A 70,934-nucleotide genomic window follows, 5' to 3' on the forward strand; every position below is an offset into this window, starting at 1 on the left:
AATTGTGTGTAAAACCACACTGTAAAAAGATTCCGTAGAAATTACAGTATTACTGGCCGCTGGATGCCAGTTACTGTAAATTTTAATTTATGTTATTTACTGACAACTGTTTGTTCAAAGTTAAATGAACCTTAAACATTAACAAGTCTTTGTCTTACAGAATAAAAATATAAAATAACAGCCTCATGCAAAGCATTCTGGGAACCAAAAATCCTCAATAACCTTTTTCTGGGTTTATCCTACATATTTTGTTTCCCAGAATGCTTTGCTTGAGGCTGTTATTTTAGTTTTATTCTGTAAAGATACAGACTTGCTAATGTTTAAATTTCATTTAACTTTGAACAAACTGTTGCAGGTAATTAAGATAAATTTAAATCTACAGTAAGTTACTGGCATCCAGCTGCCAGTAATACTGTAATTTCTACGGAATCTTTTTACTGTGCAACAGTACCAACGTAATTCTAAGGAAATTGCAAATAAAATGTTTACTCTGTCCCTTGGGGATCCAGACTACAGACTGAAAAGGAGGGAGGGGGGGGGGGCTGTGAGTGTGTAATGGGAGGGGAGGACAACAAAGCTATAACACACACAAACTCAAAACATACTACTCAAAGTAAAGCAATATCATATACACGACAGTTTTGATAAGTGGTTGTTGTGTTGGAATAAATCTTGTGTCTGGGTCTAGTTCTATGAACATAATAAATGAGATAAACTTCACTTTCATTAAAGCATAGCAGCTCTTTTAATATATTCTGGTTGTACATAAGCATGATATTTTATCGCCCATTAGCTTAATTGTATTTGGGCAATAGAGAGTTATGTGTGAATTCCTAAAGTGAAATGCGGTTGAATGACTCACTCTCATCTGTGATAAATTCTCATTATGCAGCACTTAAAATGAATTCCAGTCCATTAATACAGTTTGTTTTAAAGTGTCAACATCAATGTCCATATTTAATCAGAGACATTAAAATGCTTAATTTATTTTCCACAAATACACCCATGGTGTTCAGAAACGGACATATGTTCACATGAAATATTCATTGGAAATCTAAAAAGGGAATTTGCTGAGAGTTTTGCAAAGTGTAATGTATGTTTGCAAAAATCTTTTTTGATCAATGTAAAATTGTTCTTAAAACAATCTTATTATTATTTATTACACGGCTCTCTGGAATGCTTGATTCTGATTGGTCAGTTGAGACATTTGCAGGTTCGTTCTTTTCGAATAATAACCGCTCCAAAATAATAACGCATAGCCGGACTACTTTTACGAGTAAGATCGCTCCGCGCCAATAAAGATTACTGTTTGTTTGGCGCCATCTTGTGACAAACACTGGACAACCACGACAAGACACAGAGAGCTACTGAGACTGAACTTGACAAAATAGAGCATGACAGCTACGAAGCCAACACACAAAAAAATACAGAATGGGCATTAAAACTTCTCAAAGACTGGCTAAAAGAGAAAAAAATGGAGACAGACAAGTATGAAGCAGAGGATCTTAATAAGGTATTACGATCATTTTATGCATCTGTGCAAAGTTTCGCGGAAGGATAAAAATGTTAATTTAAAACAAATATGCCAATAAAATGTTTCAAATTCATATTCATGTCCAGTTTTTTTCTTATGTGACAAGTAGCCGTGTAATAAGCGGGATAATGTAGAGTCAGCCGGTAGTTATCGGGAAATAAGCCCCTTCAGTGTGATACAAGACCCTCCGCTTCGCGTCGGGTCCTGATCACACTGTCGGGGCTTATTTCCCGATAACTACCGGCTGCCTCTACATTATCCCTTACATATTTTCTTATTATAAACACTGTAAAAAAAATCCGTAGAAATTACAATGTTATTGCAGCTGGGTTGCCGGTAATTTACCGTAGATTTACATTTATGTTATTTACTGGCAAGAGTTTTTTCAAAGTTAAATCAATTTTAAATATTAACAAGTCTTTATCTTTACAGAATAAAACTATACAATAACAGCCTCATGCAAAGCATTCTGGGAACCAGAAATCATCATCAACCTTTTTCTGTTTTTTTGCTTCAGATTTTGTTTCCCAGAATGTTTTGCTTGATGCTGTTTTTTTTTAGTTTTACTCTGTAAAGACAAAGACTTGTAAATGTTTAATGTTCATTTAACTTTGAACAAAATATTGCCAGTAAAAAACATAAATTTAAATCTACGGTAAATTACCGGCAACCCAGCTGCAATTTCTACGGAATTTTTTTTACAGTGAATGCTTGATATTTCACCATTGGAGGTAATAACTACTACATGATCTTTCCTCTTTAAATGTTAAAAATCTTCAATAAAGTAATGTATACAGTTTGTACAAGTATTTTTTTTAAATACTTAACCTTTCTGTCATGACAGGAGCTATTTAACCATTTCCAAGGAAATACAGCTAAATCATGGCTGTTCCTGTAAATCTGAGGTCCAACCCACGTAATTGTGGTTTTCAGTTAAAAGTTTCGCCCTGAGTGTAAATGCTGCATGGTTTATTTGCATGAATCATAGTTAAAACTAAAAGTCATTTCGGGGATGGAAAAATGCACAGTGAAATGATGATCATCGAAGTTTTCCGATAAGTGCAGCATGCTAATACCAAACAGACCATCTTATATAAAGGCACAGGAAGCAAGAGAAGATCCAGTCAATGACCTGACGCCGGAGACCCCTGAAGCAAGGCCTGCACAGATTATCCAAGAGATTTCAAGGTAATACTCCACACAAAACCGACTAATAGATAACAGTAAAGAAAACAAGAGGAAGATAGAATGGGTAAGGTGGATACAGTAAAATAGAAAAGGAAATAAACATTCCACAGAAAAGGAAATCTGATACGATCTAATGGAAATTTCTTGATTTGAACAGTGGGGGGTCCTTACCGGCCCAAACTCTTATATGCTCCCCTTGGACGGTCAGATAACAGATCGCATAAGAGTTTTCTTTATCATTCGTAAAAAGACATTGCATCACAGCAGTAATTTAGATTTCAAAAATTCTCTGGGGGTCACAACACATCCAAATGTGCGTCATTGTGTTAAGTGTGCTGGGCCCTCAGTGACAGGAAAAAGTGTTCCTGACTAAAACCCTGTGATTACTCAATATCACAATGAGAACACTGCAGAGGGCCATGGACCAGTTAAAGTTCCCTTTGTTTACATGAAAAATTGCACATTTGATTTTAGTTTTGTTTGATACCAGTGGTTCACAGTGAAGGATAAAAACACACAGAACACAAAGGACCTGGAACAAAATTTCAATTAGGCTACTTTTAATGTCCTCTGAATTTTTAGCCCGAACCCAGAGTACTCCACCCTCTTTAACTGGGATAGATGTACTAAATGTGGGGTTAGGAGGGATTCTGCAAAAACTGTCACGGGACAGATGTGAGGGCGCCTTTAGAGGCACCTCTTCGCGCTAATTGGTTGGATCAGATGACCATGCTCCTCCCGAATTTAGTAAAATAAACTTCATTTCAAGAAATGTATAGAGCACTTTGTTGTAACAAATCATACATTCATTTATATTGCAGAAGGCCACAACACACTAACTGCATGTTAAATGTTAAATTGTATGCTAACAACTTGTTTATTGGGACAGACTGTTGGCTGCTGAGTGAGTGGTGATGTCATACTGCCCTATACAGTTTATTACTGTGTTAAATGTGGCAGCTTGCTGACCTCACAGGCTTCTGTGAAATTGCAAAAGGGAAAGCAATGCCTTTACAACTTTAAAAAAAGAAATAATTCATTTAATTTACTTTTTAAAAAGTCATATTAGTAATAATATTAGTAATAGCTGATTTAAATTTTACACACTGATGTAATTAACACATCATAAAACTTTTTTTTAATGTTAAATGAACAAATTATGGACAAGTTAGATATATGTAGCCTTTAATATGTATATAATACTTTGTAGATATAGGACTTTTGGGTATACAGCATGAGATACCTGAAAGTCAATGTTATTAATATTTGTTCGAAGAAGTTGTTTAAATTACAAATAACATCATGTGAATCTTTATGCGTGGACGTTATACACAACATCTGAAGGTTATAAAACTGTATTATATAAAAATACTAGCAAAAACAGCCAAATTCAGAAGTTTTGGGGACTATAGAGTTGTGCACTAAAACGGGTTGAAGGTGTTTAACAGTTGCGCGCTGATCCTAAAGTGGTTGGAGAGCGGCGCACGGTGCGCGCTGGCACCGCTTGCCATCTCAGTCACTCTTAACACCGCCTTTCGTGGGAGGCAACATTAGACACCGGCTCAACTTACGCACTCCGCTGTTACACACCGTACATTTCGCTGAATTCATGCTAAGGGTTTCTCCAGGTGTTTTCCTGATGCGCACAAAAAATAACTGTAATAAGGACATCCATCCGGCGCGCCAATAACAGGTAGCCAAGGAAACTGATATAACTGATTGATTTGTTATCGATATCCTAGGAAAACCAGAATATTCTAATCGATCATCAGCTGGACTGACAGGCTCTCTGAAAGGAGGGTATCTTTCTCACGGATTTGATGGGTGTTTGATCGGTTGGTGATGCCCATTTATATCATCGACCGCAAATTTGCAGAGACACCTGGTGAGTCTGTTACGCATGCTGCACATGGCATAAAACACGGTGTGCTGACCAAGGTGTTTAATTTAGCCGGTTTGTGAAATGTTTTCTTAAAGTTTTAAAGAAAAATTGCTGTGGAATGATTATAACGAATAGTTACTAGCACAGTAGTGTTATGTTCATATCATAAATTACGCACTATTCTGAAAGTATCACGTCTCAATGTATTTATCTCTGCTGCCTCTAAACATCATTCTAAATTAACGAATATAAGTAAATGAATGAGTAATGCTCATGAGGGCAGACAACGTCCACACCTCCCTTGTCTATTTAACTTCTTTGGTGTCCTGTCACATACAAGTACACTACAATTTTCGGATGTTTTATGTTTATCCAAATTTTAATAGCATGACAGCAATAATGGAATCAGTATAACTGTACATAGTCTAAAGCCCTAGTGATGTACTAGCACACACTGTGTGTGTGTGTCAAGATAATTTAGAGATGCAGAAAAGTAGACAACATAACAGGACCTACAAGTTATACAGCAGTGCTGACACATTGAACACACAATAAACCATGTGCTCTCTGCTGTCATGAGATGATGTTTCTCTTTCCGATCAGCAAAACATTCTCAACCAATCTTTTGCTGTTGATTTGCTTTTATATACAGTTTCCTCCGAAACACTAATGAATGGAAAAATTTTTGGTCTGATCTTTGACCCTGTCAAATTGTTTCCATGATAGATGCATTCAACAAGTGCCCCATACAACCTAGTGCCAAACACACCACTGAGAAGTGTTATCCAGAGTACTCTCTGTACCTCTTTCTCTAATTGTATGTGTGTGCGTGTGTCTCTACTATTGTTTATGTATTTCTTATCTGAATAGAGAAGTGAGATTGAAGATAATTTATTTGAACTTTTTTGTTTTGATTTCATCTTTTGTGAACTTTTCTAGTTGTTTTATCTGTCTTAATACAATATAATCACCATCTTTCTTGCATTTATATAAATGTATTTACATTTATAGTATTTTTTCAAAACTTTTAATAATAAAAGATAGGATGGACATTTAAAGGAGGGACACAGTAAAACTGTTTGTGACACAGTAAAGCCCAATCTTACTTCTTTTAATTATCAGGTTAAATAGGTAAATGGTGGTATCATTACTGCGTTTTATAAATAGAGTTAAACACTATATTGAAATCTTTTAATTTGGTTGTTTGTATATACAAACAGATTAAATAAGTTGGCAAAAAAATGAAACTTCAGGAAAGCTTCAGTTAGTCTTAATGTATACTTTTTATAGTGTTTTGTTTAATGAATAGGTTAAACTGATTTAGAAAAAGAAGCTGAATTGTAGAGTTAAAAGATACTATACTGAGTCATCATCATATTCCTATTACTGTGCTGCATGCAGGTCATGTTTAACATAAAATAAATGCAACATGCAACACCTGTAAATAATCTAGGGCAAACAAATAAGCCTATAGCAGTAATAGCCAATACACTTTTTAAAAGGGGATACAAACAATCATGCAATAGTTCATTTATGAATCAGTTAATGTATTAGTTCAGACACTAGGACATGATCATTTGTGCTCCCTCAATTCTGCTGTCGGGCTATTCAGTAAGGTGTTTGAGAGATGTTGCAGGCTAAAAAGAGCCCTGTCCAAACTCTGTGCATGTTTTATTTCTAACCATGCAGAACACAGAACTAGACATGAAAAAAAAACATTTACTTTTCAATTCAATTAATGAATCAACACATTTCATTAGATATTAAAGTCATTAAAATAAAACAAATCTACACAGAACACAAACATCCCATTATGTATGTTTCAACACTGCAAACTTAACACAGGACAGTCACAATCATTTATGCTCTCAGTCTAGAGTAGTGTCTGCATATCACTTGTCATCACTTTGCAGATATTTGCTCAGTATTACCCTCATTCTGTGCATTCCCAAAGATAACAGATACTCTCTAATTGCCAGATTTTTCATCCTTGTTTTTCTTTCCTCCTCTTTCTGCCTGACATTCTAAGCTTTCCTCAATCAAGGGTTTATGGTTTAGGTTTGGGAGTTTGAGGTTACAAACTATAAATTACAAAATTTGTGATGCTTCATATGACATTAAACATAATGGTCAGAGAAAAATGTCAAAATATGTACCCGACTGTCACTGGGGTGGTACCCTTTCAAAATGTACAACTTTGCACCTAAATAGTTCATAGTAGTTCCTCAGAGGTAGGCTACATACCAAATGTATACCTGTACTATTGGTATTAGGACCTTTTTAAATGATACTGTCCAAGTTACAGCTGGGATACAAGTTTTGATCATTTTTTCTGACAGTATATGATGCTAGGCATGTTCTCTGCTAGTTCTTTCACTTTATAAACTAACAATTTTATAACAATCTGTAAAACATTTGTGCACTCATTCCCTTATAGATAAATTTATAAGCAAGTTTTTTAAGTGCATTGCATCATAGAAGCAAACTTAAAACCAATTTGAGACTGGTAGTGGAGAATGATGCAGAAATACACTAAGAAGTGCAGAATCTTAGAAACAGATGTACAGTAATTGCAGATGTTTTCTCATATATTCACGTCCAAGCTAGTTTTACCACACATTTGGAGATGAATGCTTTTCATTTTCCCCAATAAGCAAAAGATCTGTACATACAGCTACTGCATATTGTATTAACGAGACTGGAACAGAAACGAAAGTTTAGTTTAACCCTTGTGCATTGTTCAAATTCACTACCCTTTCGTGTTGTTAGTGAATGAAAACATCCCCAACAATACGGGTTAAAAACATTTAGGATTAAACGTGCAAGAGTGTGGTTTAGCTACAGATGCAGTCCCCGAAAACCGGACACCAATGAGCCAACACTTTCCTAAGGGTGTTAGTTATGCATTACACTTTGATGAAGAAGTCATCTGGAGGGTATGAGGACGTGTTTGTCTTAACAGACATGCTTAGAGGATTCACCATTACTGTGCCAGCAGGGAAGCAGACGGAAGCTACTATAGCCAAGTCTGTGATTTACCATTGCAGTGCCAACAAGGAATCAGACAGAAGCTCCTACAGTAAATGCTGTACTGAAACAGCCTATGAAATTATTTTGAAGGGCTTGCCCCCATTTTTCAAAATGTATTTTGCCACTTGCTACTGCCGGTCAAAAGTAGAGGTGTGCATCATCAATAATTTTGATTACAGACAGTTTTTTGTCTTTATCACTTTATATTAACACAGTTAACAACCACTGACTGAAAGCTGCAAAACTAGCTTTTGTATTACAGAATGACCTCTCAAGTTCACTCTGACCTACAATCTTTAAGACAAGTGCAATCATGAACAATGAAAGAAAAGCATAGCTAATATATTTTATTACATATATTATTACAGTTTCTTTAATAATAACGATAATAAATTATAATTGTAATTAAAAGAAAGCATTAAGCGTTCCTTTTTTTTAAACATCATTCTTTATATTGGTTTTATGATTTTATTTTATTTAGTTAAACAGTCCTTCTGTCTACAATTGGTCGAAAAACAAATAACACTGGCCTAAATTTTACACCACTGGTTAGGGCAATTGTAAGTATAAGACTTGTTAGGGTGCTAAAACAACAACAACAACAAAAAATATATAGTTTGCTTTGTGAAGACAGCAGCATGGCTGAGCTGGAAAAAGATTAGGTTGAAAGGTCATCCTGTTTTTCACCTCAGGGAGATTGCAGTACCCCCACTAAGTTTGGTTCCCTGCCGTTCCACGTATGTCAGATGATATCCGATCCAGGGGTCCTGGTACTGTCCCTGCTTGTCAGGATTATGTGGCGAGTGACGCATCTGCCACTATCTCTTGCAGTTGAACCCCCTTCCCCATCCCTACCTCCAACTTTCTTTGCGTTTTAATCAAAAACAGCCTCCTGCTTGGATTTGGAAAGTTGGATTTGAAAAGCTGATGAAGACAACCTTGGTTCTTATTTGCCCTAGAGCTGCTGCGGTCACGAGTAGATACACAAGGAACAGTTCTGCTGCAAGCTCTGATCAAGTCCACAGTGGGGGGCAGAGGACATGTATAAGCTGTTACATAGCCACTTAGGTTAACACCAGGGCTGGAAAAGATACCCCACTTGAATTTGGCCATTACTGCAGGTTTGCTACAAAAATTAGTAAAGATATTACCTACCAGACACACTCACAAACGTAATACTCATGTGTACTGGATACTATGTACCCTGGCCCATAAAACCAGGGGCATTTTTATTGAATTGAATAAATAGGGTTTCCATTGATGTATGGTTTGTTACAACAATATTTGGCTGAGATACAACTATTTGAAATCTGAGGGTGCAAACATTTTAAATATTGAAGTCCTTAGCAACACATTTTACTTATGATAAAAGCATTTTTTATAATATATTTATGATAGAAAATATATTAAAATGAACATGAAATGGAACATGATCTGTACTTAAAGTGCACCTATTTCATTGCTAAATAACAATGTTATTTTGTTTATTTGGTATAATACAATGTGTTCGCGAGGTTTATGGTTAAAAAACACATTATTTTCCACATACCGTACATTGGCCAGCTAATCTGTACATTGTGATTGGCCTGTATACCTCTGATGTCAGCCGGAAATGTGACGCTTCTTACCATGTTTAAAAGATTCGATTGCTAACAGGAGTTAATTTACGGGCTGTGAATCTGAAGCGTGAGGAATTATGATAATGTCGGTCTTGTTTACATCACCAATTCCAGGAAGTAAACTGTTGCCTACAATCCGTGTGTTTGTTGTAGTCCAAGAAAAGAGATTTATGTTGGAGACAATAACTTGCGTCATTGTTTACTTTGAGGTTTGTACCTTTTGCATATCTTTAACATGTAATACACACTTAAGCCCGGTATACACTGTGCGATTTTAAAAAGTCCTTTAGGATTGTTGCTTGCCACACTGTGCGATCAAGATCGTAGTTAAGTCCATGTCACACTGTATGATCTCAGTTTCCATCAATGTCAGACTGTACGAGTTTAAAGGACAAGTTCGGTATTTTAGACTTAAAGCCCTGTTTTCAGATTCTTTATGGTGAAATAGAATGGTTTTGACTGAAATTTCGACATTTTCGGCTGCCCTGAGAATTTTCGCGTGTTTGTGTTTCAGCTCAGACCTCTATAATGGGTTTAATGGTGCACTGGAACAATCCTTCCTAAAATGCATTAAACTTTCGTTTACAAAGACGTGAAACTCACCGAGTGGTCAGGGGTGTTCACTGGTATGCTCACACAAAAATCGCTCCAAAAGACGCATTCCAACAGGTTTTATCGTAGTTTTTACCAGCCCCATGGACTTGTATTAGATGTCCTGTGAGGTACGGTATTACTCCGCGCCGGGAACTTTGTTTCTATTCTTGCAATAGGAAAAGGCGGATTAGCGCCACCACCTGGGCTGGAGTGTATATTATTCAAGCTCTAAGCGGAAGAATGTACGGGTGTGAGGCGTTTGGAAAAATAGGTCCACAAGTTAACAACGAATGCTAAAACAGCTGTTGGAAAGCATCTTTTGCAGCGATTTTTGTGTGAGCATATCAGTGAACACCCCTGACCACTCGGTGAGTTTCACATCTTTGTAAACGAAAGTTTAATGCATCTTAGGAAGGATTGTTCCAGTGCACCATTAAACCCATTGCAGAGGTCTGAGCTGAAACACAAACACGCGAAAATTCTCAGGGCACCCGCAAATGTCGAAATTTCAGTCAAAACCATTCTATTTCACCATAAACAATCTGAAAACAGGGCTTTAAGTCTAAAATACCGAACTTGTCCTTTAAAGACTTTTAAAAATCGGACGCACGCAAACAAACGCGTCTGCAGTTTTACGTCATAGATTGACGACGGCTGGAAAAACACACGCTGAAGCGAAGGCTAACAAACCGAAACAACATCTACTGTTCATTTTAATCATGACTTGTCTCAAGCATAAAAGAAGAAAAAACGAAGGAGACGAGTACCTGGCATTTGTATTTCCAGCGCGATTTCTCTCTAGGCTGCTTCATTTTTATCCTATACAGTGGCGATGACACATTGTACAAACACTCTTTATGTTTCCATAACTCCACAAGTTTCTCTTTCTGCAGTATAGTCTATCTGGCTCTTTTTGACATTTGTCTGTGTTGATTTGTTGTTGTCTCCGCACTAATTGCGTCATCGGGTTCTGTGCTTCTATTGGGTCTTGATTTGCCGGTTGTCGTAGGGAGATGTCACATAGCAGGATTGTCTCAAAAAATTTCTGACACTGCCAGAATTTTGTCGGAGGATAATTTTGATCGCAACTGTCATTAATTAGCTGTCTGTGAACATGTCAAACTAGCGATCAAAGACGGCAGATTTTAGCCTGGGATTCCAGAAATCTTTTAGGATTTCAAAATTTGTCCCAGACAGCTAAATCGTGGCTATAATCTCACAGTGTGCACCGGGCTTAACACACCACAGGAATAAAAAAAAACATGAATTGGACAATAGGTGCTCTTTAATGATTTTTGGCATTAAAATAGAAAATAAAAATATTAAATCCAATATTTTATAATACAAATTTTTTTAAAAATGTTTTTTTATTAATTTTATTTTATTAATTTTTTATTTTTAAATTTTTAAGCCATGCTAGGTAGTTTCAACCCAAAATGCTTGGTTGTTTTAGCCCATTGTTGGGTCAAATATAAACATTTTCTGGATTAATTTTAACCCAGCTGCTGGGCTTGTCCCCTTTTGACCCAACGCTCATTTTTTTAGAATGTACAATTGCCTACAATAAACCTGTGCAACTTATGCAGACTGGCTTTGTGGTAGGGTCACACATTTCATGTTACTGGTAATTTAAATGAAAAAGTGAAAGTGACAAGCATGCAACAGATACTCTAAAAGTGACCTCTGCATTAAACCCATCTCAGTGAGTAGTGAACACACGCACTGAAAGTCATAAACACACACACACCTGGAGCAGTGGGCAGCTATCCCAGCACCCGGGGAGCAATTAGAGTAAGGTGCCTTGCTCAAAGGCAACCCATTGGCCGTGAGACTCAAACCAGCAACTCTTGGGTTTCAAGCCCGACTCTCTAACCACTAGGCTACAACAGTACTGCCCTGAATGATAATGTTTATGTATAAGTAATTACAATAAACCTTATTTAATATAATCATCTGCAACTATTCATACAAAATTTGTTTAGTTAAAAAAATATCTGAATTAAACACAATGCAAGGGCCCTGAGATGCATTGTGAATGTAAGTCTAGGTTAGTGTGTATTTGATTCTTAGGCTGTGCTGTGTACTTAAATTTGTGCGTGTGTGTAATCATCATGTTGTGTGGACCGAATGTCCCCAAAAGATAGGAATACCAGTAAATTTTTGATCTTGGTTTGGGTTAGAATAGAATGGGAATATGGAAGGAAATGGAATATACAGAATATACATTTGTTAAGATTTGGACCTTTATTAATCATTCAATGTTTTTAGTAAATTAAATGTTTAATGTGTGTGTGTGTGTGTGTGTTTGTGTGTGTGTGTGTGTGTGTGTGTGTGTGTGTGTGTGTGTGTGTGTGTGTGTGTGTGTGTGTGTGTGTGTGTGTGTGTGTGTGTGTGTGTGTGAGAGAGAGAGAGAGAGAGAGAGAGAGAGAGAGAGAGAGAGAGAGAGAGAGAGAGAGAGAGAGAGAGAGAGAGAGAGAGAGAGAGAAAGAGAGATAGTGTGAGTTTCCTTCAAAAAGACTTTAAGACTTTGTCCCCAGGTCGGGGTCTTGTCATTTCAGAGAACCTAAGAGCTCACAGTGTGTGCATGTCTGAGAGCTGTTAAATCAAGATGCGTGAGGACGTTTCAGATTTCAGTGTAATCACGCTAAAGGTATGACCACTCTCTTTCTGTTTTTCAGGTGAGTTTCTACAGGTCGCCCCAGAGGGAGAGCAGACCATGGCCGACAACAACACTCAGAAAAAAAAGCCCAGCTGGACTTCACTGGAGATTGGGCTCCTGACGATTGTATCTCTGCTCTTTGTCATTATTGTGGCTCTCATCATTCTCTTCATCACACAGAAAGGGAAAGGTAATTTCATATGCTTTCAGAGGTGATGTTATGGTCTGTATACAGTAGAATAACAGTTACATATCGTACAAGATATAGTATGGCTAAAAGCAGAGGGCGACATGTATTTTTTCTTTTATCTACTTGATCACTTCATTTTAGAGCATAGTATTATACTTATTTATTCCACTACATTTTCTTATTTTTCATTTAATATACAATTAAAAGGCAAGTGTTTTTTTTTACTTTTACTAATTTTTACTTAAGTAAGAAAGTACTCAATTTTTGTACTTAGTAGGCTATTAAATATAAAACAGCAGCTTGTATTTATAAAATGAAGAGGAGTAAAAGTTTGTTATTATGCTGTATTAAAGAAATAAAGTATGTTTTCCTGCAATGATACTTGTACTCAAAATGTACTAAAGTAGAAAGTGAAAATACTTCATTACTGTCTATCACTGGCTGAAATATCCAATGTATAAAAGACACTAGATAACTTAGCCATAGTGCATTTAAATATGAAAACCAAGCAAAAGTAATTTTATGTGATTTACTTTATTTTCTAAAATTACCCTATATAATGTAAAAAAAAAAAACATTCTGTGAAAATATAACCTTGATATCTTCAATATTACGTGAGTAAGATCATGTCAAAGATTAAAATCAATGTAAAATTAATGGTTGAAATTAAACTTGCTCCAAACCATCATTAGATTATGAGACTTTAGCCTAGATATCACAGGCATTGTCACAAATGATCATAAATATATATATATATATATATATATATATATATATATATATATATATATATATATATATATATATATATATATATATATATGTGCTTAATGCATCAGATGTTCAGGTGACCGTTTGTGGGTGTGACGTGTGATGCTATCCCAAAAATGGCATGTAAGCCACCCCATTAGAGGCCCAGGAGCAGAAGATTGAGCTTATAGACAGAGAGTTCACTGTAACCTTATGTCATTAATATGCTGAATTAATGTTTAAACAGCAAAGGTAGACAGAATGCAGAATAAGGAGATGATCTCCACATGCTCTTCCTTTTAGCTGCAGGATTCTGGGTGGGAGGGCAGAAAAGTGGGATTTGGCCATGGAGGCTGTGTGTTCACTTTTGCTTTTTGCAGTTGATGTGCATATTTGTAGGGAAAATCTGCAGAATGGATTTAAATATGTTAAGATGTGGTAAAAATTTGGTTGTGAGTAGTACCACATTTTGCAGAACTAAGCAGACCATTGGCATCACATTTTAAAGGGATACTATTTAAAGTGATACTAGTATATTTATTAATGGAAAATATACTTTTAAATAAATAAAAAATGATCTGTGATCTATTGGTACTATGTGTGAGATGAGGCAATGGTCTGAGATAACATCGCTATAGCACCACTTATGGTTCTTCATATGTGCTATATACACATATGCTAGATTCAACAAAGTATTAGAAACATATCTCAGAGATTTGGGTCCATATTGGCATGATAGCATCAAGCAGTCGCTGCAGATTTGTCTGCTGCACATCCACAATGCAAATCACCCACATCCCAAAGGTGCTCTTTTGGATTGAGATCTGGTTACTGTGGAGTCCACTGGAGTACAGTGAACTCATTGTCTTCTTTTTGAATCAGTCTACACCGGATCTGATAGTAACAGCGGATTGTCATCACTTCTGCATCTTTTTTTTTTAAATGAATCGATTGTTTGTATCTATTAGGATTGGAGCTAAACTCTGCAGTGCTCCGGTCCTCCAGGGTAAGATTTGGGGAACCCTGATGTAATGTGTAATAAAATACTATTAATCCTGGCGGTTTAAATTGAAAATCTTATCCCAGTACATGTCATCATGACAAAATTGTACCCCAAAAAATCATTTTATACCCTAATATATGAAGTTTCACCTGCTGCCGGTAGATGTGCTAATTTAGTAAATGCATCTATTGGTCGTATTTCAAGGTATTAACACCAAATTCTGACCCTATCTGAATGTTGCAGCCGAAATCGAGACTCATTAGACCAGTTTTTCCAATCTTCTGTTGTCCAATTTTGGTGAGCCTGTGTGAATTGTAGCCTTAGTTTCCTGTTCTTAACTGACAGGAATGGCACGGTGTCACCCATTGTGGTTTTCCATTGCTGTAGCCCATCTGCTTCAAACTTGGTTGTAACAAATGGCTATTTGAGTTCCTGATGCCTTTCTATCATCTCGAACCAGTCTGCCCATTCTCCACTGACCTTTGACATCAACAAAACATTTTCGTCCACACAACTGCCGCTCACTGGATATTTTCTCTTTTTCTGACCTATAACTGACAGAGGTGTAAAGTACTTGAGTATTTTTACTTGATTACTGTACTTAAGTATTATTTTAGGGTATTTTTACTTTACTTGAGTACAATTTAAAATCAGTACTTTTACTTTTACTTAATTACATTTTTTAAGAAAAAAAGTACTTTTTACTCCTTACAATTTTATTTACAGTCAAAAAGTACTTATTTTTTAGAGATCACTTTATTCTATTTTCCCTTACTCTTACCAAACCAATTGAATTGTGCTGACGGCCAGTTTAATTTAAATGTTATATATTTTCCTTGGACAAGATACAGCGTGCCACCTGTAAGGGTGGATTCACTACAGTGGTTCAGTCTGTAGGAACACCGAAATGACTGAGAAATGTTAACAGCAAGATATTATAAAACTGTGTATTTCTGGTCAATTTTCACCCTTCTGCAACCTATACCAACGACGGAAATAAGTGCAGTTATAATAGCAAAATATGTGGGAGAGCATTGCTAGAATATAAATATATTGAATTGCAATATGTAGCGTTTAAGTATTAACACTAAATCAAAACTAAACAACAGATTTGTTAATTAAAAGGTTTAATAACAGTACTGACTTAGTTACAATTGAAATGGTTACACTATAAATGCATTAAAATGGTACTTAATACAAACAATTAACTGTTTCCAATGTATGTGAGATATTACCTGATAAGATAGAGAACAGAGAAAGAAAGAAAGTTTAGAAGAAAGAGAATCACCATTAAGAACTGGAGTCTTGGCCTAAAGGCCTAAACCCAAGAACTCAGGTAAAGAAGAAAAGCAGAGGGCAGAAAGCAAATGGCAAATGCCAAAAGGCAAAAGCCCAGAGCTCATGAAAACCAAGACCTTTATTCTCTATCCATTGACCATGTGACCAAACCTAACATGATACATTCAAACTGACCAATCAGAAGACCACACCTTTAACCCCCACTGTATTGAACAAACAGCTGTAACAATAGTCTTTGTAAGCACAGGAATGCAGATGGTACAGTATGGAAATGGGGGTTGTGACAAATGGTGACGAAGTAATAAATTCCTATATTTTTAATATTACCAATCCCTATATTTTCAATCCTACAAATCCGCCCTTGGCACCGTGGGCCACACGTAAGAAGACCCATGGTGACATAGTTCATAAGATTATGCTTTCAATTGTGTGCAGTTGTCATCTTCAGACATATTGTCCAAACTTGTTGCTGATGAGTCTTGAAGACGTCCTTCTCCTTTCAGCCCTGCATGAAAGGCTTCATCGAATAGAACTGCACCTTTCATAGTTATGCAGATTTCCATCGATACTTCACACTTTCACAAGAACAGGCCCTGAAGGGGGACTTCACTTTTGTCCTTCTCTTTGAGGCAACACCCAAGATGTAAAACAGCAGGAATCCTGTGATTTAAGCAAATGGCACAACATACAGCAAAGCATATGGCATTTGTTACTCAACTTTTAAATGGTCAGATTGGTCTTCAGCCTTAAATCCCTGTCAAATACATTAAAACATGGTCAAGGTGAGAATAAAAGAAAAACTAATAAAAGCTCTTGCATTGGTTTTAGAAACATGTAAATGAAATGCTTCTTTTTAAACTTAACCAATGTTAGTTTTAACAAACCACTTTGTCATAAGAAGCAATAACAACAATATATTCAGTGTAACCACATGATATTTAAAGATCTTAATTTTCCAGTGTAACCATTATAAATGAAATGAACAAAATAAAAACAAAGAACATGATAGTTTTAAATGTCTTACATAAAAAGCTAATTAAATGTCAAAATAATAGCAAAATTAATGAAATTATTACACATAGAAAATAACTCTTTTTCAAGATTTGATACATAAAACTAATCAAACTTTTTGAAAAGAAACCAAAACAGATGCTTGACATCAGACAGTTTAAAATAATAACTGATGTGAAGCAAATTGTGTTTGCTATGTGATTGTATTTAACTGAGGCTATGTGTGAATACCATGCTGCAACAAAGGTGAGAAAGATAAAATTGTGATGCAAATTTGGTCCTGTTGTTAAAACAGAGAGCCAGTTTGATATTATAAGTATGAGATTGTAATCTGGCTCTGTAAATTTCTCACACCAGTATTTTTAGTTAGGAAGCATGGTAAAAGTGCTACTGGATCCTGTTGTGAGGTAAAACATTTTCATTAATGCAATTATATAACACAATGTAGCCACATGGCATTTTTGTGCTCCTCTTTAGGGTCTTACTGCAGCTATACAAGGAATAGCAGAGTTTACCACTTAGGAGACAAATCTTTTCAATATAGAAACACATACAACTTGAAACTGGTAGACAATTTCAAGAGCAAAAGTTAATCCATTAACACAAGACAACTGGTCTAGAATGTGTAGCTTCAACAACCTCTCACTTAAATGTTTTGTCAAACACTTACAGTGGAAACAGTCAAGTGTTTTAAGAAATTAACTTCATTAGCCTATGTGTACATACAGTACAACAAACAACTAGAATTTGTGTTCTATAGAAACAACAATGCATTACAAGCGATTACAAATCAGAAAAATGTGAACAGGATCATCTATGAGAATGCTAAACACATGCTAACTGGCTGCTAAGCCACTAGCAAGTGAAGTTAACAGCTGGAGTCCTTGCATGAACAATGCAGTCAACTCAGAAAGAGTTTTACCAGCAAAACCAGATTGTTTACATCTGCCCTTAGAAAGTGATTTCCTACATTTCAAATAATAAGGTGGAGGTCTGCCCCTGCCCAGTGACCAGCACTTCTCCTCTGTATGGCCTATTTTATGACAGGAATTACAAAGCCTGTTCATTTTGCCACCGGGTTTGTAGCTTGGTTCTCCTGGAGCTTCAGGAGGTCTGTGACTCTCTAATGCTTCATTTACACCATGCGGTTCAGCATGTTGATGCATCACCCCAATCACTGAAATAGGAACACTTTTCTGGGTTCTGGAACATGCATTCTCTTTAGTACAAGTAGCATCTTTTTTAGTCCCATCGCTGTTAAGCGTTTGGGGAGACTTAGTGTCTCGTACAATTAGTTTAGCCTTTACATCCGCAATGATGTTTTTATACTTCTCACACTGTTTAGCCAGGGCTAACTGCTCAGATGATAGTTGATCTATCTGAGTTTGAAGATTTTGGATCTTTGCCTCTGACTTTTGTAATTCAGCGTTTTTGGTTCTTAATTCATCACCTTTATCATTCAGGATTGACTCAAAAATTCCATTATTTTTACGTAACTGCTTGCACGTCATGAAATTTAAAGCCTCAATGGTGTCAGCATGTTTGGATTTTCTTTGTTCACTACCAACTGTGAGCCACCATGTAAGAATATCATCAGTGGTAGCATTGTAATTCAAACCCTTTTTATATAATTTAGAAAGTGTAGGTTCAACTTTCTCGCTCCATAAAGCAAACAATATATCATTACTTAAATTAATCCCTTCCATCCCTGAGGAGATAATCTGAAATAATCTCTAACTGTACAATGAAAATAGGACTATTTAAGGTCCTTCTAATTTCTGTTTCATACAATTCATGCAAATGGAGATTTCACTAACCATGCCATGAAACAATGAAAACAGACTTACCCACTGTGTGGTCAGAAGGCCTTTAACACATTCACAGGATAAACTGTGATAAAGTCCTTATTCAGTTGATCAAACAAAGTAAAACTTAGAAAACTCACTGCAAGGGATCCCGGGTTTCGGCACCAAAACTGTAAGGGTGGATTCACTACAGTGGTTCAGTCTGTAGGAACACCGAAATGACTGAGAAATGTTAACAGCAAGATATTATAAAACTGTGTATTTCTGGTCAATTTTCACCCTTCTGCAACCTATACCAACGACGGAAATAAGTGCAGTTATAATAGCAAAATATGTGGGAGAGCATTGCTAGAATATAAATATATTGAATTGCAATATGTAGCGTTTAAGTATTAACACTAAATCAAAACTAAACAACAGATTTGTTAATTAAAAGGTTTAATAACAGTACTGACTTAGTTACAATTGAAATGGTTACACTATAAATGCATTAAAATGGTACTTAATACAAACAATTAACTGTTTCCAATGTATGTGAGATATTACCTGATAAGATAGAGAACAGAGAAAGAAAGAAAGTTTAGAAGAAAGAGAATCACCATTAAGAACTGGAGTCTTGGCCTAAAGGCCTAAACCCAAGAACTCAGGTAAAGAAGAAAAGCAGAGGGCAGAAAGCAAATGGCAAATGCCAAAAGGCAAAAGCCCAGAGCTCATGAAAACCAAGACCTTTATTCTCTATCCATTGACCATGTGACCAAACCTAACATGATACATTCAAACTGACCAATCAGAAGACCACACCTTTAACCCCCACTGTATTGAACAAACAGCTGTAACAATAGTCTTTGTAAGCACAGGAATGCAGATGGTACAGTATGGAAATGGGGGTTGTGACAAATGGTGACGAAGTAATAAATTCCTATATTTTTAATATTACCAATCCCTATATTTTCAATCCTACACACTCCCTGAAATTCATACGGCTGTAGCTCAGGCACCTTAAGTCTGGGCGTTCGCCCTTCCGGTCCCTTATCCTACCCGAGAGGGCCTTTCCAACGAGCCAACCCCGACTCTCTAACCCTTTCTGCGGCCGATGGTCTCCTGAATTTCAAACGTCCGTAGCTCGGTCGCCTGAAGTCTGAGGCATTCGCCCTTGACATCCCTTATCCTACATGAGAGGGCCTTTCCAACGAGCCAACCCTGACTCTCTTACCCTTTCTGGCTGAGATACAGCGGTCATTCCAACGGCCGTAGCTTGGATGCCTTTGGGATGCTTATACCCAAGGGGACTTAAGGTAAAATCGAGGAAAGGACCGCCGTCTCTCGGCCGGGGAAACAGCTAGAGACTCGTGGGTTGGCCAGTTGGGAAGGCCCTCTCGGGTAGAGTAAGCGAAGGGCAAATGCCCCGGACTTAAGGCGCCCAAGCTAAGGCCAAGGGAAAATCTGGGATGGGTTGGCCGTATGTTGGCCTGGGAAAGGTTGGATGGATATCTGACCTGAGTTTCAGACACCAGGAAGTCTCTGCTCACGTTCCCTGCTATTTGCAGCCTCTCTATGAAGACCTTGTTCACACTGTCAAGCCAAATCTGATTTTGGTGCATGTCTGATTGGACAGACTTACTGTCCACATTGTGTATCACAACTGTTTAGATCCAATCTGTGCATCCTGTAGTGTTTTGCCATTTTCTGGATTATAGTTTCTATGGCAATGACGTCATACTGGCACAACAATCGTGTTTACATTTTGCGTAATGTGACAACATGACGTAAACTAAAAGCTACAAAAATGCGATCAGAGCAGTCAGACTTAAATGTATTTCTGGAAATGTGATTTGAAAAGTATTTCAAACCACCTCTGGATATAGCCTGAAACGGAAAAGAAAAAAACTGATTTCATGTGGTTTTTGGCCGTTCACACGTTCTAAATGTGATTGGATTCTAATCGAATATGCACCAAAATCAGATTTGGACTGACTGTGTGAACACGATCTAATACAACTCTTTCTGCATCGGCTGCCTGTGAGAGGCTTGATACTCATTTTTGAAAATCAGCTTCTGCTTAAGTTAAATTCGAGGTTTTACAACTTTGAGTAGCATGTTGCATACTGAAATTATGTAGTTTTATAGTTTGATAATTAAATACAATTAAATACAAACAGTTGTAAGGCAGCATAAAACCTTGTATGTGGTTAATTCACTTCATGTTTTAAAAGCTAAAACAAGAATCTATAGTTTTCATTCTTCCTGATACTTTTACTTTTTTAATACTCAAGTAAAATTTTAATGTTGTACTTTTTTACTTTTACTCAAGTATGATTCTTGCCAGATACTTTTACTTTTAATTGAGTAAAAATTACACTAAGTACTTGTACTTTCACTTGAGTAACATTTTTGAGTACTTTTTACACCTCTGATAACTGACCTATCTCTATAAACTCTAGAGATGGTTGGGGTGAAAATCCCAGTGGATCAGCAGTTTAAAAAAATACTCAGACCAGCCTGTCTGTCACAAGACACAGCCTTATAGCACTTTAAGTGGTTCCCATATGATTACAAGCCAGTGAAGTTTACAGCGACAAATGGATGGGGGGGGGGCATTTAACATTTTGCCTTAATACCCTAATTTTCTTTATTTTCGTTTTGTAGACGCTGTTTGCATCACAGCTGACTGCACACAGTCAGGTAAAAATTTATATGACATATATTTCCAAATTGTATGACATGCATACCTATTTGTTAATGTGTTTTTTACAATTATTTGTTATTTTGTGTTGTGAAATTTCTCCAAAGCAATTCTTCTGTGTTATGTATTGGTTTCTCTCTGCAGCATCTCGCCTTATTGAGAACATGGACCCCACTGTGAACCCATGCGAAAACTTCTACCAGTACGCCTGTGGTGGCTGGCTCAAGAAGAACATCATACCTGAGACAAGTTCACGTTACAGCACTTTCGACATCCTCAGAGATGAACTGGAGGTGGTACTCAAAGGTAGAGAAAAACACTATTTTACTAAACTGTACTGTAACTCGACAGAGTTAGTAAAATAAGTGACTGGAGAATATGGCATATGTTGAGTTGTTACAGTATATACTGCAGTTTGCATATACCAACGCAATCTCGTTGCAATTTGTACGTATTTACGAGGTGGCTAAATTATATTCATTTGTATGACCACATTCGTATGTTTTTTCGCGCCTGTGGTGTCTGGGTTAGGGGTGAAATTTCATTACTGCTTTTTTTAAAAACAATAATCATAAATTTTTGTACGCTTGATACAAACTCAAAATAGCAGCTTGTAAAATACGTACAAATTCCTGTGAGATCAAGCTGCATATAGTCTACTGTATAAATATATTTGTTTTTTAAAACCTTTTGGCTGCTAAAGCAGCCAGTGAGAACAAATATAATCCATTCAAGCTTCAGTTAGTTATGGCTGTTGTCAGCCATTTAAAGCTCAGCGGGAGTCTGCCCAAGGCTTGGATAGTTGGACTGACATTTATAGCTTTGCTTTATGTTCCCCTTCACACAATAGTGAAACCTCTCAGACAAAAATATTTTAATCTTTGGTGTGTCTTGAAATATAGAGAGTGCTGATGTTTAGCTACAGGGCACAAGATGTGGATTGATGATGGGGAAAAAGGTTTCTAGAGGAATGAGAGCTCTGCTGACTGATCAGTAATGGGGAGCTTATTGGCCCCAGCATGGACACTGATTTATAGAGACCATTCCTCAGCAGCCTTTTGGGGTCATGGGATGCTTTAGTGGGGGCACATATGAGGATTTGTGGGCTAATGATCAGGCAGTGTAGGTGGAGAAAGCAGCAGTAGTGCTGGAGCTGTGAGCGTTTGTGGATGTGTTGAGGAGTTAAATGTTATCAAATCTGTGGGGAACTCGAGCTCCGGGGGTCAAATGCTACCAGAGCTATCACTTAACCCTGATGGTTGTGCTTGTACACAAGCATTGATAAGAATGTCAAACATTTCTCTCTCTCCATCTCATGTATCATTCCCTCTCTCTGACACTTTCTCTGTGCGCTACCTTTTCGAATTTAATGATGTGTTACAATCAGCCATTTCTTTACAGCCTTTTAATTAAGAGTAGTAATGACTGCTTGATTTATAGCGGCAGCAGACAAAAGCTACTGAGCTGCCATTTATAATTCACGACGAAAATTTCCCAGACTCCTCATAACTTGTTAAATGTTTAATTAATTGACAATTCTTGCTAATCAATGAACAAACACTTAGATTAAAAAATAAGTATTGCTGAGAAAATGTGATGGTGGTTGTGACTTTCCCATGCGAAATCTAAATGCCTTCATTAGCATTTCCAGTGTGCTGAGTGTTTGAGAAATGAACAGGAAAACTGATTGGAAAATAAGAGCCTATTAAGAGACTTGATTAGACTTTTATGCAAATTAAAATTTGATGAAATTAAAGCTCAGAGCTCTGGTTGTGGTTGGCTATCACTGCAGTTTAACTGTTAGTACTTTTAAATTATAAAATTGCTTTAAATATTTGTGCATAATTTTACACATGTATATATTCCCAATATTCAGGCAAGAAAACCACCAATAATGAGTCCAATATTATTATGTACCAGACAATCTTGATTGTTAACTTGTTGCATTAAAAGTGAACGTTATATGATCAAAAGAGTCGAAGAACATGTTATTGTGCAAAACCTGGTTACAAGAGATTTGGACCTGTTTCTACCTTAAAAGTCACGCCTGAAAGGCTTCCATTAATCAGTGCAAAAACCGAAGTTAAAAAGTATGCTCATAGCACTTTTATGGTGCTAACATTGCACCTTTGCCGGTCCAGAGTCTGAGGTCCTAATAACGAAAGCCTTGACCCTTCACAACAGTTCAACCTAATGGAGCCACACTTTCTCTATAATCTGACTTTTATGACCCTCGCTGTTGGCCATTCCATTGCAAGCAAACTAGCTCATAGAGTATAGAACCTGCCAGAATTTAAGTAAATTCGTGAAGTATATTCTACTACATTTTATTCTATGACCTCTAAGAATAAATCTATTTGCATGAGATATTCACATGTGAGGAGCTGAGACATAGTTTCCAACCAGTGGTGTAGTGGTGCATGGAGAAGTGGATATGCTCTTCAATTTACGCCCCCATTTTTTTAAGTGGCTCAATTTAGGTTCAACTCCCTGTGATATAAACAGTGAAATGTAAGACTATAGTCTTGTATAATTTGTATATTCCAAAATATAAAAATATTTAATATTTAGAATTTCGTGGGTAAAAGCAGGGGGTAAACTCTGTATACCCGCATATACCCTGCACAACACCACACTGTAAAAAATACTTTGCTGCCTTAAAATTTTTTGTTGAATCAACTCAGATTTACAAGTCTTGTCAACAAAGATGAGTTGTCACATCTTATAAGATATAGTTGAGAAAAGTCAACTTAATTTTATAAGTTATAACAACTCACCTGTAGTTATAACAACTCATCTCTAGTCAAGATAAATAATAGTAAGTTTAAATGACTTGTAAATCTGAGTTGATTCAACAAAAAATTTGAAGGCAGCAAAGTATTTTTTCCATTCAAAAAAGAAAAACTTTATTTACTTTTTTTGGGTCTTGAAAACGCAAGCTTTTGAAATTGCATTTTAAAGCCACTTGCAGTAATAAACATAAATTATTGTTTGCATAAGAAAAACTGCTAGATGCTTTTGCTGCATTAATTGTTTGTATTTAATGCTCTGTAGAAGAATGCATATATGCGCAGACATGTAGTGTTTCTACAAAGTAACATCGCCAACTACTGGTCTGGCACGGGCCAGCTTTTTGTCAGTTTCTGTGTAAAAGTTAGCTGTTTTGACAGCGTTGTTGGGTGTACATAAAATGTTTAAAAAATACAAGAGATACACTTTTTTATTTTTTACTACATCATTGTAAACGTAGCCTTAGTAGTGAAAGAAGACACCACAGAAGTGACAATAAAAAGAGACAGTAAGGAAATGGGAATAGAACGACTTCTGTTACCAATTAAAAACAGGTTTTATGATGAGCCGGTTGGTTCAAAGCAATGGTTTGCTCAGTTTACTTGGGTTGTTTAGATTTGTGTTCATCTGGAGACAAGAGTTGGGCATGAGTTCTCAACCTTTCTTGGCGAACCAACCTTTTTAAGTTTGGAATGTTCTTGCAGCTGGCTCATTAGCCCTCTAACCTACATTTCTTGTAAAATTTTAAGCACAAGAGTTTAAGCTATAAAAATGATCCTTGAAATAAAAACATAAAATAGAGTTCACAGAAATCTCTCTTGGCCATCTGTATCTCTAGGAATCCCATCTGGGGTTGCAACCAAAAGGTTGAGAATGTCTGGTTTAGGGAGAGAGAGAGAGAGTAAGGTAAGTGCGTTGGAACACGAAAGGAAAACAGTCATAGTTATTTTCTCTTCCGCATGGGAATATTTGGCCAACATGGTAAACAGAATGAATACAAAAAAGTCAATACGGATGTTAATGACTAAATGGTAACACATCTCCAGCAGACTAAGTGTGCTGTGACAAGCTGTCTGTGAGAGGCATAATCCATATTGAGGTGACTGAAAATGGGATATAAATAAGAAAAGCTTTCTGAAGAAGGCCAGCAGGAATACTCATGCATATACATGCAGGAGATGCTAGAGGAAAGGGTTGTTTCCTGCCGGGACAGAGTGAGCTTTGTCGAAGATGTGGGTCAGATAAGGCTACAGTACTTGCTGATCTTAGTATCAAAAAGTTACTTACAATGAGGCTGTATACTATGGCCATTCTATTTTAAAGACTTCAAAGTTGCAGTGAAAAAAAGCAGTAGTTTAGCTTTGCTATAGACCAGGGGTATTCAATTAAAATTCAAAAAGGTCCAGTTACTAAAATTTTCTCCCAGCAAAGGTCCGGATCTTATGTTGTCACTTAACATAATGTACCCTCATGTTAATAAAATCAATAACGCACATACATTTCTATATAATTTATTGTTACATTTCAAGTGCTTTCAAAGTAATATGCTTTTAACATACCGAAAAGTCTGAACTTGTATAGCACTTGAATGGAAAACAATACTGTAGTTGTCTTTACTACATGTCAAGTAACAGACACTTAAATTATTCTGAATAAAATAAATAAAAAGTGCAAACACAGCTTTGAGCAGCCTGAACTTAGGGCCTATTTCAAGTAATGTAAAACATTCAGAATCTTTTGAATAAAATAAAAGTGCTTTTAAACTTCAAGAAAAAAAATAAACAAAAGACATTTGAGCTGCCACCTTTTTAAAACATGAACTACATTTTAAATAAAATAACACAGGAAACTTTTCAAGTAAAATAGAACAGGGCAGAATTTACTGAATAAAAAAAGTGCAGAACTTTGGGCAGCTCCCTTTTTCATCTCTCCTTTCAACCTCTCCTTATTCCCTTTCAATCTTTCTTTCCTAGTGAGAGAAATGGGCATGTAACTGTCCTGCCAGCAGTTTGAATCTTGGCTTAAATGGGGTTAGTGCAAGTCTCATGCTCATGTGGAGATGCTCATTGGTGAGCCTAGAACGGTACTTTGTTTTAATAATGTTCATTGTCGAGAAAGCTGTCTCACAGCTGTAAGTTGATCCAAACATGGTTAAGGTGTGTAGTGCTACTTTTGTTAGACCAGGGAACTTCGTTTCTGGCACAATCTGTAACCAGAAAGTAGCAGAGTCAGTTGTTTCAAAATGCCTTCTTAGAGCAACATCTGCTTGCAAATCAGTGAGCTCTAACTGTAAAGATCCAGGATGTGCCCACTTGAAGGTCTGTGTCACCTCCTTTGAAAATCCTCTGATTTCTCTGATAAGGAATGGATTTTCAATTAGCAGGAGGAGCTGGTGTCCAAGGTTGAAGCAGTCAAATCGTTGACAGAAATTTCCAATTAGCTTGTCTATGAAGCCGACGTAAGGGGAAATGTCTCTCTCACCCTGAATTTGTTCACGCATTTGTGGGAAATGCTCACACTCTGCTTGGAGATCTTCTTTGAAAATGTCCAGCTTAATCTGGAATGAGCGGACAGTTTTCATCAAATCGCAGATAGAATTTTTCTGACCCTGCAGCTTTAAATTGAGCTCATTAAGGTGTCCTGTGATGTCCACCAAAAAAGCCACCACATCCATCTTGTGCTTATCTTGCAAAAAGTTTGCAAACTGTGTTGCTTTTTGACTCTTGAGCTGCTGTAAGAAAGCAGCTATTTCCTTTCGGATGGACCAGAAGCGTTCCAGTGCATTGCCTTTACTCAGCCATCTCACGTTGTTGTGGAGTAGTAGGTCATTCGCATCTGCATCCATTTCCTTCAAAAATTCTCTCAGCAGTCGATGCTGATGGGATGAGGATGCCCTAAGGAAGTTTATAAGTTTCATCATGGTATTCATTACTTCAGCAAACTCTTCAGACAGAATGGCACAGAGAACAGTCTGATGTATGATACAGTGGTAGGCTATGAGATCAGGGTTGTCTTGTTTCATCCGTGCAACAGCCCCCTTCTCTCTCCCAACCATGGCAGGTGCACCATCTGTGGTGACTGACACTACTTGCTTCAGATTAATCTTTCTTTTTGTGAGCATCTCCTTTATCCCCTCATATATATCTTCTCCTCTTGTGTGTGTCTCAAGTGGTGTTGAACCTAACATGTCCTCACACATCTCTTTCTTCTCTTTGTGAGGAAATCTCACATACACCAAAAGCTGGGCATTATCCGTTACATCCGTGGACTCATCAATGGCTAAGGATATGCATACTGCGTTCTGAACAGCTGCATCAAGCTGTGCCAGTACATCCTCTGCTAATAGTTCAGTTTTTCTAGTTGTTGTTGTAGCTGACAATGGGATTTTTTTTATTTTTTCACACATGTCATCTTTTAGTTTACCGTCAAGTAAAGTTTCTGCAGCCGCATTTAAGCACTCCTTTACAACTGTCACATCGCTGAATGCTTTCTTGTGTTGCGCCAAAATCCACGCGATCTTTAACGAACACTCATTTGCACGTTGCTGCCCGGTAAATGCATGCGTGATGACACGAGTAGACCTGTCATACTGTGCTTTCAATTCGATGATTTTACTTGCCCTCACTGCGGACTTCTGCGGGTACATTTCCTCAAACGACCCGTGTTTGGTCTCATAGTGACGCTTAACGTTGCCACTTTTGATTAACGCCACATTTTCACAGCATATGAGACACAAAGGTTTAGAACTGGCAGCAGGCAGAATAAACATGTATTTGTCCGTCCATTCATCTTTAAAAGTTCGGTTTTCAGCATCTACTTTTCTCATTTTTGAGCAAGCCATTTTCTCTCATCTCCTCTCTTTCTCTCTCTCTCACACTCGCTGTTGCTGAAAGGTAAACAATCGATTTGATTGGCTTGGCTATTGATGACGCTCCTGTTGTAATTACTAGATTAGCTGCGCATGAACAAATGATTTATATTTTTATTAATATCAAAGATTTTAACGGGTCCGGACAGACTCGTCACTCGGTCCGGACCCGGACCGCGGTCCGTCATTTGACGATGCCCGCTATAGACACATGCTATTTGTTTTTTTAACTTACTCTGTCTGGACGTTCATTTTATTTTTAGTGCATATGTTTTTTTAAACAAAAAGAGAAATGCATGCAAATGATGAAGTAAAGGGTTATAATCTGACATACACTCACCTAAATGATTATTAGGAACACCTGTTCAATTTCTCATTAATGCAATTATCTAATCAACCCATCACATGGCAGTTGCTTCAATGCATTAAGGGGTGTGGTCCTGGTCAAGATACTCTCCTGAACTCCAAACTGAATGTCAGAATGGGAAAGAAAAGTGATTTAAGCAATTTTGAGTGTGGCATGGTTGTTGGTGCCAGACGGGCCGGTCTGAGTATTTCACAATCTGCTCAGTTACTGGGATTTTCACGCACAACCATTTCTAGGGTTTACAAAGAATTGTGTGAAAAGGGAAAAACATCCAGTATGCTGCAGTCCTGTGGGCGAAAATGCCTTGAGGTCAGAGGAGAATGGGACAACTGATTCAAGCTGATAGAAAAGCAACTTTGACTGAAATAACCACTCTTTACAACCAAGGTATGAAGCAAAGCATTTGTGAAGCCACAACACGCACAACCTTGAGGCGGATGGACTACAACAGCAGAAGACCCCACCGGGTACCACTCATCTCCACTACAAATAGGAAAAAGAGGCTAAAATTTGCACAAACTCAACAAAATTGGAAAGTTAAAGACTTGAAACATGTTGCTGGTCTGATGAGTCTCGATTTCTGTTGAGACATTCAGATGGTAGAGTCAGAATTTGGCGTAAACAGAATGAGAACATGGATCCATCATGCCTTGTTACCACTGTGCAGGCTGGTGGTGGTGGTGTAATGGTGTGGGGGATATTTTCTTGGCACACTTTAGGCCACTTAGTGCCAATTGGTCATCGTTTAAATGCCACGGCCTACCTGAGCATTGTTTCTGACAATTTCCATCCCTTTATGACCACCATGTACCCATCCTCTGATGGCTACTTCCAGCAGGATAATGCATCATGTCACAAAGCTCAAATCATTTCAAATTGGTTTCTTGAACATGACAATGAGTTCACTGTACTAAAATGGCCCCCACAGTCACCAGATCTCAACCCAAAAGAGCATCTTTGGGATGTGGTGGAACGAGAGCTTGGTGCCCTGGATGTGCATCTCACAAATCTCCATCAACTGCAAGATGCTATCCTGTCAATATGGGCCAAAATTTCTAAAGAATGCTTTCAGCACCGTGTTGAATCAATGCCACATAGAATTAAGGCAGTTCTGAAGGCGAAAGGGGTTCAAAGACAGTATTAGTATGGTGTTCCTAATAATCCTTTAGGTGAGTGTATATAAACATGCTGTATATCATATGCAGTTGAGCACATGCTGTTTAAAAAAAACTAAAATGTTGGAGCCTACTGAATTCCACCTGCAAAATATGTTTGCACAAATTGTTCTGGTTGTGTTTATACTGCATTCAGATGCAAACCACATGTACAAACCAACTACTATTTACTGTTTAATTTTTATAAATTCCCCCTGCTTTAGCCTAACAGCAGGCAAGTGTGCCAGAACTTTTCTTAAAGTATTACAAAGTAGTTTGCCTATAAAATCATCTACATTTGCATGCAAAATTAAAACCTGTAATCCACACATGTCAGATGGATAAAGGAAAAGAGTGGCTGAGATGAAGTGACAGAGTTTTGAAGCTGTAGGGGTTCGTGCCACATGGACACCAGGCGGCCTCTAATCCAATCACACACACATGATCTGTGCCCTTTCACAGGAAACACTCTGAACCAAAGCACTAATTAAAACAAAATCTGAACACAAACCCTGAAAACAGGATACGAGTCGAGAGATTTGGAGCCAAAGCTGGTCCAATTAATAAGATAATTGAGATTATTGGGTGAATGAAAGGTAAAGGAGATAGGAGGAAGGATTTTTGTGTGCCTACAGTATGCTTCATTCAGCAGCATGAGGTTTTCATTTAGTTTTCTCACAAACACATTGATTCACAAAGAAATACATCTCTAAGGCCCTGTTTACACCTGATGCATGTGTTAATAATCATGATATCGCGTAGTACCATAATATCTCCTGTAAGAATTTGTAACGTTGCAGAGATTGTCTCTGATTTTGTCACTATGTATGTGTTTAATAATCACTATGTTTAAAACAAAAGTATCTTGAAGTTTCTCTAATTAGTGTTTATACCACACTACAGATGTAGTGGCGTTGCATGTTTTTCTGACAATCCCACCGAATGTAGTTTGAGTGAAACTTTTTGGAACCGGTTAAAGGGACACTCCACTTTTTTAAAAAATATGCTCATTTTCCAGCTCCCCAAGAGTTAAAAATTAGATTCTTGCAGTTTTGGAATCCATTCAGCTGGATTCGGGTCTTGCGGATCCACTTTCAGCAAAGCTTAGCACAATCCATTGAATTTGATTATACCATTACCATCGCGCAAAAAAATGACCAAAGAGTTTTATTATTTTTCCTGTTTAAAAATTGACTCTTCTGTATTTACATTGTGTACTAAGACCGACGGAAAATTAAAAGTTGCGATTTTCTAGGCTGATATGGATAGGAGGTATAGTCTTATTCTGGCGTAATAATCAAGGACTTTGCTGCTGTAACATGGGTGCAGGAGGCGCAATAATATTATGCAGCGTCCGAAAATAGTCCTCTGCTATTGATAGTAACCAAGGGGACTATTTTAGGGAGCTGCATCGAAAATAACTTTGGTTATTTTTGAGCGCAATGCTAATGGTCTAATCGAATTCAATGGATTATGCTAATTTATGCTAAAAGTGGTAACGCCAGACCTAGAGATTGGCTAAATGGATTTCAAAACGTTTTCAAAAAAAGTGGAGTGTCCCTTTTACACGTACAGTATCGCAGTATATTACTTGTGGTCCGGTCACACGAGACTGATCTTAATACCAGGTGTAAATGGAGTGTAAGGTCATAGTGTGCCATTCATTGGTAGCCTACTTTACCCTTTTCTTACTACAGGAGTGATGGAGCGGAAGGAAAATGAAACCAGTAGCGCATTAAACAAAGCCAAGATCCTCTACAAGTCCTGCACCAATGAAAGTGAGTAAAACAACCATTAGAACAGTGGGAAACAATGGATCATGTGAAACAATGACTACAGGACATAAAGCAAGCAGAACATTATATAATTACATGTACATTTTGTTCATTTGGATGAGAAATTAATCCAAATGATGAACATCACTGTCAGTGATACTCTAGAAAAACTAGAGCAGATGTGAGAAGGAGAACATGATTTCATGTTGCTGCATCAACATTTCTATTATTATATTGCAGGATTACATTAAGACTTAGGACTGGGATATCAATTGTTATAAAGACACCCAACATGCTATTTTGACATTGTCCATATAGGACGTCATTAGAAAACCATTACTGTATGTGTTGTAATCGTCCAACAGTACAGAGATTTTCCAAAGATAGGAACTTCAGAGGACATCAATATTCATTGCGTGCTAAACTAAGAATGCATTACTTCAATATTTTGCATTTTTCTGACAGGCCTCATTGAACAGAGAGGTGGGAAACCTCTACTGACAATGCTGCCAGATGTCTTCGAGTGGCCCATAGCAACAGATGATTGGGACAACACATACGGTATGAGAAGGATTTTTCGTGTATAACCCCAAAGACCTCATCAGTTGACTATATTACAATTCATCTCCTCTTGTCTTTTCTCTTCTTTTCCTCGCCTCTGCAGGAATTAACTGGACAGCAGAAGATGCTATAGCCAGACTAAATGAGAAATATGGAAAGCAAGTCCTTATTAGCTTTTTTATTGGTACAGATGACAAAGACTCCAATGCACACATCATTCATGTAGGTGTGCACAAAAACAGACATTTATGTAGAGACATATGCACATTCACATAAACAGATTTTGTATATTTTCTCAACAAAAACTTTTCTTTACACAGCCATAACCTTTCTCTGCAAGGGCCCTTTTTAAGCGAAACACTTAACATCACAAAATCTTTATAAACAAACAGTACACCTATTTATGTGCCTTAGAGGGGGCTTTTGAGTGCTTTCTTTGTTTTAATTGCAGTAAATGATACTATTTTACTGGGATGGCTCTTTGGTATCAGGTTATATTGGGTTTCTTATTAAGAATGAAAGGGTGATTGTCTGTTGGTTTTATTCTCTGTGCTAGTTTGACCAGCCCCTTCTTGGCTTACCCATCAGAGACTACTATGCATGCACTGGACCATATGCGGAGGTAAGAATGCCTATGTTAATATTTAACTGATACACAATAGAACCTTCTGGTATAATATTGTACCCAAAAAGGTACAACATTTCAATGTGTTGTACATGTACAAAATGAACATATACCACCACAGTGACAGAAAAAGTACAGTTTAGGTGGACAGTGGACCCCATCTGTTAGTTATCATCTAATCATTATTCAAGTCAGACTTATTAACTCTCAAGTGCCTATGTGCCTTTAATATATTCCAGGCCTCGCTGGTAAATTAAAAACAAAATGGATAGTATAAAGGTTGGGGAGCCTCAGTTCACCAGAAAGGAACAAACACATAAAACATTTGTCTTTTATTTCTACAGACCTTGCTGCAGGAAAGCTAAAACTCACTTAATAATTTTGTCAGAGAATGTAAAAATGCTTTTTACAAATAATTAACTGTGGAGCATCTGTAGACATCTATTTTAGTCAAGAACATGTGCATGCTTACGGGTATTGAATTTAGCACTCATGTGTTTCCAATGTGTACTTTTTCTCAGGCTTGCGATACATATGTGAACTTCATGACTGATTTGGTGAAACTCATCAGAGTTGACCGGGGTCTTGAGGTTAATGAAACCAATATCAAACAAGAAGTTTCACGAGTGATGATGTTGGAGAAGGAAATTGCTAATGTAAGTGAAGATAAGCTTCTAAAATCATAACCACCTTCCAACCAATCACATAACACTGAGACTGGCCAGAGGTTTAATGATGGAGGAGAAAAGTGTTCATTTTTAATGCCATCGAGAAGACTTTTGAATATGAGGAACTAAATCTTATAATCTACAATCTAAATCAATCATTTATGAAAATGCCAAATGTGTTAGCAATTTTCTAACAAGCCTCACATTAAAGAACATAGCCACAATATCTGTTTTTTATTATGACCAACGCAATTAAATTCAATATAAATAAAAGCACAAATACCACTTTGCCGCACGCAAATCTTAGTAAATCAGTTTCTGTGAATTATTTGAATACTCTCCTCCCATAAATTTCACGTCTGAAAGGGGAAACTCCTATAAATGCATAAGCAATAAAGTCAGTCGCAAAAACGAATGTGTCTATGCCTTTTCAATGCCAACTTTTTACTGTGTGTCTTAAATCCTGATTGCTGTTGTTATTAACAGAAAAAGAGGTATTTGCACTGGATCAATTTGTTAAAAAATTTGACCTTAATTTATTATTTTACTGTTATTTTTTTAAGTACTATAAACATACATTTAAAACAACGTTTTACATTTATTACATGATTTAAAAAATCATTGAAGTAATAATTCATATTTAATACAAGTTATTTTTAGTACATACTTACTTGCTTCCACAGAGTTTGCAGACACTTTTTACTCATGTTCGCTCATAAATTTCCTTAAACTCATGGATCCTCAGCTGTCTGCATGTAAGCAAATACTAACATTGTTTAATGCCTATTTATCTGAAAATTACCATGTAGTTACTTTAATATGTTTATTGGGCATTCAGCGCTTATACGTAGTTTTTTGGTTTTATTCCTAGGTTGTGTCTGTGCTCCACATTGAAACAATTAGCTAGAGTGACCGTATCAGCCGCGCAATTTGTAAATATAGGTGACATGTTTCTTTCCACAAGTTATAGTGATGTTTTTACCTTTTACGATAGTGAGCTCATTCCTACTCAGTTTACAGAGTTTAGATTACAGTCCTAATAAATGTGTTCACTTAAGTTTGAGCTGATGTCAGACCCACACTGCTGCTGAGACATTCTTACTGACAGCAATTAAATGACCACGCTCATTGCATCATATGTATTTGAGCAACAGGGTGGGTTTGGCTCTAGGTTACAGGTCCAAGATCTGATGCTGTAATGCAGGCCAAACTTTAAAATGTTTCAATTTGCAGGATTCTGTGTCTATAAAATACGAAAATTGGATAAAGATATCATGCTCTTGTATCTGCCTCTCATCCACTATGAAATGCTCCATCACTCTTGTAGAGATGTACTGGATCTCCCTTATGTAATACATTCTCTGTCATTGCAGGCGACAGACACACTAGAAGACAGGAACAACCCAGTTCTGCTTTATAACAAGATGCCTCTGGAGACACTGAACAACAACTTCACCCTAGAGTTTGACTCTGAGGTAAGAATGTTTCATCTCCTATAAGAGACTTCAACTTGAAGTTTAAAAGTGTATTTCTGCCAGTACATAGCACCAGTAAGCAGTAATAAAATTGTAAGAATAACATGTTCATTGGCTGGGCAAACATACAGTATAATCCTGGACCTTACACACACTATTGGTTGAGCAAGTGTTGCTACTCTGTCCGGCTGGGGATGCACAAATCACCTTAGTTATATTAATGATGATCTATACATAATATTATTGATCCGATCATCATTTTCTTCTGCAATATTCTCATTCAGGTGTTCAACTGGACCCGCTTTACTAAGAAGATCATGGATACAGTCAGTGTTAATGTTACAGACAGTGAGGATGTTATTGTGTATGCCCCAAACTACTTCAAGAAGCTCAACCCTATCCTTGCCAAGTACACAAAGAGGTAGTTTACACAGACTGATCAAGTACGCATTGCTTCATCTCGTGCTCCAGAATGTGTCACTAAAATATTACTGTATATAAACACTAGCATATACTTATACTAAACTAAAGCATACCAGAATATAATAGCAGACTGTTGTTTACCTTAGCATATTTGTTTGTGCAGAGACATTCAAAACTACATTGTGTGGCGCTTTGTTATGAATCTGGTGGTTGGTTTGAGCAGGCCGTACAGGGAGACCAGAAAAGCCTTCAGAAAGGTAAATGCCAAGGAAATCTCAAACTGTGAATTATCAGCCATGTTTAAAGGACAAGTTCGGTATTTTACACTTAAAGCCCTGTTTTCAGATTGTTTAGGATGAAAAAGAACGATTTTGACTGAAATTTGGACATATGATGCTGTCCCGAAAATTTTCAGAGGTTTATATTGTATCACCTCACACCTCTACAATGGGTCTATAGGTGCACTGGAACAATCCTTCCTAAAATGCATTAAACTTTCGTTTACAAAGACGTGAAACTCACCGAGTGGTCAGGGATGTTCACTGATATGCTCACACAAAAATCGCTGCAAAAGATGCTTTCCAACAGGTGTTTTAGCATTTGTCGTAAACTTGTGGACCTATTTTTCCAAACGCCTCACACCCGTATATTCTTCCGTTGAAAGCTTGAATAATAGTTGGTGGCGATAATCTGCCTTTGCCAATTGTAAAAATACAAACAAAGTTCCCGGCGCGGAGTAATACCGTACCTCACAGGACAACTAATACAAGTCAATGGAGTTGGACAAAAACTACGATAAACCTGTTGGAATGCGTCTTTTGCAGCGATTTTTGTGTGAGCATATCAGTGAACACCCCTGATCACTCGGTGAGTTTTACGTCTTTGTAAACGAAAGTTTAATGCATTTTAGGAAGGATTGTTCCAGTGCACCTATAGACCCATTGTAGAGGTGGGAGGTGATACAAGAAACACCCCGAAAATTCTCGGGACAGCTTTATATGTCCAAATTTCAGTCAAAACCGTTCTATTTCATCATAAACAATCAGAAAACAGGGCTTTAAGTGTACAATACCGAACTTGTCCTTTAAGATTTCAACTTAATGTGCATTCAATGTTTTATACAGTAATATACAATTTGTCAATTTATGTGTGCCCTGGGAAGTACAAATTAACCATGGTTTTGTGGTAGTATCAATAGTTTAACTATGATTTTGTTGTTTGCTACGGGTAATCAATACACCAAACATATGGTTACTACACTTTTAACATAATGAAACCAACGTAAATATTCAAAAGGTGTTGGCATTTCTCTATATTTCTCTATTTGAGCTTCAAGAACTAGTTGAGCTACAGCAACATGACCCCTTCTGCTTTTTCTCTTAACTCAGGCTATCTATGGTACCAGCTCCGAAGCAGCAGTTTGGAGGCAATGTGCCATCTATGTCAATCACAACATGGACAGCGCTGTGGGGAGATTGTACGTGGATGAAGCCTTCGCTGGAGATAGCAAAGAGATGGTAAGCAGCGTCTGTGTGTATTGTGCGTGTCTGTGTAGGTCCTAAATGGTGGAGTTCTTGTGGGTACGATATGCTCAAGCTTGCGTGGGTTGATTTGAGTTGTGTTTCCGCGTATGTAAGAACAGCTGAGCAGTGTATCAGTACCACCTGTCGTTAAACACGCTCTCTTACACTCCATTAATCACTGGACACTCATGGCCTCAAGCCCACGTACATGGGCATCGGTCTTTTATTGACAATATCATTCTGCATGTTCCAATGTTGTGTGAAACTACAAACCAGCATTTCTATGATAAAAAAAACATAAAACAAATCAGTATAAAACAGGCAACAACAAGCAGACCAGTGTTACAGTAATTGTGCACCCAAAATAAAATTATGTTAATGTTTATGTACGTTGCTTTAAACTGGTATATTGTTGAAACACACATGATTATTAATAATAGCTTAAATGTTGGCATACGCCTCCTTAATAAATGGAAAAAAAAACTTGTATGGAAAACATCTATGACAAAACAAAACAGAGGTTTGGAAAGAGAGGACTGTGAGTTATTTATTATTATGTGGGTGTCCATGATCAGGTGACCCAAACACATTTCTCCTGCAAATCATTCCTCACTGCATCCATGTTGTTCCAGGCAGTACTAGGTCACCAGGATAACGTTACAGATTTGCACACAAAATATATGCCAATCATTAGCCTGTTCAACAACATCAGATAACAGCATTCTGCAGGCTCTCAGTGTTTCCTCGGTATCTGTCTGCCAGTTTTGATAAATGGGAGAACACTGTTTGTGTCAGATGAAAAACAAACCTATCACTTAAAATATTAAAGTCCCTCATGGGCAGTGAATTTCAATATCTTTCTTTTTGGCACACATTAAAGGCCCACACATTTATATAAACACAGTCCTTTAAAGGCGGGGTGCATGATCTCTGAAAGCCAATGTTGATATTTGAAATCACCTAAACAAACACGCCCCACACATATGTAACCCAGGCAACGATGTTGGTTAGTCGACATGCCCCTAACTGCTAAAGTGGGTTTTGGTACTCAGCCAGACTCCCTTTTTCAAAGTGTTTTTCAAAAATCTTTAAGTGATGGGGTGTTTACCATTTTGTGTAAAATGTACAGCTTTTTTGTATGATTGTGTTTGTTCATTATATTTACTATTGTGTAAATATATATTGTGACTTAAGTTCACAAAACACATTGCATTATCTATCTCTTAAAAGCAAAAGTAAATGCTTCTGACTTTAACCTCTGTGGAGAAATGTCTCATAGTGTCCTTTGTATTTGGTTCAGATGGATGAGATGATCACTAACATCAGAGAGGTGTTTGTGAGTAACCTGGATGAACTAACCTGGATGGATGCTGAAACTAAGAAAGCTGCAGAGGAGAAGGTTACATTTATTTTACCTTCCATGTTTTTTTAACCCGATCAAAAATAACAATTGTATCATCCATGCAAGAGGTTACAGCTGAACCAAAGATCTTTAAAGTGTGCATCTGCACTTTTGCTATTTTCTATTTTCTATAACATGTGCAATATTCCCCCTACACATCCAAAGCTATTGTTAACATCTTACTATTCTTTGTCACAACAGGCACGAGCAATACGAGAAAGAATTGGTTTCTCAGAAAACATAATGAACGACACATACCTCGACCAGGAGTACCAAGAAGTGAGTGTCTACAAGATGAATGGTTGACGAACGGAAATGTATTTGTGATTGTATTCAAATCAATGTGTTGTGCAAATCCTTCTTGTAAACAGTTAAACTACAGTGATGAGAAATACTTTGAGAACATCATAATGAACATGGAGTATGGCCAGAAGAAACGTCTGAAGAAGTTAAGAGTAAAAGTGAACAAAGACGAGTAAGATCTCCTCATCATGTGATCTTTTTTATCATAGGCTATTTAACTACAGTCTCTCTAAAATAGCACTGTCATTTTTCAAGATTCATAATGGCCATTACCCTTACTAATAAAGATGTTTCATTAAAAATTAAAGAGTGATATGTATTATTAATTCAAGGTGGATCACCGGAGCTGCTGTGGTCAATGCATTCTACTCATCTAGCAGAAACCAAATAGGTAACTGAATTATAATGTATGAATGTCAGTAAAAAATACTCATTGAATATTAATATTCAGTTCTTTTTTTTCAGTATTTCCTGCAGGGATTCTTCAGCCACCTTTCTTTGGTAAAGGTCAGCCCTGGTCTTTGAACTACGGAGGCATTGGGATGGTCATTGGGCATGAGATCACTCATGGCTTCGATGACAATGGTATCAGAACAAAAAGAGCAAAACACTCTTATTAAGTTTAAGAGTGTACTCCATTTGTGCTTGACTTAATGTCATTTCTATTCTCATTCAGGACGTAATTTTGATAAAGAGGGTGACCTCAAAGACTGGTGGACTCCATCTTCGACTCAGAAATTCCAGGATCTTTCCAAATGCATCGTGGACCAGTATGGAAGCTTCTCTTGGGACCTGGCAAATGGACAAAATGTATTATATCATGGCAAATATTTTCCATTTGCAACTGCCTAATCTCGCCAGACCATTTTTAAATGAGGCACATAATGTGGGGAAAGTAATCAGTTGAAATGACAAATAATTTTCAGTGCAACAAAGCTCGCAATCCGAAACCATTCAGCAAACAGTCCTGCTCAGGCTGTTTACTGTATGTTGCACATTATTCTTTCATGTCCCCGTCAAAAGCTCCTCATAGCTTTCTGTGAGTTTTTGACAGCAGTAATTTGGACCTTATTGTCAACAAATAGTCTTCCTGGAAGTAGAGTAAGCAGTGATTTTCTGGAGATGTAGAAAGACATCTAAATTACTGTCTTATTTTCTGTTCTCTCTCATCTGTCCTTTGTGTGAACAGCTAAATGGGAATAATACCCTTGGGGAGAACATAGCCGACAACGGGGGCATTCGGCAGTCTTATCAGGTAAGTACAGGACATCTCAGCCTTCGCTGTGGCTGCCTTGTCATCCTTTTTTACTGCAGAAGGAATGGGTTCAGTTTAACACATTTTTTCTTCCAAAACAATTCTGGTTAATAAAAAGTGAAATACTCTTAGTGGTCTCAAACTGCAGATGAATTGTGTAGTTCACTTCAGTTAAAGCCTCTATGATTGCCAATAGTAATTGAATAATAACAGCTTAGGGAATAGGTATAAAGGAGAAACCGTTTTGAGTAATGCAGGTTCGGCCATTTGCATGCATAACTTATAAAGGAAACTTGTTTTTCTTGATATCCTATTTGTTATCATAAGACTTTAAGCTTTTATTGAAATATATTTTAACAGTTTTATGGTAGACGTGTCATGATGTCACAAGCGGTCCACCCATTTTATATCACTGCCACTTTCAAACAGCCGAGAACCGGCGCTGTGCAATCAAATAAGCCGTGTTTGAAGGCTCCTAAAGTGAACTCATAATAAACTTGGGCAGTTCTGCCGCGGATGGCTTTTCTGTCAGACTGTGATGACAGATAGAATCGGCTTAATAGTTTAGTCTCCCAGAAAGCCAAAGGGGAGAAAATGGCTCATGATCCGAATGTGTTTAATGCTAGCTCTCAGTGAACCATCAAATATGGACTTTCAGTGTATAAGATGCAATCACAAATCTGTCACAGATTCACGGGTCACATGTGATTCGCATTTTCTGCAGAGAGTAATTGGTTGTGAGATGACACTTCATGTCTGATGTTAATTACTGTTTAGAAATCTCAAGGACGAGACTTTGTTTCCAATAACAGCTTTCTATAATTCTTCATCGTCACTGTGTTCTCACTTTTCCAGGCCTACAAGAACTATGTGAAGAAGCATGGGAAGGAAGCGCCTCTGCCTGGAATAGACCTCAGTCACGATCAACTTTTTTTCCTTAACTTTGCACAGGTGAAACTTTTATATATGTAGTTACAAAGTGCTTAAGTTTCAAGTTTTATTGGACTGTAAAATATCCGTGTTGCACTTAAATGTGTAAGTTTAATCAACTTAAATTAATGATTTAATCTTAACTTTCTTGACTAGTGGGGAATTGGTATAAATAAAATAAAAAGTTGAATGGGCTTAAGTTATTACAACTTTATTTTTATCATTTATATCAATAACTAGTTAACAAAGTTGAAATGACTTAAGTCTAGTTGTTTAAAATTTAAGTGCAACAAGGAGTTTTTACAAGGTGTTCACATTCACAACCATACACAGTATGACAGGCAGTTCTCTTTGGGATGTGGTGGAATGTGGTACTTTGCAATAAAAATAGAGCGAATCTATATAAAAAATTGAATGACCCTGGTAAATTATTAAGAAAACAGTTGTGTATATATATATATATATATATATATATATATATTTAAGCAATATCGCTCAAGTAGGAGTGTGATATAGCTCTATATCATCACAGCTGTGATTAGGCCGGAGGCAATCACAGCCGTGATGATATAGAGCTATATCACACGACTCCGAGAGCGATATTGCTTTTATACAACAGTTCGACTGCACACGTTTGAAAAACGAAAACTAGAAAACAACAACAGAGTTATTTTAAAAGCCTCTTTGTTTGAGAACTACTTCTTCCGCCACGGATTTGAGGGCGGCCAGAATGACAGGTAACCCTTTTGGCTGCTTTGAATCTCATAACAACTCAATGGACGGAAAAGCAGTTTCTTTATATTACCGTTTCTTGGTCACAAAGTGTAGTTTTAAGATTAGTGCAGTCGAGAATATATATGTATTATATTTAAATCTGCAGTCGATTAGTAAAGATAGCGCCTGTTTGAACGTTTGCTTAGTGAGATTCGGTACGAATGAGAACCAAAGCATGAGCGGACGCCAGTGTTCACTTGCCCCGCTGACCACCGCCCTTCCCCTCTGACAGGGATTCCCTGGCTCTCATGTTGGCCTTGTTTGTTTATGATCGTCAAAATGAGATCAAATCAGCAGTATTTGGTGTCATGATCAAACTATTACTTGTTTTTTTTTATTCATATTTAGTGTCTTTTGTGTTGTTATTGTTTTGGCGCGAGGTAAAAGTTAATAAAACTATACTTGTATAACGTTACTATTGCTTTCCCATTTATTCTTAACGCGATACGAGCACTTGATTATTATTATTAAACTTTGTTCTTGTCAGTACTATATAAAACGGTTTTTTATAAGTGTCAGAGAGATGTTTTTGCATGCTGCTTATAAATATACCAGTGGCGATATCTCATAACATGTTTTAATAGTCACTACACGATAAAGTAAATGATCAATGTTCACATTTAAAAGCTGCGGTGCTTACCTGCAGTTCCACGGTGTTTTCGCGTTCTGGGAAGAGATATTGCTTCAGAAAATAAATAGTTTAAGTTACATTCCGCTTTCCAAGTGTTAATCGTCCACACGATGTGACAAAACATAACTTCCATTAAGTTTAACGTAACATCCAAGAGCGCTGATCTTTGACGGAATAATAACTTGGTATTCACAGACTGATTTACGAGCTAGTGAACTATTGAGACACAAGGAGAGTGATTCAAAACAGCGCGTTTGTGTGTGTCCGTGTGTGGGCAGTTTTTCCATTCAGAGATGAGCCTGTTTAGAGGACCTCCATTCACAAGGTGGCGGAATGATACGAAAGGTGAAGCGGCTACTGTGCCGTTATCAGTAGAATATTGCAGGCCTTTTAGCCAATCAGATTCGAGAACCAGAAAGAACTGTTGTATATATATATAAATATATATATATATATATATATATACACTCACCTAAAGGATTATTAGAAACACCATACTAATACTGTGTTTGACCCCCTTTCGCCTTCAGAACTGCCTTAATTCTATGTGGCATTGATTCAACACGGTGCTGAAAGCATTCTTTAGAAATGTTGGCCCATATTGATAAGATAGCATCTTGCAGTTGATGGAGATTTGTGGGATGCACATCCAGGGCACGAAGCTCCCGTTCCACCACATCCCAAAGATGCTCTTTTGGGTTGAGATCTTGTGACTGTGGGGGCCATTTTAGTACAGTGAACTCATTGTCATGTTCAAGAAACCAATTTGAAATGATTCGAGCTTTGTGACATGGTGCATTATTCTGCTGGAAGTAGCCATAAGAGGATGGGTACATGGTGGTCATAAAGGGATGGGCATGGTCAGAAACAATGCTCAGGTAGGCTGTGGCATTTAAACGATGCCTAATTGCCACTAATGGGCCTAAAGTGTGCCAAGAAAACATCCCCCACACCATTACACCACCACCCTGCACAGTGGTAACAAGGCATGATGGATCCATGTTCTCATTCTGTTTATGCCTAATTCTGACTCTACCATCTGAATGTCTGAACAGAAACCGAGACTCATCAGACCAGGCAACATTTTTCCAGTCTTCAACTGTCCAATTTTGGTGAGCTTGTGCAAATTGTAGCCTCTTTTCCCTTTTTGTAGTGGAGATGAGTGGTATCCGGTGGGGTCTTCTGCTGTTGTAGCCCATCCACCTCAAGGTTGTGCGTGTTGTAGCTTCACAAATGCTTTGTTGCATACCTCAGTTGTAACGAGTGGTTATTTCTGTCAAAGTTGCTCTTCTATCAGCTTGAATCAGTTGGTCCATCCTCCTCTGACCTCCAGCATCAACAAGGCATTTTCGCCCAAAGGACTGCAGCATACTGGATGTTTTTCCCTTTTCACACCATTCTTTGTTAACCCTAGAAATGGTTGTGCGTAAAAATCCCAGTAACTGAGCAGATTGTGAAATACTCAGACGGCCCATCTGGCACCAACAACCATGCCACGCTGAAAATTGCTTCAATCACCTTTCTTTCCCATTCTGACATTCAGTTTGGAGTTCAGGAGATTGTCTTGACCAGGACCACACCCCTAAATGCATTGAAACAACTGCCATGTGATTGGTTGATTAGATAATTGCATTAATGAGAAATTGAACAGGTGGTCCTAATAATCCTTTAGGTGAGTATATGTACTATTTCATTTTGAGGAGGCACCTGTTGCAGTTAATTTTTTTATTAATGTGTCCTTGTCACCTAGTGGTCACAATGCAAGACAATCTTTTCACAATCCACTTAACTTCAAAATTAGATAATTAACTAATTGAATACTAATGCTTCAGAGTAGTACAAACTTAAGGTTAATGGGTAAGTGAAGCATCCTTCCTAAACAACTCTTTTTTTTTTTTTTCAAGGTGTGGTGTGGTACAAATAGACCAGAGCATGCTGTCAACTCAATCAAAACAGATGTCCATAGCCCAGGAAATTTCAGGTACATGCATCTTTATTCTCCAAGATACAGTAATACTTGTGTTTGATGTTCATGCATTTTGACTGTTACCATGCCCTCCAATATTTCTTCTCTGTGCAGAGTTCTTGGGTCATTACAGAACTTCCCAGAGTTTGCCAAAGCCTTCCAGTGCCAGAAAAATCACAATATGGTGCCTCGTAACATTTGCCGTGTGTGGTGATTACTCGTGGACCAGAAGATGAAGGTTTTTGGTGGGCCTATGGTCCGTAGATCAGAACACTCTGCTGACTATTAGACCACGATAGCAGAAGCTGAGAAATCCTCTCAACAGGGTAAGCTAGGGCCGCTATGCTCAATTCCACCAGTGCACTTGAGCCATACACAGAGAGGGGGAGCTGTCTCAATACACTCCTATAAGCAATGGTTTATCTGATTTTAGTTTGAGATCATTACTCAGTCCATGCCATGCCTTTTACTGTTTCCAAACACTATGTCAAATCTAAAGTGAAGATTATGTAGAGGTACTGTTAATTTTTATTGCATTATGGTAATATCAAGTAAAACTGTGAATTGGAGATATCAGTAGCATTATGTATATACATATTTATCGCAATACCAATATATGTCCACTGCTTGTACCAACACCTGTCAACCAGAATAGATTCAGTAAGCTAAACTTTGACGCCACACAGCTATGACAAGAACTGTTATGTATAATACAATGGGAGTTAATAGATATTCCGTGATCAGTACAAGATAATCATTATACTCTGTATTCATTTATTTGAAAAAGATGATTTAACTAAATTGCATACAGTGCAATGTAAATTAAAACATGTAGACTCATTTGTAATTTGTATGAAGTTTTACATAAATTGTCATGAAGATCATGAATGATTAACTAAGATTTGTTGAAAATATAAACATTTGTCAGTATGTACAATGTATCAGACTTTGAATGTTTAATATGTTATGAAAGGGTCTGCTTACATTATTTGAATGTTTGGCATGTGTTTTTGTCTACATTTGATTGTTTTTCCTTTTCCATTGTGCTGGCCTTGACATTTGCTTGAATGAATGGATGCACATTTGACGAATAATCTCCAGCCTGTCCAGCTTTATTGACTTAACGCCTTAAAATGATCTATCAATGTTGTATGAAATACAAGGCAGAATAAGTCCTACTGTGACCAATCCATGCACACAGTACATTATAATGCCAAAGATTTTTACAGTTATTTACATTCTGTGATTTTGTGTTCATCTGCCAAATTGATACAGGAATATTTTCTGAAATGCTGGACCAATCTCTTCACGCCTTTTTTTAGGCAATGGCACACTGCCAAACTGATATATGTATATTTTTCTTTCACTACATTAATGAAAATGAGAATACATTTCTGATATTGTAGTTATTTGGTTATAGTTTTTATGTATTATAAATAAGCTGTATGACATCTTTCTTTTTCAAAGGCATGGGGCCTTTCAAACACCTATCAGACACTGCTCCCCCTCTAACAAAGTACAATCTGTTCACCAAAATCCATCTCAACCACTTCACAGACGAATATACCTCAGATGCCTGTATTTAGATACTTTGTAATCTTAAAGAGAAATTTGTTTTAATAATAAATTGTTAATGTAAACCCTGTCTCTGTTCTGCATTTATTCCTCACACTACCACTTAGAAAAAACATTGAACGGAAAAAACAAAATCAGACTTCAGAAACAGGCAACCACTCTGGCATTTTTTTGGCAGGCAAACAAGCCCTGGGAGACAAAGCGTACCAGCGACCCAGTGAAGAGAAACGCAGCTTTATTTCTCTACAGTATGTAATAATGTCTTACTGCATTGGGTAAGAGTCGGTTGGGGTTCACACTTCCATATTGGGCTTTGGAAAAGGTCATAGCACTTCACAGTGAACACGCACACCATAAAACATCACCAGGGATTCTCCTTTTTACACTCCAATCATATTTGTCCTGTTCGCTATCTTTATGGGCTATTTGAAGATGAGTTAAACATACAGCACACTACTTATTTAAACAGATTTAGTGAGCACACTAAATTTCACATTTTTTTCTGTGAAGGCCTTTATTGACCTACCGTTTTTTATGGTGAGTTGGATATCTAATGATATCTTTAAATTTAAAAAAAAACATTTAATTTATTCTGAAGACATTTCACTGTGGTTCAATAGTTTATTATTAATAAAGTGTCTCATTTGTTACATGGGGATCAACATGACCAAATATTTTTTTTAAACTTGTCAAACAATATTCATTATAACTTTCTTAAGGAGCAAATGAATGTTATCTCTTCTTACTGCCCTTACTAAACGCCAATACCAAAATTTGCTTGTATATAAGCATGTACATTCTCAACCACACACACACACAAATAATAATAATAATTTAATGATTCTTAGAACCTGATTACTTACACTTATTTTGCTTGCACTTTTATGAAATCTCTTGTACTAAAATGTGATGATGCAAGATGTCGTAAAATATACTCTTTATGTTATATGTCCACATTGTATGCTTCACAAAAATACATTTTGGGTTTTTAAAAGTTATGTATTAATACAAAGTATTGTATTAACAGTGAGACCATGCAGGCTGGAAATCATGAGGTTAGTGAGAACATTTCTGATAAATGAAAAGAGACAGAGGACTTAACATGGCCCTATCTTTATAGATTTTAAGGAAATTGTAAGAATGAAGTCAAGTTTTTATTTCAAAAGAGATTTTTTTGTTAAACTATAACACTCATAACCAGGGGCGGTTCTAGACCCTTTTTAGGGGGGCTCCAGCCACCCTATCTGTCATCTTAGCCCCCCTAAAATTAGTCTTAATTTTTCTACCAAACTATCATATATATTTTCTGAAGTTTTATTTATTTGTAAAAACAATTTATTCGAAGATAATAATTAAAATAATGCAAAATGCAGGACATTTAGATGAAAAAGAATTACGAGTTTATGAAGCATTCTATTAGCTTTGCTGTTCTGCGCATGCGTCGTAACCACCAGGGCTGCGTTCAGCCCCGACAGAACGTTGCACAACGTTTATTAAACTGAAACGGTGATGCATTGAACACCCTGTTTTGATGACGCAAGAGTTGCAACTACGGTAGCTGAGAGGCCATGCTTTGTGTTCTTTTTTAAATGTTTCTGAAGCCTGATGAAATCGTTATAAATGTGTGTTTAATACTGTAAAATACCCTCGATGTTACAGTCACTGACCTTGCCGTCCAGAATGAAAGACAACATTCCAACTTGAACCCATTGAGAGAGCTGTCTCTTTACTATCGCGTGGTTTTATACATCTTGCCGCTGATTGGGCTGACATTTCTGACACACCCACCAAACAAGAGAAAACGCTTCTAAAACCTGTTGGATTCCGTTGCACACCGTTTCAAGGAAACATGTCGTTCAACCCGGAAACCGTAGCAAAACGTTGCGCACCGGTGTGAGATTGAACGTGCCCCAGTGGAGTTGTGGAGGAGCTCGCGAGCGTCACACACAGAGGCAGCTGCCTGCACACTTAAAATCATTGTTTCATAAAGTATCCAGCGTGGGAGCTCTTTTGGCTAATGTTTTAATTTGTTTGCTAGCATGAGTGCAGTCATGTCTGCAAAATATATAGGAATATTCTTCCATCTTAAATAAACTAATTTTAGTTATCCCCCGTTTATAATTCAAATTGCTTTGCAAATTGAAGCCGTGACGTTTTAATTAAGTTTACCGTCATGACACATTTTGCAATACAAGATCTATATTTTTGCCTTTTTCTAGTTAACAGTAATACTAGCTGTGAATAATAGTCACAGTGCCTTAACCTCATATTACACTGTGACAGTAACCCTAAAGTGTTTTTCAAGTGTAATATTTCTGTAAAGGATAGGGACAGGCTAAACTCTGCAGTGCTCCGGCCCTCCAGGGTAAGACTTGGGGAATTCTGGTTTATGATAAAAAACATGATCGCGTTTGCCAGATTCTTGCATAATCTCACGTGTAATCAGAGTTTAGTGTGAGCGTCTCTTTTATCATAAACCATTTTGATGCGTGTGCAGCAGGCACTTATTTTGACACAACAGGTGATGCACATGGTTCACATGACGCAACAAACATATTTTGAAAACACAAGCAACACACATGACACACCGATCACTTATTTTGAATTTGCACCCCTCGGATGAGCAGTCACGAGGTGCCACTGCCCAACACTAGAGAGCCTCACAAATTTATATAAAGTCCAGTAAACATAAGGAAAGTTGTGCCCTCACAACACAATTTTGCTCTTGTTTTGGTGTTAAATAAAAATCTGAAACAAACCAAACTTGACCAACGATCTCGTATATAGTACAGCATGTAAATTTCTATAATGGCACAGACAGATCAACATATTACATGACAGAAACTGCTGTTGTTAAATTTGAAGAGTGCAGCAGTTTTGGTAGTCCGAGAGTTGTGTAGTTAGGGATATGGCTTTAGCTATTTAAGACTTTCATTGGAGATAAACAGCATAAACATATATTCTTGGTTAAAAACAAACAAAAATTTGTGTTCAAAACAAAAAATTTGTGTCTTCTTACCTTACTGATTCACAAGTAAACTTATAATAAAAATTACTTGTAAGCTGAGACGCCATGTACCATAATGTTCATTTGACTTCCACGCACATAAAGAAAGGTAAGAAAAGTAATGTGCAATTTTATGTTTAAACGGAGATGGCGATATACATGTACAAGCTAAAGTTATGGATTGCAGCTTTCTGGAGTTTGCCCAGCCCAGACAACCCTCTGGTATGTTATGTTCTTATAAAAGTTAGGTTAAAAATTAATTCTTTAAGATTTTTAATATTTCATTAGGAACACATTATTAGCCATAACTCCGTGTTCGGTAACCGACAGTCTGGTCCGATAAATGGTAGTGTGAGGAAATCAATATTCTTTAGACAAAAGCGACTGCTGTAGTATTTGCTGCAGGTACAACATTATGGGGTGAGTGATACAGCGACGTCCTGTGGCGATACAAGGGACTGCAGATATTTATTAAAATTGAGTCTGGATCAAACGTGATATTTTTGACAGTATTCGGGGTAGAGAAGTTGAATCTCAAGACAATACATTTTTATACCTTCACATAACACAGAGTAGTAGCCTCAATTATTAATATAGACTTCTTTCTTACTTTTTTGTAGTCTAAAGAATCTTTTTTTCCACAACAAATAACCTTTTGTGAAACAGAAAAGTTCTGTGGAAATTACTGTTTCTTTATGGAACCATACAGCCCAACAAGACCATTTCTAGAAAAGAGTGTATGTGTGAAAAAAATTCTTGTTTACAACATTGACATTTTTAACCTCCAGGTGCTAAATATTTTATAATCTGAGGACTTTATACGAGCATTTGCTAAAGACCACTATTTTGTTTTTGCATGGTACTGCCAGGTTTTAATGCCTCTAATTAAACACAGCTTAGCTCCATGGGCAGGGTAAAGTCAGCCAGGATTTTCAAATGTCTGTGTGTGTGTTAAGTCCATGGGAGAATATTCATGTCACTAATACTTGATAGGATAAGACCAAATGTGTGGGGGCTGGGTTCATCTCATGTCTTTACTTTGAGTCTTTTTTGTATTTTCAGAGATTTTCAAATCTCCTCTGGCTTGTAGGAAAATGCTGCTGTAACAAGATTCTGCATATTATGTTTAAAATAAGTATAAATAAAGCATAGAAAAAACATGTTATGTACACAAGCACACATTAATATTAATATAGTCCTTTTTAACTTGTGCTTGAGAAGACTTATTTACAGAACAAAATGTTCAAATAAGGCCACTGGTCCCATGTGTCACCATAGCAACAGCATCCCTCTCTACACCTGATGTTTGGTATGTGTCTCTGGACCTCTGCACCCCCCAAGCACTCTCATGATCACTTCAGTTTAACAACACTCAAAAAGACAGACAGAGAGAAAGAAAGAAAGAGAATGTGAGAGCATATTGTCCTTTCTGTTGCAAAACAGTCTTATCTTAATCTTATTCTCATTGCATTAATAAAAAGAGACCAAGTTTTACAACAGTTAGATGGCCTACAATTATTTTAGCCTTAATGTAATAAAAGGCACTGGGCAGATATTATTACACCTTAGGAATCGTTGACATGTACAGTATGCTATAAGTAGGCATGTCTTTAAAACATGTTATCTGTTATCTAATGTAATGTTCTTTCAGTTTGGGGTTAATTTGACCTCAGTAACAAATTAGCAAGGTTAACTGCTTTCCATAACATGTTTTTGCATTGTGTAACTATGACATTATTTGTACAGAACGTCTGTATAGTGTTTGACATAATTTATGTCAGAGAACATTGTGCCCTTGCCCTGTACTTGAGGGCACACTGCTTGGAGACATTGGGTGGATGTGCAAATAATTTATTGGTTAACACCTTTCGGTTGCAAAGCATAAACTTTATTATATTCTGTGACTGAACGAAATTAATGACTGTTTGTGACTGAGGGTGCTGTACAAGGCCGCCTTAATGCACGGGCTTACCTGGGCTGAAGCCCAGGGGCCTCCCAAGTTCAGGGGCCTCCCAAGTTCAGGGGCCTCCCAAGTTCACGTTTATATTGTTTTGTAACTTGTCAGGTAATCTGTCAATCACTCTAACTGCACGTTACATGGCTGCTGATTGGTCCGTGGTAACTTACCGTGAAATAAAATATCAGACGTAACAGATTTTTCTATTCCGCGTAATGTAATTAAGTGCGCGTTGTCAACTTGGCATTCCTGTATGTTAGACTGAGTGTGACAGAGAAACGGAAATAATCCACCATCAAATGAAAGAGTAATTTCTAAAATTTCATAATAAGCACTGCAGGTCTCTCTCTCTCTGTGCTCGTGCAGCGGTCTTGAGTCTCTGGCATGCAGAAGTCTCTCCAACTGTGCGCAAGATACTGTGCCGCCAAATAAAGAAAGGAGTTCCCGAACATATTAATGCTGTTCGTTGTTATAAAGTTTAAGTTTACTTGCGTTTATATCAGTGACGCGTGCGCAGCCGGAGCGATGTAGTTTGACGCGATGTTAGCTCACAGTACACATCTGTTGGTTTAGAAAGACGACGCAACGGTAAATGTGCAAGTCAAAGCGCGACAAGACCATCTCAAATAATCATCCCCTGATCGCACAATTCATATTTATAATCTCCTTATCTAAAGATCTTATATACAGGTATGTTCCCTGTCTGTTTTGTGCATATTCATATGTGTTCGTTTTACATGCGTAGTATGGATAAATACTACAGTAAATACTATATCTTCAATAGCCTACAAAAAAAATAACTGATTAAAAAACAAGATTCTGTCTATAAAGACTTATCTTTTGTTAACATTAATGCATTTTCACTTTAAAACTAACTTTAACTTCTTATATTTTTAAAACTGTGGTGAGCATTTAGTTAGTGAGTGGCAATTTTCTGCAAATTTGTATATTCCAAAAACTATAAAGCTTATAAACATATATACTCTCACACATTTTGGTTTTATTTTCACCACAAGTTGCTGTGTGTGGTTGTTAAATAAAGTGTCTTGTGTTTATGCTCAAGTGGGCTCAGTGATATGTTAATAATGATATTATGGTGTTTTCTGGGTCAAAGAGGTAAAACTCACTGTTGTATGTATTGAAAGAAACTAATGCATTTTGTGATGTAGATTACCTAGATATTACACTTTTTTTTTTTTAAATGAGACTATAAATTGAGGGTATGGGGGGCCTCCAAAACATCTCAGCCCCAGGGCCTCACATTGGGTTAAGGCGGCCCTGGTGCTGTACATTACATTTTAAAACCTTCCTTGTAAATACAGTTATGCTCTCCACAACAAAGCCAATAACCACCAGCCCACTGTCAGAAAAATGAGCAATAGCCAACTGCCTGCAGATCTCGACCTTTTCATTGATTGGCTAGGAAGAAAAAAAAAAACGTGCCCAACTGTGCCCTACAGCTGTGTCCATGAGTAAATATGACAGCATGGAGCTGCATGTGCATGTGCAGTGAAATGAATGGGAATGATGATGGATATTGTTTGCATATATTATAGATCATATATGGACTTGTGCATCTGGTTGTACAGCATGACTGCAGAAGCATGAAGAACAAGACAAGAAAACAAATAAATCTGTCCTGACTGATCCAATGAATATTCATTGACTTAACATGGCATTAAAAAACTAAAATTTTGCATTCAAGCCAGAAGAGGGCAGAGTGAATTTTACACTATTGAGTGAGCCTAAACCTATTAACATTGCCTCAGCATCTGAGTTTACGGTCTTACACAGATAAGGCTTAATAATTGACTCATTGTAATACCTTAAACAGTTTTCTTGTTGTCAATTTAAGGTCATAAACACTTTAAACAAAACTTGATCTTATTGCTGCCTATTACTCTTGTTTGACCATTTACCCATTTGGCTGGCATATTCTGCATGTGCATGCCTTTCATTCTGAAGTCCTGACACTTTTAAAATCTCATGTAAATTTGTTATAGTCGCCTTGTCTGCTTTGTATAATGAGTTGCTTTTTGATAGTTATCAGTGCTCTTGTACATGTAAACACATGAAGAGTTTGGTTCCAAAATGCAATAAATTCATTTTGACTAATTTCGGTAAAAACGTGTTTTCTATACCAAGAAAGTGACAAGATGAAAACAACTATTTTCTGTTACAAACTTTCACATAGCATGTTTAGGTTATAAAAACATAAAAAAGCTAATCCATAATTTGATTTTCAAAGATTTATTTAAAAAACGTATTAGTTTTTCCACAAAATGCAATAAATCCAAGGTTTTTTTTTCAAAATGCTATAAATCCATTGAATCAATATATAAATGTGCATTCAACTTTGCCATTCATTTAGTTGACTAGTGGTATACACTGATAAAACATTAAAGGGATAGTTCGGCCAAAAACGATATTAAACCCATGATTTACTCACCCCCAAGCTGTCCGAGTTGCATATGTCCATCGTTTTTCAGACAAACACATTTTCGGATATTTTAGAAAATATTTTATATCTTTCAGTTGATTAAATGTAATGTTACGGGGTCCAGCAATAGTCCACGACCTTCAAGTCCAAAAAAAGTGCGTCCATCCTTCACAAATTAAATCCAAACGGCTCCAGGATGATAAACAAAGGTCTTCTGTGGGTAATCCGTGCGGTGTTGACTTCTTCTTCTTCTTCTTCCCTTTTTATGGCGGATGGCAAACAACATCCGTGCGGTGTTGTTGTAGAAATATCCATATTTAAAATGTTATTAACGTTATAAACTACCTTCCGGTAGCGCCGCCATCTAAGACTCAGGAGAGAGTATTAGCGTAGTGTACGCACTTTTCTTAGTGACGTATGACAAATTCGGAGGGCGGGGGCACAGAGCAGCAGCAGAGAAACTCTGTACGCTGCGTAAGCTCTCATCCTGAATGCGCATCACTCTAAGATGGCGGCGCTACCGGAAGGTAGTTTATAACGTTAATAACATTTTAAATATGGATATTTCTACAACAACACCGCACAGATTACCCACAGAAGACCTTTGTTTATCATCCTGGAGCCGTTTGGATTTAATTTGTGAAGGATGGACGCACTTTTTTTGGACTTGAAGGTCGTGGACTATTGCTGGACCCCGTAACATTACATTTAATCAACTGAAAGATATAAAATATTTTCTAAAATATCTGAAAATGTGTTTGTCTGAAAAACGATGGACATATGCAACTCGGACAGCTTGGGGGTGAGTAAATCATGGGTTTAATATCGTTTTTGGCCGAACTATCCCTTTAATGGCATTCATCAAAACATTTACTTTGTTATATTAATAACACTGTCATTGCTGCAGTTATACTTGGGATGTCTTCCCTGAACTTTTTTCACAGCGATCAGCTGTAAAATGTTTTGGTCCTGCTCGATTTTCATTGGGTTCGCATAAAATAATGGAACATTTTTCATAAGATCCCCTGTGGTCAATGTGTTAGCATGACAGAAGCTTGATGCTGTCGTGTGAGAATAAGCAACCAACACTTTTCCGTCTCCCGAGTGCCTCTCGTGTAAGATTTTGTTTCTTTCCCATCACAGAAAACCACCACAGGTTTATCAATGCCATCAAAGTATTCTTTTGTTTTTGTCTGTTTGTTGATCATGAAGTACAAGATGAGGAAAATTAGGATTCTGTATATATTCAATGTGCCGCCATTGTTGTTTACAATGTGTGGAATGGTGCGCTGTGCTTTGTTGAGTGGATTTATTGCATTCTGCAGAGAAGGAGGACTGGCGTTTATCACGTTTTTGAACCAAACTCTTCACATACACTGTTAGAGCCCAAAGCTTTGTTTCTTCTGTCAAGTTATGACCTCTGCTTCAAATCTGATCTGCCCGGTTGTTGATATAAGCATGGCATGTGACACCATGCTTGCTCATTTCCCAAAACTAGTCAAACACAGTTTTTAGCATTTTCAGTAGAAATTATATGAAATCTTTCAGAATGATTCACGCACTATTATAAGAATTGTGTTGTCAGTTAATTGCACACAGATTGTAAGATACAGAACAATGTATATTTTGCTAAATATGTTTCTGATGCAATAAAGCCAAAAATGCTTTTCTTTTAGCCTTTCATGCTTTGAATTCAAAAGCATGTCTGGTTTTGATTAGATATATTGTTTCTTTGAGATTCAAAAGTAAATTGTGAGCAGATCACTCCATTAGAGTTCTAAAAAACAGAACAATTACCCATCCTGTCATAGAAATTGGTTAATTTGCTATAATTACCTCCATTATCTATTGAGGCTAAACAGCACCCTCAATAGGATATACATACAAATGGCTTTAAGGTCACAGATGGACTAACCACAAAATAATTTTGTTTATGCCCTTTTAGCTTAAAAATGTCATTTGAATTCTTTAATATCGATGAGGAATAAAGGCTAATGTCCTTTTCTCCTCTAATGCTCTCATTTGCATGATGTAACATTAATGACACTTTGTTAATACTTCCCAGTTTATTTATTAATTTTTGGGCCCCTGGAAAATTGCTCTCCACATGGACTTTCTGCAATTATCTTCTACCTCACCTGTTCTCCTTTGCCCCAGGTAAAATAAAATCTACAAAAGAGGGACATCGTCCAACCCTTCTTCTTTGCAGGAATATTGTGAGCCTGCACTTCTTGTCCCTCATTCACTCTCTCTCACTGCGTGTGTAAAGTGATGGGGTTGATTGTGTGGTTGTGGGTGGTCGGCTTCCTTGCTGAGAGACTCAGGATGTGTGGTGCAGGTCCGTCCTGTGGTCTGTGGGGCAGATCGGTTTCAGAGAGTCTGTATAAAGAGGGAGATGTGATCATTGGTGGTCTGTTTCCTGTTCATTTTATTTCACCACAACCTGACCTTGATTTTACTGAAACACGGCGTGGAGCTCACTGCCAGGAGTGAGTACAGTGTGAACATATACAATAGCAAGGTTTTAGTTTTGTTTAGAGATTTTAAATAGCACAATTGCTATCACTTGAAATGTTTGGTCAAACTATAAAGTGCTTATTTAGTGTGTTTATTTCTACCAATCCTACAAATATTTTTGTGTATGTTACCTAATGTTGTCAGGTTAATTTAGACATCTTTAGTATCTAATATTTTTTTTTAGGTTTACATTTTACGTAACAACAAATCATGTATGTTAATATCAGAATTTACTGCATGTTCAATTTATTGCATTTATTGTCAAAATAATGCAACAGCTCCTATTGTTTTGTAAAAAAAAAACATTCTCAGTGTTGACCTTCGTTCATACCGCTGGCTGAAAGCAATGATCTTCACAGTAGAGGAGATTAATCGTGATCCTGTCCTGCTTCCAAATGTTACTCTGGGGTATCTGATAGCTGACACTTGTCTTGCCGAGGGTACGACCCTAAGTGCCGCTTTAGCTCTGGTAACCGGGCAGGAGGAGACGGTGTCAGGAGCGGAGTGCAACGGAGCCCCAATGGTGCCTGTCATTATCGGAGACGCCCGTTCCTCTGCCTCAATAGTGGTGGCTGACACACTGAGAGTGTTTGATATACCCATGGTATAAGAAGTCATTCTGTGTATTTCTCAGCTTTATGCAATTAATTTTTTATTTTGCTAGTTGTTGTTTTTTGTTATGAGTATTTTATGCTGTATAGTGTTTAATACTTTATAGATTTTCATTGCACATTTGCATTTTGTTGATGCTTTTACCCAACTAACTGAAGTCAACTACAACACATTCAATGTATTCATTTGATCAGTTCTGTGATTCCTGGAAATCAAACCTGTAACATTGACATTGCTAGCATTAAGCCCTACCAGCTGAGCCACTGCATCTGTAACCAAAATGTTTAAAAGTACTTTTTTGGTTAAAAGCTGTGCTATTCAGTTTCGCCAAAATGGTGCACGTTATTTTTTATCAAAGCTTTTTTCGTAATTCAAAACATTTTATTCCTCTCACATCAGTTAAACTATATAAAAAACAGAGCTTATAATAATGAAATATAAGGAAAGCAAGGGTTTTTAGAGCTTTACTTTTTTAACAATTTCCTCTCAAACCTGTGTGTTTTATTTATTCAGGTGAGCTACTTTGCATCCTGTGCTTGTCTCAGTGACAGTCGCAGATTTCACACTTTCATGCGCACCGTTCCTAGCGATGCCTTTCAGGCCAAAGCCATGGCCCGTCTGCTGCGTCTGCTGGACTGGACCTGGGTCGGTGTGGTTGCAGGAGATGATGACTATGGTAAAAGTGGCGTTCAGCTGCTCTTAAAAGAACTACAAGGTACAAGAATCTGTGTGGACTACCTGGAGTTCATTCCTAAATCACTCTCACAGAGCAGAATTAGGCGGATTGTGGAGAGGATCCGGACTTCCACAGCTCGTGTGGTGGTAACCTTTGCCATCGGTCCAGACCTGAAAGTCCTGTTCCAAGAAGTGGTGGAGCAAAATGTGACCAACAGACAGTGGATAGCCACAGAAGCATGGAGCACCACCACTCAATACTTTGACTCATCAAGCATTCCTTTTCTTGCAGGTACCATTGGCTTTGCCCTGCGCAGGGCTGATATTCAAGGTTTTGGTACTTTTCTTGCCCAACTAAGTCCTTTGACACAGCCAAATGAACCTTTTGTAAAAGATGTGTGGGAAAAACTATTTGGCTGCTCGCTGGCCCAAGACTGGCAGCCTTTATTTGAAAAACCAAGATGCACGGGCACAGAGAATGTAGAGGAACATGGACGCATCTACACAGATGTTTCACAGCTGAGAGTCACTTACAATGTGTATAAAGCTGTGTATGCTATTGCTAATGCTATTCATAACATGATGGCCTGTCAGCCTGGTAAAGGGCCGTTTGAACATGGACAATGTCCTGATGTGCACCGAATAAAGCCTGGAGAGGTACACAGACTCTCATTTTAAGTCATTTTGATTTGCAGTGCTTTTACAACACATATTTTATTGACATACTGTACAGCTTGACAAAATCATGCCGTAATGTTTGTAAGACCCTATTAAACAAACCAAAGGTGACTCAAACAAGCAAATAAACAAAGTAAGACGAGCCTAACTCTAAACAGAACCAGACATAGCTGGGGAGAACTCATCCACATCTGGCATTACACTGAATTTACATGCCAAATGTAAAGTTGTTATAAACATAGCATTTATATACATTTGGCCATGGGTTAATTTATATATTAAGTACATTTAATGATGCAATTTGTATTTTTTTCCATTTTAAATGTTGTCTTTTTACAGCTTCTACATTATTTAAATGCTGTAAACTTCACAACACCTGTGGGTGAGCGGGTCTATTTTGAAGATAATGGAGAGCCATCTGCCTCTTATGACATTATGAACTGGCATGTAGATGAAAGCGGAGCAGTGAATTTTGTCCAGGTGGGGCAATTTGATGCAGCCAAAGGACCAGGACAGGAACTGAACATAAACCTTGAGCGGGTGGTTTGGGGAGGAGGCTGGGCAGATCAGGTAGGAGTCAGTTATTTTTCTCATTTACATGTATTTTAGCTCTTATATCTGTCTAAAGAAAGTAGGGATGTATGCTTTGAGTATCAGCCTATTTTTTTATTAAAAAATGAGAGCACAAATGCAATGAATCAATTGTGTTCTAGATGTGCTTGTTGTATTGTCAGATATTGTGTTGTTTGAGGTTTGTTGTGAGGTTGATGGAGTTTTCTTCCTCTGTAATTCAGGTGCCTGTGTCTGTGTGCAGTATGAGCTGTCTCCCAGGCACAAGGAAGGCTGTACAAAAAGGAAAACCTGTCTGCTGTTTCGACTGCCTTCCTTGTGCAGCAGGGGAAATCAGTAATGTCACAGGTATACACATTTTTTTATTCGTTAATTATGACAAGATCATTACTTTTTAACCAACATGATCTCACAAAGTTCCGTGGGATAGTCACGGAATTTTGTGCTCATTTTTCCGTGGCATTCTCACGGATCTCCGCATTTTTCCGTGGCCCTGCTACGGACTGTCTTTTTCCGTGGCATTCTCACGGATTGGTTACTCAACTGCTTTTTCCTATTTTCAAACCATTTTCGCTTCGGTTTAGGGTTAGATTTGGTGTTTGCATTAGTATGTCACTTTAACTATTGGTTTATATAATTTTTTCTGATGTATTCTTTTATATTTTCTAAACTTTAACACTCTGAGGCTATTTTGGGGATTTTTGCCTGGATTTGGCCTACCCAATTTCAAAAGCTTCCCATACCCACATGCAGAGGTGCACATACAAAAGTTTGGTATCATTTTACAGGAAACCCTTTGAAATTACATAAAACACTGTTAAAAGTGCTAAACATGGTTGTATGTGTTGTCAGTTCTCTAATAAGCACAAAAATAAATAGGCGCTTTTTGATGTTTTTTTTCTAAAGTCTGTATTTAAAAGTGTATAACTCTGGCCCTGAGTGGTAACGAAACCTCCAGACAGTTTTGTTTGATTCCAGCAATTGCCAGCTTACAGAGGAAAAAGGAATTTTTTCTCTATCATAATAAATGCAAAAGTTATTTTACTCCAACTGATGGGAGGACTAATACGCTTATGGTGTACAATTTCTGCCAAAAAACATTTGAAGTGCTCCCATAACCACATACAGTGGAATAAATGCAATATCTTTATATCATTTTGCAAAAATCCCTTTGAAGTTACATAAAAAGCTGTTGTTTGTGACAAATAGTGTTATTTATGTGGTTTTTCATATGCTAAAACACCAAATTTTCTTTTTTTATGTTGTAAATACTATCTTTGATAGTGTATAACTCTGGTTCTGTGTGCTCTAGCAGACTGCAGACAGTTCTGGTTGTTACCAGCAGCAGACAGTAAACACCCAAAAAAAGAATGAACTCTTTAGCATGTTGCATTCAAAAGTTATTCTCATTTTACTGAAGTGTGCGAAAATAAATTTTTCATATAAATATTAATTTTTTGTTTTCCACATATAATAAATAGCAAGGGATTAATTATGCACACAACCAAAGAAAATGCTGTGAATGGACTCATTGTTTAGAGTAGGACCTAAAATAAAAGATGGTGTATCATTTGTGGCTATATGTGCTATCTGAGGCAGTCCACACCCAAGTTTCCCATATGTTTACAAAAGACAATTTTTTACCTCATTATTCATTCGATGATTGTTAGATAGGTGATGATAATAGGACAAAAATAACGCTGCAGACTTATTCCTGAGACTGAGCGCTTTCATTTGATATAAGACTTGCCCATGTTTGTCATACTTGAAAAACATGAAATATATGAATATTAAAAGATATTAAAAAATATCGGGGGGGTGATGGTGTAAATTAATTGTAAATAACTTTCTTACAGTAAAAGATATGTCAAAGTGATGCATATCTGCAGAAAGTAGAGAGTCTAAGCTTTCAAACAGTATCTCATATGTGGTACTGGGTCCATGACAGACCATTACAAATTACAGGAATATTTTATATTAAGTCAAAATAAGATAATTCTGGACCCGGTACAGGGTCCACAGAGTTAAAGAAGTTAAACAATTGTCGCCTGGCGTTGGGGTTAGAGTTGGGTTTGGGTAGGGATGTCATTTCATGTAAATCTAACCCTAAACCGAAGCGAAAATGGTAAGAAAATAGGACAAAACAGTTGAGTAACCAATCCGTGAGAATGCCACGGAAAAAGACAGTCCGTAGCAGGGCCACGGAAAAATGCGGAGATCCGTGAGAATGCCACGGAAAAATGAGCACAAAATTCCGTGACTATGCCACGGAAATTCGTGAGATCAGGACAAGTCTGACTGTTAACATATCTTTATCTGTGCTATAACATCATCCTCCAGACTCAGCAGAGTGTATTAGGTGTCCAGAGCGGTTTTGGTCAAACACTGAGAGGACAATGTGCATCCCAAAGGTTGTGGAGTTTCTGTCCTTGCAAGATACCATGGGAATTGTCCTGACCGTCTTATCTGTAACTGGAGCAACACTGACCACCACTGTTTTGGGTGCCTTCTTCCGTCATCGTGACACACCCCTGGTGCGGGCAAACAACTCCGAGCTGAGCTTTCTTCTGTTGGTATCTCTCACGCTGTGCTTCCTCTGTGCACTTGTTTTTATCGGTCGACCTGCGCCGTGGAACTGCATGCTACGTCACACACTGTTTGGAGTGAGCTTTGTGATTTGCATCGCCTGCGTCCTCAGTAAAACTGTGGTGGTGCTTGTGGCTTTTCGGGCCACTCTGCCAGGATCTAACTTGATGCAGTACTTCGGTCCTGTCCAGCAGAGGGCAGGCATCTTTTTTTGCACATTGGTTCAATTTGTCATATGTTTGTTGTGGCTGCTATTGGCTCCTCCTCTGCCCACAGAAAGTGCAGGAGGAGAGCTTGGTGCTCGGGTGATCCTGCAATGCACAGTAGGATCAGTGGTGGGATTTGTACTGGTGCTGGGTTACATCGGCCTGCTCGCTGTTGTTTGCTTTCTGCTGGCTTTTCTTGCTCGTAAGCTTCCGGACAATTTCAATGAGGCTAAATTCATTACTTTCAGCATGTTGATCTTCTGTGCTGTGTGGATTGCATTTGTGCCAGCATATGTAAGCTCACCGGGCAAGTACACAGTGGCTGTGGAGATTTTCGCCATTTTGGCCTCCAGTTATGGCCTGCTGTTGTGCATCTTTACCCCGAAATGTTACATCATTCTGCTTAGACCTGAGAAAAATACAAAAAAGAACATGATGTCGAGATAGAGTTAAATAAAATCATTTTCTGCAAAGACAGCACTTTTCATATGGGAAATATGTAATGTAATGAAAAGTGTATAAAATATATATATGTAGAAGTACTAAATAGTAGAGCTATGGTGACATAATTTGAGGTTGCATTAATGTATTACAGTAGTTTGCTTTCAATGATAAGTAAAGATGTACTATGTCTCAGTAAACAACATCAAATAAATAATAATAATAATAAAAAAAATTTTAAGCATTCATTTTGATTCTGTATTTTAAAATATTAAAAAAGTATTAAGCATATATGTAAAACATATCAAGGGCCAGCACACACGCACGCTTGCACACACACATATACTGTGTATATATATATATATATATATAGTATAATATACAAAATTAGAAATGTATTCTTATTGCCCTCTGAAATATATTTAAAATATGTTGATAAATTAAGTTAAAACAAAATACATTTAATTAAGCTTTACTTTCTACAAAATTTTATTTAGCATATATTTAAAACATTTTTGACCAGATAAATAATTTTTTTGGTCTTATGGGATGCTGTTTATGCTCATTAATATAACATACATGTTAGGTTACACACAAATCATTTATACATGATCTATAACAGACAAATAGTTCACGTACTGTATGGATGTTTGAGCACAATATTTGATTCACAAGCTTTGTGGACGTGTGTGGGTATTTTAATTTTTGGATTAAATTGGTCGAGAAAACATTGCATTCACCTTGACAATGTTTGAGGTAGTATAATGTTTTAAAAAGCCATCAGATATTAATCATATGTAAAACCAGTTGATAAGAGTTTTTAGCTTATTGAAATCCCCATTTATGTTGTCACTGAAGACTTTAAAAAAATTCAATAGGTGCTTACCAGTGATCTATATAAATGACTGGATTGCGCATAAAATGCTTAACGTAGCAGCGTGAGGTGAAGCCAGCACAGAGTGCGACCTGCCTTCTTGGTAATCCCAACTGGCTGAGGGCGTCATTGACTTGCATTCAAAATCATGATCTAAATTCACTCGGTTTACAGCGTATCAGTCACACAAGATACTTTTTTTGGATATTTGTACATAATTAATACTTAATATGCTGCGGTCTGTCCCCTGATCTGATACTGTAATGAAGATGAATGTACAGTAATTTACTGTTTAAAAAGCAAAATGTATATCATTCAGTAAATAAATGTATACATGCTTAGGGCATTTGCGTTGTAATAATGTACAGGGAGACCTTAGATATATAAAACGGAGACTAGTAAAGGGATGTTTTAACATTAAAATCTGACAACGTCTATTGATTTAATAGAAGGTTTGGGCATACCAACATGGCGGCGTGCTGGCTTCACAATCCAGTCATTTATATAGATCAGTGGTGCTTACTTAAATGTCCATTCGTTTGTTACATTTATCAATCATTTAAATAGCAGCAAATAATTTACTGATTTGGCTAACACACTGTCTTATGCTTACGTTTTTAATGACTTGAGTTGCTTAAGTTTTTATGGTCATGAAGCATATAAAATATATTTTATGGTGATTTATAGATTCAGCAAGCAGAGCAAATGTAAAAGCCATCAAACACAGATGACTTACACAAAGAATATTAATTAACACATTGCCTATTTTGTTTTTCCGAGAAATTTGCAAATATGCTAGAATAGGGCAGAGTAAACTGTTGAGTTAGCATCTCCATGAAGCTCACCTTGTGTTTGGGCCTGCCCTATGTAACTTAAACACTTAAGTCATCTAGGGGGGGCAGTGGCCTAGTGGTTCATGTAGGCTGCTACAAATTGGAAGGTTGGTGGTTCAATCCCCGGCTCCACCTGACCAAGTGTCAAGGTGTCCTTGAGCAAGACACCTAACCCCAGCTGCTCCTGATGAGCTGGCTGGCGCCTTGCATGGCTGACACCGCCGTCGGTGTATGAATGTGTGAGTGAATGAGTGAATGTGAGGCTAATTGTAAAGCGCTTTGGATGGCCTGTTAAAAGCGCTATATAAATGGAGTCCATTTACCATATCTATCATTTTTGCATTCACATCTTTCTAGTTCTCTGATTAAAGACCATAATGTAAAATCTGGTTTCAACATTAAAGGAACAGTATGTAGGATTGTGGCCAAAACTGATATTGCAATCACAAAACTTGTGGCTAAACTGGTGGCCAATACACAAAATGACAACATAAACATCAGTTGAGGGCTGCAGCTCCACTTTTTAAAGGACAATATCCTGGTCAGACCACTGTTGTCAGTGATATAAGTATTTGACATGAAATGATTTCTTAATTTCTAGTGACATATCAGGGCCATTTTATGATTAATTGATATACATTTCTTACATACTGTTCCTTTAAATCTTATCTGCTTAATTGTTGAATAATTACAAGACACCACTAAAAGATTCTGGTTAAACACTGTTACTTCATAAATAGGGCTGGGACAACGCATTGACGTAATCGGCGATGTCAACGCAAAAAAATACGTTGACGCAAAATATGTGCGTCGATTCGTCAGACCCAAAAAGGCGGCCCCGTAGAGTAGTAGCAACGCGAGTGGCTTCAGTCCACGGCGGTTTTACAAAGCAAGTGTGAGCAGTGCGAGCAGCCGCGCGGCGCAAGTTTTTTTCAGCGCCCATGTTTACAAGCATGCACCCCGCTCCATGAGCAGCGTGAGCTCGCAGCTCTGCTACAATCGTTTCTGCGTCGGTTCTGCTGCGTTGCTCACACTCAATTAAAGTGAAAGTGCTTTGTTTATGCTTTAAATCAGGGGTGTCAAACTCATTTTAGGCTGAGGGCCGGATGGTAAATAACACCATGAAGTGCGGGCCGGATAATTTTTTTAAACCTTAGTTTGCTGATAATTGTGTTAAAATTAACTAAACAAACCAATTAGTTTGTTTAGCAAGAAAACCAGAGAAACACACAGCTCTGTGAAAACTACATTTCATAAGGTCACACTCATACTGTATATTATACACACAAATTTACATCTGAACAAAACCCACTGGCCTTATAGGTTGAAAAGCTTTAATTTAACTTCTTCTGCCTTAATGCCAAAATTATTTATAAACCATTCACTTTTCTTTGGAATATATTTGTAATGAGAACAGTCATTTAGAAAATGAAAATGCTAGATGGGGCAGTGGCCCAAACAAAAAATGGCACTATGGGGGGTGGTACTATTATTATGGTTTTAATAAAGTATTATAAATATTATGTGTTATATTACTAGCATCAACTTAGACAAGTGATTATAATGGGAAATATAATAAGAATTAAAGTGTGACAATCTGCTAAATATTCAATATGATTTACCTGCTGGCTTGATGGAGCTTTGAATCCATGTTTGCAATGTTGAACTGCTGCTAAAAGCTTCTCTTTCCGTTCTCTGTCGTTATTTTGTGAAGGCATTGGTGTTTTTTGTATTTTTTATCTACAAAGTGTGCCAACAACAGCAAATTTAGTGTTTATATTATCTTAGATCTGATCGGGAAGATTAAATTGATTAGACAAGCATTGTAACGTTAATAAGAATGTGGATATTTTGTTGTTGTTTGCTTGCTAAGTTGTTAGCACTTTTAGAACACTGAAAGCAAATCATTACCGGAAGAAATACATAAACAAACTTCCAAATTACTAATTCTGCGGTTTAACAACTGATATAATGTAATGAATCTACCTGTTAATGCAACGAACTTCGGAAACTGTCGTCTTCGCTCTCCAGGCAGAGAGTGGACACAGAGATGCTGCGGAGCGGGCGGGAAAACACGAAGTGGATTACCAGAATCGGTGGATCTTTAGCGGAGCGGTAACAATAAAATGGCAAGATTTTTGGGCACCGTGTTTACCCTATGTTCCGCGTTTTGCTGCTTTCCGCAAGTCTCTCATATTAAAAACGAACTAGACACCCGCCTAAAAGGGTTTTTAAAATATGTATTTAATATTTAATAAAACTGTATAAATCATCATGCGGGCCGGATTGGACACCTTTGCGGGCCGTATCCGGCCCGCGGGCCGCATCTTTGACACCCCTGCTTTAAATGCTTGTGGATTGACGCGAAAAAGTGTCATTTTACCATAAAATCATGAATGTGATGCCAAGTGTGTTTTAAACAGTCATGACTTTGAGCAATTTAACAGAAAGCAATGAAATATGTCACTGTTGCCAGAAGACTGCGCTTTCATTCACTCTCTGTCCAGCAGTAACTGCAGCAACAGATGATAAACTAAAACAAGATAATATCAAAAACATACTGTAACACAGTATGTGTTTCACAAATCTTGTCATGACAACCGCCAATAAACAATTATAAACACACAATAAAGACTTTTAAATGATGTGATAGAGCACACGTAAATACGTTAACCAACTAAGACTAAAACATTAAATAAAACTCTTAGTAAAGCAGGGCTAAATGCAAAAACAAGTTTTACCTATTTTGTCGTTGTGCAGTTTTTATTCCACAAGTGGCGATATTAAAAAATGCGCGCAAATAATTAATACAATTCACTTCGACTGCGCTACAATTTCCCAGTGGAAGAACATGTTTATTTATTAACAGAGAACCAATCATATCAATAATGTATGCAAAGTGCATAGCGTGAGTGTGGGGGAGAACCGAGTCTGTTTGAATGTTGAAACAAAAAAAGGATTTTACTTGCGAAAATAAAGATTATAACAGCAGCGGTCATTATGAGACCTTAGCTTCTGCCGGGGACTTCAAGCTGCACTGCAAGAACGACAGGCTGATGACATCAAAGTACCGCAAGGGTGAGTCGAGAAGTCATCGGAAGAATTTGCTTTCAAACCGCTCTCGCGGCACGTTGATGTCATCCGTATGTCCGTTCCTGTGTTATAGTATGAAGTCAAACACACGTGTAAATGATCCATTTTAGTGATGTACCAATCTTCAGATATGTTTTACTGAAAATATTTACAATTATCTTTAATGAGCATCGTTATAGCCTGTTGATCTCTGGTGTTTTGTCTGTATGCAACTGCCATACCCTGCCATACGCAAACGCCGCCCCTGCCTTGTGATAGTACATTGACTTTAAATAGGTTGAATGACATGTCTACCATAGCCTGACGGGGTCTGTATCGCTTTTACTCATACTTTAAAACTTAGGGTTTCGGGTAGTAACCAGAGCACAAAAAACTACAAAATTTGACTGCTTTACGGCATATGTCACTTCCTCCACTTCCTCAACACATTTTTTTTAACGTGAATTTTGCTGGAGGCTACTTAAGGAGTGTAGAGCGCAATTTCTATTATGTGACTCTGTGGCAACGTGTTAGTGTCACAGACCTATGACATTGCCTTTAAGGCAATTTTTTATTTAAACTCACGATCTTGATTCATACATAAATGCGATCTTTATAAATGACGGCGATGATCTTGCATATAGTCAGTGGTGTCAAAAGTATTCATATTCATTACTCAAGTAGAAGTATAGATACTAGGGTTTAAAAAGACTTTTGTAGAAGTTGAAGTATCAACTTAAGCTTTTTACTCAAGTAAAAGTGAAAAAGTACTGGTTTCAAAACTACTTAAAGTATAAAAGTAAAAGTAATGTAAGGAAAAAAAATGTCATTACGGAAAAAAGCGTAGGCCGCGCCACAGGGGCCTATTGTGCACTACACTATCTCCTCTAAAAACGTTTCTAAAGGCCATAATAACTATAGTGTTATATTAAAAAGTTAATGTTAAAAAATTTGGGATGCACTAGGGCCAGGGGTAGGCAATGTCCATCCTGGAGTGCCGATGTCCTGAAGATTTTAGCTCCAACCCTTATAAAACCTTGGCTACCTGTAGTTTCAGGTGACTTTTAGAACTTTATTAGTTTGTTCAGGTCTGCTTGTTTAGACCTGGAGCTAAACACTGCAGGAGTTGCCTACCCCTGCACTAGGCCATCTGTTTCAACCACATACGGTATATGCCCATTAAAAATGAACGCATTTTAGTACAATGCAAACAAATACATTAAAGCAGTGGTTCTCAAACTGGGTAGCGCGAGATGGTGCCAGGGGCCCCAGTTTTATAATATTTTATGAAATACATTACTTTATTATAAATTCTTTGTAATTAAACCTCAGAAAAATAAGGCTAATAAACAAAAGCAATACATTGTATAATTTAATATGTTTTGTTTAATTCAAATTTTAAGTTTTAGAATGTTTATGTCATACATTTTCTTTTGGGGGCCGCAAAGGAATCCACTGTACACAAGGGAGGCGCGAAAAAAAAAGGTTTGATAACCACTGCATTAAAGAACCATAAATGTGTACTACTGAGCATTAACATGTGTTCCATAGAGAGGAAGATATGATGACTAGTTGCCTATAAATATTGTAATGGTGCAAAAAGTCAAACTTCAGAGCAGGGCCGCTGCTGGCAAAACTTTTACAGTGGTGCCCTCTTTAGTTAAAAAAACAACAAAATCACACACAACTATAGTATGCGTGAGAATAGAAATATGCTATTGTTATCATTTATAATTTTATTTTGACAGGAACACAAACTACAAATATGCAATTATATATTATAGCCTATATTTTTGCATCTGTACTTGTGTTAGCTAATGGACTTTAGCTTAATCAAATGTGAGCTGATCTTACATGTCAGTATACTTACATATTTCTTGTAAGTAAATTAAAAGTCAGGTTTAAGGAAACAGTTGATGTATATTAACAATAGTTGGTATGTATGGTTATGTGTTTTGATTGATTTAACACTCAAGCATTCAGCTAAGTAGGTTTTGTTAATGCAAATAAATTTTAGGACAGTTATTAGCATATACAAAACAACAGATGTCTTTGGCATAGATATATTTGTCATGCTTCAAAACGCAAAGCAGCACAATGTCATTTAAGTTGAACAACTGAAGTTATATGATATAAATTGGTATTGTTACACTATTTAAATAACACAGATGAGTTGGTGTCAGCAGACAGCTATATATTTACACATAGCCTAGAAATCTAGACGCACCCTAGCGGCCGCAAAATATATTTGCTGCCAGGGTTTAGTCTAGGCACTCACAATACACTTAACCGGTCCAAAAACCAAAATTTGGTCAGGCCAATCACATCGTGTGTAGCGTCTGTGGGGCGGGCTTAACATGATGATGACAGAGCTGCAACGGTTCCTACTTGAAAACAGAGAATGGCTGCTGCTGCTGGCGAACAGCTTTCTTTTGAAATGGCTTTGGCCGTGACTCTGGAGGACTTAGACTTATGTTTTTCTTTGAGAGAAGAGCAAATAAACCCTACTGAAGTCCTTTTTAAGCAAGAAAGATGTGTTTGGAGTTTTGCCGACTGGTTACGGTAACTACGTCACCTTCTTCGTTGCTCTGATCCGTCATAGCGCTATCCTATTGCGTGCAGAGGCATTTTGAGGGACAACCTTATATCCCGCCCCTTGCATTGAGCCGTTTGTGTGAAGAGTTGCCAGACCTTACATCTTGATGTAGGTCTGGCTAACCAGGCTAATTTACACAGGCTTGTGAATGTGAACTGACCTGAAAGTGATGCGCGAGTTTTATTTCGTACTTTTCCTTTTGAAGACAGAATGCCGCGTTCTGTTACTGTACAAACGGATGGCGGATGATATCAAAGCATCGCGAGAGCAAACTGCTCCGCATGTTTTCTAATCGCTCTCGCGGTTCTTTTATGTTTATCTTTGCAGTGCTATCGAACAAACTTTTTATCATCTGCAGTCAGCTGGGAGGCGGGGATTGCGTACAAACCAATAGGGTGTCGGAATTGTGTATGTTTATACTTCTCATCCAACCACATTCGCATTCATCCGGATGATGCAATTTATCAAGATAGGTTTTTTTAACTTTGACAAACCGGAATGTAAAAAAAAGAAAACAAGCCGAAATCAATAGAAGTAACGAGCGATTTTTAAAATGTAAGGAGTAGAAAGTACAGATAATTGCGTGAAAATGTAAGGAGTAGAAGTAAAAAGTCGTCTGAAAAATAATTACTTAAGTAAAGTATAGATAACCAAAATATCTACTTAAGTAAGGTAACAAAGTATTTGTACTTCGTTACTTGACACCTCTGCATATAGTTCCTTGTATTAAGATGCTGCATTCACATGTTCACGTATTTACCTTTCTTTTACTGTCTATGGTATTTACATTACAATCCAGGATGCTATAGCAGTCAAACTTGCTCAAACTCACACAGTGTAAAACCAAACCCTATTCATTCACCAATCCCTATTCATTCACCAATCAGATCCGAGCGTTTCTCTCTTCTCGCTTCCTCATTTGCTGCATTCCGCTGTCACTCGCGTGACGTATTACAAAGCGGCAGACCTAAACACATCGGTTTACTTGGATTTGGAGCGACAATTTTCACACAAAAGAGAGGAAAAACGAGCGCCATTGCGGAAAATCCTGGTTGCGAGGGAGAGAGGGACGATGCAACAATATTTGTTTCGAAAAAGGCAAGGAAATACTTCTGGTCGTTTTTCAATTGGAAGGCTGCAGCCTCCAGAGGTCAAATATGCAAGCTGCATACGTCATCAAGCCTGGTTTATTAAAGCGTAACTAAACCCCTGGTCAGAGCCTGACTCCACCCACTGGCAATATTTGAAAAACGCAAAAAAGTGGGCAGATCCCAACGGAGATAGAGGGGATGATTTAAGCTTGTACCAAGTGTGTGGTAAGATCGTAACAAGGGCGTGGTGAGCTTGAACCTGCTTACGTCACGAGTCATTTTTTGGACCCAACATCCAATAGGAAAATTCAACTGCAGTAGCCACCGTTCAACCTGAAGAGGGCAGCACTCAGACGTTTTTACACCATATATTGTAGTATTAAAACACTTTATATCCAAATGTCAAAAAACTGACTAAAATCAATGAACAGCACTAATAAAGCATCATTCTTACAGATCATTAACCAAAAAAAGTTGGTTTAGGGTTTAGTTACTCTTTAAGGTAAACTGAGCATTACATTCACAAGTCATAAGCATACTGCAACAATTTACGATTAACTAAGTATAATAGTCAACTTTATAATTGTTAATATTATGAAATAAGACAGTCTTGATGACGTATGCAGTTTAGAAATACGACATCCGGAGGCTGCAACCTTCAGATTGAGAAATGGCTTCTGCCACGAGTTCCTCATCAGAAAATTGTAACATGACTGTGTTTCTCCCTGATGCCTTAAAATGTTGATCATTTAGCGTTTTAAAGGTTTAGTTTTTAGTTTAGTTTTAAGGTTGGCCAGTTCTTTTCCTTTGCGACAGTGCTGCGGCGCTTGAGGCCTCAAGTGGCCAAAAAGTTCTGCGGTGTGCCTTTAAGTCTATAATTGTGTTTATATCTGTCATTAAATGGACTTGAACAGCACGAAAACAATGTGGATTAAACAAATCAAGTTATAAAAATTACACTGACCATCAAAAGGCACATTGAAGAGGTTTTGCTCATAAATGCATGTAAAATAAAAGATTTTTATACTGTTACTAAACTGCACAGTATGCGCTGCAAACCCTATATTGAATGCGACCTCTGACTAAGAATGCATTATTTTCCACTTGTATAGTCTATTTTTATTTTGACATTTTAAGAGCAATAAACATTATTGAAATGTTTACATTCAGATATGTAAATCAACATGTATAAATTGCTATTAGTTAATTAATGGGGAGATAATCGAGAATCGAAGTCGAATCGGACTGATAAAATGAATCGTTAGATTAACGATGCATCGAAAAAATAATCGCTAGATTAATTGTTTAAAAAATAATCGTTTATCCCAGCCCTATTCATAAATGTTTCATGATCACAATTTCAACAATAATAATTAAGAGTAAACATCCCCCAACATTATGTGTTTTTCAATATGCGTTCTTCAGCGATCTTGCGTCCTTGTGTTCTCGCTCTACATCATCATTAAC

General features: G+C 37.3%; 2 protein-coding genes across 2 annotated transcripts; both read left to right on the forward strand.

Annotated features, from left to right (window-relative positions):
- Positions 1–4,249: 4,249 nt before the first annotated feature.
- Positions 4,250–45,377, forward strand: LOC135773409 (neprilysin-like). The gene is made up of 23 exons (XM_065282968.2): positions 4,250–4,607; positions 12,526–12,696; positions 21,211–21,246; positions 21,392–21,553; positions 31,124–31,204; positions 31,667–31,762; positions 31,866–31,984; positions 32,319–32,384; positions 32,909–33,043; positions 34,429–34,530; positions 34,815–34,951; positions 35,117–35,210; positions 36,342–36,470; positions 37,777–37,875; positions 38,080–38,157; positions 38,250–38,353; positions 38,514–38,572; positions 38,647–38,766; positions 38,858–38,991; positions 39,371–39,436; positions 40,292–40,387; positions 43,676–43,752; positions 43,852–45,377. The coding sequence occupies exons 1-23, from the start codon at positions 4,565–4,567 to the stop codon at positions 43,949–43,951; spliced, it is 2,304 nt and encodes a 767-aa protein (XP_065139040.1). The 5' UTR covers positions 4,250–4,564; the 3' UTR covers positions 43,952–45,377.
- Positions 45,378–55,579: 10,202 nt separating this feature from the next.
- On the forward strand, positions 55,580–61,114 carry LOC135773410 (extracellular calcium-sensing receptor-like). Its single transcript, XM_065282969.2, has 5 exons — positions 55,580–55,837; positions 56,359–57,177; positions 57,538–57,768; positions 57,993–58,116; positions 60,109–61,114. Exons 1-5 carry the CDS (start codon positions 55,580–55,582, stop codon positions 61,005–61,007), a joined length of 2,331 nt encoding a protein of 776 aa, XP_065139041.2. The 3' UTR covers positions 61,008–61,114.
- Positions 61,115–70,934: the final 9,820 nt, after the last annotated feature.

Source organism: Paramisgurnus dabryanus, chromosome 9 (genome assembly GCF_030506205.2).
Source record: "Paramisgurnus dabryanus chromosome 9, PD_genome_1.1, whole genome shotgun sequence".
NCBI classification, from domain to species: Eukaryota; Metazoa; Chordata; class Actinopteri; order Cypriniformes; family Cobitidae; genus Paramisgurnus; species Paramisgurnus dabryanus.

What these genes read in the sequence shown, in the direction of transcription:
- LOC135773409 (XM_065282968.2), top strand. Translation starts at nt 4,565, where the DNA reads ATGCCCATTTATATCATCGACCGCAAATTTGCAGAGACACCTG. An exon ending in AGCTGACTGCACACAGTCAG is followed by an intron (nt 21,247 to 21,391) that starts GTAAAAATTTAT and finishes TTCTCTCTGCAG; the next exon opens with CATCTCGCCTTATTGAGAAC. An exon ending in ACTGGAGGTGGTACTCAAAG is followed by an intron (nt 21,554 to 31,123) that starts GTAGAGAAAAAC and finishes TTCTTACTACAG; the next exon opens with GAGTGATGGAGCGGAAGGAA.
- LOC135773410 (XM_065282969.2), top strand. Translation starts at nt 55,580, where the DNA reads ATGATCTTCACAGTAGAGGAGATTAATCGTGATCCTGTCCTGCTTCCA. An exon ending in GAGTGTTTGATATACCCATG is followed by an intron (nt 55,838 to 56,358) that starts GTATAAGAAGTC and finishes TTATTTATTCAG; the next exon opens with GTGAGCTACTTTGCATCCTG. An exon ending in GGAAATCAGTAATGTCACAG is followed by an intron (nt 58,117 to 60,108) that starts GTATACACATTT and finishes ATCATCCTCCAG; the next exon opens with ACTCAGCAGAGTGTATTAGG.